The sequence below is a fragment of the Syzygium oleosum genome, unplaced genomic scaffold (assembly GCF_021117445.2).
Source record: "Syzygium oleosum isolate NSW1041296 unplaced genomic scaffold, Sole_v2.1 Sole_v2.21, whole genome shotgun sequence".
Lineage (NCBI taxonomy): Eukaryota > Viridiplantae > Streptophyta > Magnoliopsida > Myrtales > Myrtaceae > Syzygium > Syzygium oleosum.
The window spans coordinates 6,462,748-6,534,836 of NW_026607505.1; the positions used below are offsets into that span (position 1 = coordinate 6,462,748).

The 72,089-nt window shown below is 41.7% G+C and overlaps 3 protein-coding genes across 4 annotated transcripts in view; 1 reads left to right on the top strand and 2 right to left on the bottom strand.

The window, feature by feature from the left end:
• Window positions 1-16,233: 16,233 nt before the first annotated feature.
• On the bottom strand, window positions 16,234-48,892 carry LOC115664861 (receptor-like protein kinase 5). Of its 2 annotated transcripts, none has more exons than XM_056321006.1 (2): window positions 46,208-48,883; window positions 16,234-16,855 (listed from the first exon to the last, which is right to left on the bottom strand). In XM_056321006.1, exons 1-2 carry the CDS (start codon window positions 48,846-48,848, stop codon window positions 16,425-16,427), a joined length of 3,072 nt encoding a protein of 1,023 aa, XP_056176981.1. In that variant the 5' UTR covers window positions 48,849-48,883; the 3' UTR covers window positions 16,234-16,424. The 2 variants fall into 2 exon arrangements, with proteins under 2 accessions (XP_056176981.1, XP_030442602.1); XM_030586742.2 differs by lacking the exon at window positions 16,234-16,855 and adding an exon at window positions 45,329-46,095 and having other exon boundaries at window positions 46,208-48,892.
• On the bottom strand, window positions 17,482-19,720 carry LOC130140736 (receptor-like protein 52). Its single transcript, XM_056321008.1, has one exon. The coding sequence runs from the start codon at window positions 19,591-19,593 to the stop codon at window positions 18,220-18,222; it is 1,374 nt and encodes a 457-aa protein (XP_056176983.1). The 5' UTR covers window positions 19,594-19,720; the 3' UTR covers window positions 17,482-18,219.
• A 22,151-nt stretch (window positions 48,893-71,043) lies between the features above and the next one.
• LOC115671008 (hexokinase-1-like) overlaps window positions 71,044-72,089 on the top strand; it is a 5,065-nt gene continuing 4,019 nt past the window's right edge. Inside the window, exon 1 of the mRNA XM_030592436.2 lies at window positions 71,044-71,418. Coding sequence (XP_030448296.1) covers window positions 71,117-71,418 — 302 coding nt within the window. The 5' untranslated portion in view covers window positions 71,044-71,116. The remainder of the gene's footprint in view (window positions 71,419-72,089) is intronic.

Genomic DNA, 72,089 nt, shown 5'->3' on the forward strand with positions numbered 1-72,089 from the left:
CATGTCTGACTCTGAATAAGGTCCAATTTCCCATGCCGACTGGCCAAAACTAAAAGTGGCTTCGTCGTTCTATATTCATTGAGAAGTCTTATTATTCTGTATTTTGGAGTCCTTTCGAAACATTTGTTAAATGAATATTTCATTTTAAATAATTCGATTTTCAGAGCGCCGAATATTGCATGAGGCGAGAACGATTGGCGAGCAGAAGATTGTGAAAATTTGACTTATGATTTTAGAAGGGGTGGGGGTCGAAACCCTAACACTCGATCGTATTTCCTTTTTTGAATAGATATGATCCAGATTTTTAAAGATCTGGGGTTGGCTAGAAAAGGGCTGATTAGAGCGTGATCATCAATTAATTTTGACCCGAAATAGGCTGTTTTGCAGTTAGGAAAGATGTTGGGTTACCAACGGGCATTGATTAACTTGCTCGAATTCAATGTTAACTGTAATTACCGCACCTTGAATTCGGAAAAGAACTAGCAAATTTTGTGCGCAATGTAAATGCATCGTACGATATACCTGAAAATAATCAGTTGCTAGTCAGCCTAGCATTAATCACTTACTTGAAGCATTTGCTACGTATAAATGCTTACGTGACTGTCCTTACTATTTAGTTTTAATGAGTTCACTCCGATGTGGCGTGGCGGACAACATATATTTTGATCTAGTCAACAATTTGCTTTGCTTTAATCAATGTTTCCTTCTTCTTTTTTCTTTCAATCAGAAGGAATATTTTTCATCACTTCATAAATAATGAGGGGTGCCTCTCTAGAAAGCTACAGTAAAAATTGCCACTTGATTTTCATATATTTGATGGTTTAGTGATGGTTTGTTTTTATCTATTTTTTTTTTAAGTTTTGACCAATATCTAATGCCATATTGTCTTTAACATAATTTAAAGCGAGTTGTGTGGTTCGATTTGACTGGTTTCATGTGCTTGTTCATTAGAAATAATTTGAATATATCATAACATGTACCTTACACCATATAATCTCGCGAAAGTCACAATCGACACGAAAAACACAAGGGGCAAACTCGCTTGTGATATCACTTTTAAAGCGATATAATAATTCGTGTCATGTTCGATAGGCTTTGCGACACCATCATATTATTCACCAGAATTAAAAGCCGTCGAAATTATCGAACATATCCATTAATGCGAAATGTCGGACTTAAATTACAAATTTATATTTTTCGTAGACAAAAAAAAAAGAATCCCACTGTCCCTGTCGGATTAGCTTACACGTCAGCAAAAAATATCCGCAAACTAAACAAAAAAATAATGTTGGCAAAACCGGGACGCGGCTGGGTGTTTTGTTGCCCTCCAGGATATTAACATTAGAAATCGCCGTTCCTCCTCACGTCTGGCGGCAAATCGTGAAAAAAAATATATCATCATGCTCGAGAATTTTCCAAAAAACAAATTTGCTATTTCCAAAAACATAACAAGACTGAAAAAAAAATCCCATTTTCATTTAATGCAATCATAGAGAGTAATTTGTTTGCGAAATTTAATTTTTTTTCCACCCTATTGTAATTTCCAAATTTTCGCCGAAAAAAATCAAGGGTAAATAAGTTTTCTTCTCGCCAAAGTTAAATATCTGCTTTGCAGTATATAAACAATTTAGATCGGGTAACAAAATTTATTCTTTTCACTTTCAACAGAATTGCATAAGGGTAGCTTGTGATGAATAAAAAACATTTTCCCAAAATGATATAAATGATGAAAGTTAATATATATCTATATATATTTACTAAATTACCGATATTTTCCGAGTCTTTATTATCGCTGTCTTAGGTTTTGCATGGCGAGGTAGCAGTTGTAAACATGGATGTCACATGCAGTCGAAACTTACGTGAGAGAGACAGGAAGCCGACTGGTAACAGGCTACAAGGACAAGAAACCCGAGCAGAGAGCACAGTGAGATTCACTGGTCTGGAACATGAACACGAGTACGTTTGATCGACGGGAATAATCAAAGAGAGAGAGAGAGAGAGAGAGAGAGAGAGAGAGAGAGAGAGAGAGGAAGGGAACACAGAAGACGACGGTCAAGTCTCGTTGGTATTTTCGCGAACAGATGGAAGGAAGGAGACACATCCCCCACCGTGCCCCATTCAATTATCATCTTCCCTCTCCCTCTCTCTGTCTCTCTCTGACCGTCTCTGTCGTGTTGAGTTGTGAGCAAATTGACTGTTGTTGTCGCCTTCCTCCTCCCCCGTCTCCCTCGAACCCACTGTTCACTTTTCTTCCGCAACGTGAAACGAACAGTGTTGACACTGTAATGGGTAGGCGTGGTTTTTGTTTTCTGGTGCAGGTTCAAGCAGAAGAAACAGATGGGGAGAGAGAGAGAGAGAGAGAGAGAGAGAGAGAGAGAGAGAGAGGGAGGGAGCTTGCTTTCGGTTTAGTGAAGAAGAATTTATGACCCACACACGAAGAAGCCGCCATCTGACACACCACAGAGAGAGAGACTCGGCTCTGGTGTGTCCACCACCACAGCCACTGAGGGTGTGTTTCTATAACGGGAGCGCCTGCGATGTGTGTTCCACCGTTCCGTGGACGCATTGGGATTCAATGACCATCGCGGGTCCCTCAAACAGTTTTCCCCTCTTCTTTTTCCCCCTTCCTTTTGCTTTTATACCGCTCTGAAAATGTTCGACAGAGAACCATCTCTCTTTCTCTCTCTGTGTAGTAATCTCGGCCCTCAAACAGCTAGCAGATGTGATATGAACTTGAGGGGGACCTGTTGTTAGCAATGACGACGTTGTTTGGCTCGTCCAAAACCCTAATCAGCGCACACGTCGGGTGAAAGTGCTCTTCGACCCAAATAGTCCTCGTGCACACTCCCTTTCATTCAAGGAAAAGTGAAAGAAAAGGAGTTCGGATTTTCGTTGTGATGTGACCGGGCCTCGGTGGGGCGGGGCACAGGCCTTGATTGGAAGGAAAACTACTTTCCTAGTGCCGTCCAATTTACGCCTCGACCCTAAGTTGACTCGATATGGACAGGCTACCTTGCTCATGATTAGATTTAACTTATACATAGTCATGTACCTTTAACTGTGATTGGTCGTAATGAAATTAAATTTATAATTACGTACATATTCATGAGAGAGAATTAAATTGTGGGTTGTATACATTGTTGAATCGTATCCCTAATAGTTTAAACTTTAATTTGGAAAGAAAAAGAAACATTCTTCCTAAGACTGTATGAATCATAGCTAATTCAGAAAAGTCCTTTTCAGAAGGTTGTAGACATGTTTGGTTGTACAGAAGTTTTTAGTGAACATTTTCACGGGAAAATCCAAGGATACTGTTTAATGTTTTTATATTTTCACTTTTTTTGGAAATGCTTTCTTATATTTTATTTGTCAATCCGCACTCGCATCTCCCTTCATTTGGAGAACATGGAATGTAGCTATTTGTAGTGCTCCAAGTGTTTTCATGGAATTCAAATAACTTATATATGCTATTTTCATTCTCTAATAACAAGTGAATATTCTCCCTCACCGAATGCACCTTGTGGTTGACTTTGCTCAATCTTTCTCAAATCTAACGCAAGTTTTTGGCGTTGCACCTCAGCTCTTCCGTTGCTACCCCCACATCTCCGGCGCTGCCTCCCTCCTCCGTCGCCAACCCCCATCTCCCTCTCTCTCTCCACACTCACAATGAGGTCATCAGAGGTAGGCAACCAGTCCAGAGAGAGAGAGAGAGAGAGAGGCGGAGGTGGACAGTGAAGAGCAATAGAGGGCGGCGAGCGTTTAGATATGGGCCGGCAGTGAAGGAGAGCTCACAGCAAAGACCGGCGGCAAAGAGAAGAAGGTGAGAGAGAAAGGGAGGCATTAGGATTTCTAGGTTTTTGTGGTATATTCGCCTAAACTCTTAGGCCACTATAGTAAATTTGAGACAATTAGACAGGGGTACAGTCATTCCCTTAAAGGGAGAGAATCCTAATGCAATCCAACTTTTACATGTCTTCAAGTGACCGCACCAAGCTTTATGCATAAAAATGGTGATGAACGACGCAGAGAACAGCGAGAGCGAAGCGAAGATTGAAGAGTCTCTAGCAAAATCTCTGTAGTTCTGACCTACTAAAGAATTTGCAATGTACTCCAATGACACCGTGACCCCTCAAATTTTGCTAACTATAATCCCACTAGTTAATCTTTTTGTTTCTTTATTGGCCTTGCTGAATCAGTCTCGATCTGCAGCCTTTGTCTTAGGCTAGTGTAGCAAATATAATATGCATGGTACCAGGTTTGGAGGAAAGGTCTCCATGACCCTCTTACCATTTTTGGTAATGGCACTAAGAGAGAAGAACATCAACAGATGTTAATTGATCTTTTGAGACCTCTCTCTTTCTCTCTCTCTCTCTCTCCCTGTGAGGGAATATCTTCGCTTTCATTGGTACTTGGTGCGTAGGGTCACCTTTTTTGGGTCCTTGTGTAGAGAGAGAGTGTGTTGATTTTCTTCATTGTTCTCTTCTTTGGTGCACGCATTTAATAAAGTTTGGCATGGCCCTTTTGACGCACATGATAAGACGCAATCGCTTGCTATCATGAGTTGGTAATGGCCTGTAATTCTTGCCTACGTGGGTGTGTGCTGGCTTGTCTTTCTAGTTGAGCAGCCCGCGCCCCATCGAACTATCTCTATAACAACCTTACGTACATAGTCTTAGCCCAGAAGATACAAGCGATCTACATGGCTTTTCCGCTTAGGGTATGCGTTTCTATTTTCCGTAATATTGTCCCATGTTCACGTGTTAAAAGTTTAGCTATTCTTAGGCATGTGGTGTAGCTTAAAAGCTCTTTCGAGTTAGAAAGGCCCACCTATTTTCTTTTATTGCTGAATGCACTGACATCATCATGTCAATTCAAGTGAAAATGATCCGAGTTTATCGATGCTGGATTTGTGTGGTATGTATAGTCTTGAAGCCAAGTGAAGTTCATGCGCGTTTGAAATGTCCCAATCGTAAGGTTCTTTATCGAAATAATTCGCGTGCATCTCCATCAGAATTGTCATTTTCAAGAAATATCAGCTTGAAGGAACCAATAATATAAAGCTTTCCTTCAAGTCCTCACTATAAATCTGCTAAAAAGAAGAAAAGAAGATAACGATACGTGTGGATATATCAACACTATGGTCCGAAATGTTCATGCCCTTTTCCTCAACAAGGTTTGATTCCGAGTTATTTTACAATTGCGCCTTGGAAGCAATGAAATTTGATGTTCTGATGATGTATTTTTGGGTAGCAACCTATGTAGCAACTAAGATGAGTGTACCTTAAGCTTTGGAGCTTGACCTAAGAAAAGAAACCTAAACTAACTGCTCATAAATAAAGGATGAACATATTTGCCAACAGACAAGATAAAAAGACACTAGGGTTTCCAGGATTCATTTAACCCACAATGGTCCTCGAAGATAAAATTAATTTCAACCTAATACATGTGCATGTCCATCTTGTTTTGTTTCGCCGAATCAATGGGAAAAATTCGGCAAGGGATGGTGTTGGACTTTGCCTTGTCTCCCTTGAACAAGTAATACACCTGCCACGTTAACATATTTTCTTCTGTTCAATTAATTCCAAAGCCTAATTTTGCTAATAAAACTTTAGTGAAATTTCTATGTCATTCAACCAAACTACTAGTATCGGTCCAAACCTTCAAGGGTCAAATCAGTTTGGCTATATAGAGTTTCGGATTGTGGAATTCAACCAACTTCAAATAGCTAGTTGCCGCCCATTAATGTCTTTTGACCTTTCTTTCCTTTGATCTATCATATTATATACAAAAAGAAGGAGAAACATGAATTAGTGTTCGAGAAACTTTATTTTTTTTTTTCTTTTCCCACAACTGTTGTACATGGGGTCCATCGTGCATTATTCACAAGATAACATTTTTAAAAGACCACAGCAAAACCCGGAAAATGTTATAAATTCGAGATAACATTTTTCGCTTTAGTTTTTTTTTTTTTTTTGCTTTCAAGTCGTTCAATTATAGAATCACAGAACTTCTTGATCTTCCTAGAAACATTCATCAGTGGGCATGGATTAAAATTATTTGCTTTCTATATGCTGGGAGTATTAATAAGGGACACGCGGCAGCACCCCATCTACGGCGCGGTAGATTAACAAAGTGTGGTTCACATCCCCTCCCACTTTCTGAATGAGCTTACTTTTTGGGGTACCCTTTTCAACAAAGGGCCAAAAAAGTCTTCAAGACAAACTGAGAAAGCACACAGGATTATAAATCCTGCTCTTTGATTAATTTTTTTTCTCCATATACTTTCGGTCACTTTACTTCCTTGAGGTACAACTGTTCATGGTACTTCACTAGTTAGGTGAATGAAAAGCCTTCTGCAGTCCACCCCAAACCCACGAGGAGATGATTTAATAGTCTGTGTGCTCATTAGGCTTGCTTTTCTGACCAAGATCGCGTGGGACATGCATTGATCTTGTCGAAATTTTGCTGGGGTGGTCTTTAAATCTTTATGTTTTGCATGTTTTGGATCTGGTAAAGCTAACCTTGATGTTGAAAAGTTTCGAAGGTGAAACGACCTTTGATAAACCGTGTTAACTTGATTCATGTACTCCCCTTGTTATCACTCAGACCTGAGTTCACGGGGGCTTAACTCTCTAGAGAAGTGATTGCTGTGGAAAGGTTGGGTCTTTACTTTAGTATCACTTCACAAGTTCCATTGCCATCCAACGAGGGATTATCCGAGACATATAAAAGTACATAATGAGGAATAATATTGTATAGTATTAGTTGCAGCACATAATGAGTTAAGCAATACCGGAACTACATTGCTCAAGGACCAAGACATATAAAGAAATGCTCTTGTTTCAAAACAGACTCGTTTTGGGCGATGATGTTTTTCTGTCCCTTGTCAGTATCAGAAAACAATCTTAACATCAGAAATATGTCAAGATATCTACGCGATAATTCTAGGTTTTCTAGATTTGAGATGCAAGCATGTCCACATCTCGGTCTTGCACAGGAACAGTGTGTGTTTCTTCCGGACTTGATTAGGAGATCAATAATCTTGGATGATAGCGACACTTAGAGTGTGTAAATTGTCAAAAGATAAAAAGGATGAAAAGGGCTAATGAGTGCCCTAAAACTGTCCAGGTATAATTCAAAAAAGGGGGATAGAAAAATTCATAGGAACGTGATGTGCGTGTAGGAGGGGGAATGATGCGAATGCATGGGTCGTTGCAGCTGCAGACTGGCCAGCTACTTGCCTCGCGCGCACAGCTCACGATCCACCTTCAACACCAATTTGCGCAAAAGCCAACAAAAGAGAAAGAACATCACAGTCATCTACAAATTATCAAAGAGAGGCAAAGTACAACCGCCAATGCATTCAATGCAAGAGGTACATGTTATGTTAGTCCATCAAATCTTGAAAATTTCGTCCTTTTTATTATTGAGCGTCCTTTGCGTGTGTGTGTGTGTGTGGGAATGATCATCTCGATTCTTGTCGATGCTCGTAGCCATTCATGACCTATTGCTAAAAGAGTGGCGTACCTTGGCAAAACAAAGAGGTGGGAAAGAAGACCAGAAAAACAATTGATTTATCAATCAAGAACAGGAGCTTCGAGTATGGCAGGGCAGAGACCCACACGCATGCCACATCCCACGTGGGACGCATATAAGCACATGGTCATGTGACGTTCTTGTCCAAAATTCCACATCCCATAAGCTGAGATTTAAAGTTCCTCTTGATCTTCTCATTAAAGGGTTAGCTAAAGATGATCTGTTTTAAGCCCTTCTAGAGCTCTTTTTGGATTATCGTGTGCTTTATTTGAGTCTTCACGAGAAATTTCTCCTCCTTCACCGCAATGCTTGACCCGTTAAATCTCCCAATTAGGTCCACGGGGATCTTAACCCTCATCACACGATCATGATGGTGGTATTCAATCTTGGACCGTGACATGTGGAGTTCGTATCTTATGGAAGTCAAATCAAAGATGCTTTCCTTTCGCAAAGTTGAACGCTTTCTTAGATTTGGATTCCTTAATTAATGCAACAATGAAAGGGATGACCATCTATTGTTCATGCCCTACCTCCCATTGGGTTCACTCCTTGTCATGACTCGATTTATTGACCACAAATAGTCTTGCCCATTGTACTAACGACTGTCATTTGTTATTTAGCGCGTCAGAAGTGAAATGAACTGTTCTATGTATTGGACTCTGATTGATACGGAGCAACATTTCACTCGCGAAAATCGATCTTGTCAGTAGTGACACGAACCATAAAAATCTGTCCAAATTTCAATGCTATCTAATTCTCATAATTTAAGACCCTTGTATACACTAAAGTTTGGACTTTTTTTCACTTTTAAAGGGTCAAATATAAAGAAGAGAAATCACCATCTCTCCATTACCTCCTTTAAAAAAAACAAAAGATTATCATGTGTTGACAATAAGGAAGCAAGGATCCCAGTAATGATTTTAAAGCTTGGTGTCCATCATCAATAGCTCCAAAATTAAAAGAAAAGTAAATAGAATGATGGTATTTTGGATACGGTTGGATTTGGGGGGTCAGTCTTTTGTTACACCAGCATTGTTGGAAGGTGAAGAACCAAGAAAAGGACCTTATTATATGTATAGAATCTAGGGTTTTATTCGTGCATATCTTATCAAGAATGCATTGCCATCATGAGGGTTGAATCAAATGGTGCCACATCTTGTTTTGTTCATCCCTAGATTCGACCACGTAAATTTGGCTGTCTTTTATTAGTCCATTATATAGATTTGGACCAAACTATGATTGGTCAAAATCAAATCTCTCATGGGCCTAGAAATTATCAAATTTTGAGGGTCTATACTTTGGTTCTTAGAAGGAGTTTGAGATTTACAATTTAGGCTCCGTTTGTTTCGTGAAACATGGATAATTTGAAAAATATTTTCCTAAAAAAGATCGTTTATTTTGCTTATAAAAATGAATCAATGATAATGATTTTCGACATCCACAAAATGTTTAGATATAAATTGTCATTAATAATAAAATATTTTTCTTAAACTAATTATTTCAAGCGATATAAGAGATTATTTTTAGAAAAATATTTTCTAAATAATTCGTTTTCACGAAACTAACGGACTCTTAGCTAGAAACTAATAAGTAAGCTAAAGTATGTATTATAAAGTAAGCAGTAGTGGAGACTGCTAAAGCAATTGAATTGATTATAAAATAATTTGATGCGGTTGGTACATTGCTTCAAAATGAAAAATATTGCTTTTATATGTCTTGGGTGATAGCGCACTTAAACTAAAAGTGCGCCTAAATCTGCTTAATCGTCTCATAGTAGTGCCTAAGTTAATCATGCTAATGTAACTAGATGCGGTTAATTAGCGAAGAATGAACTCTTCAATTTAATAAGTATACTCATGAAACTAAATTTAGAGAAACTATCTTACATTCATCTCACCAGAGCAAGCTCATGTTTCATGCAATAGATAACCTATAAACGGGCCAAGTATATCGAGATTTATTCAATGAAATTAAACTATGCAACTTACACTTATTGAGCTTTCGCGAATATGACATGCAATGGTTTTGGCATGTTTATTTCCTGTCCTAATCGGTAGAGCTAAACTGAATTTAATTGTATTATTTTCGATCGAGTTACTCTCATAATATCATGCCGTCTATATGTGTTTATTGTTTTTGGGGTTAATAGCACCAAAAACCCTAAACCGATACATCTATGATAAATTTACTCAAAACTAATTTTGTGGCCACAAAAAACCCCAAACTGATACACCCATGGTAAATTTATCCCAAACTAATTTTTTGACTATCAAAAATCCAAAACTAGTACATTCGCGATAAATTTACTATCTGTTAAATTTGATTAATATCACGAAAAATCACAAACCGGTACACCTGTAATAAAGGGAGGGTAAAATCCCAAACGAGTACACCTGTCTACTGCCACATGTCATCAAACTAAAAAAATTGACGGTAAAATTTAAATGAAACTAACGAAGGGTAAAATTATTACAAGTGTACCGGTTAGGGGTTTTTGATAGTTAAAAAATTAGTTTTTGGTAAATTTATCACAAATATACCAGTTTGGAATTTTCCGTGACATTAATTATTATTTTTGTTATGTTCATGTCGTGTCGAGGTGCTTTTAAGGTGGAAATGGTTAGTGCTCCTTGCCTTGACATCCGAATCCAAAATGATACCCAGCTCATGAATTTTCAAGCCTTCCCAATCATGAAACGTGAATTGGTCGGCTTGACCAGTCGATCGACTCACGTCTAATCAGAAGAAATTGATTACGAGAAGTAATATCAGTGGTGGGAGAGTGTCCAAACACGACGGAAATTACATTAAACCACCCAAAAAACAAACGATCTAAGCCCGTGGGTTCTTAGAATATTCCGTGTTGAAAAGACAGAACAGCTCTCGTGTGTGGGGTTTTTATACACGTGAACGCTGGATTAGCAGTTTAATCGTGGAGAATCTCATGATGTTAGCTGAAGCACAAAAGTCTCTTAACTAACACAATTATGCCTCCCTCGCTCTCAGCCGAGATGTCGATTTGTCAATGACCATGATAGTGAAATTAGAGGGTTTTGCCGATGTTGGGTGTGCACTTTTCTACGTTCCAACCACTGGTTTCGCTTTTAGAGGCGAGTCTGGATCTGTCTGCTTACCAGGATTTACCCAGGAAATTAAGGGATTAACGTTGATTAGTCCTTGTCCTGTCATGAACCATCATGTCTCTCCCCTTTTGGCCGAAAGGAAAACGTTCTCTCTTTCGGTTGTTCGCCGACCATTCAAGAGGTGGTTGGTTGTATGAACATCCCCCTTCTTTGAATAGAAAAGGCATCGAGAGCTTGAATTCACTTCAAAATCCATGTACAAGTATAACGGGTGGTTTTTACGTCACTCGTGTTGGAGTTGGCGAATACTTCGGGGACCCTTATTTCTCATACCAAGTACGCACACGTGAACTTAGGGAAATCGAAGTATGAACCGACGACATGTGATCCCTACGCACTGAATGTCGGGGGTCCCGTTGTCCGGACAGCGGGCGCGGGTTCCGCTCCCCGGTGAGCGGACGGGGGCTCGAGCGTAGCGCTCCCGAAACAACATCGGATTGGTATGTTTAGGCTTGTGTTTTAAGCTGACCTGTTTGTTGTGAAATTAAAGAGATTTGGATAGGCTTGGGATTTGGGCCTATTTTAAGTCCTATATATTATACTGGTATGAGAGATCATTGTGATGAGTGGTTGTGGTTGTAAATCTAAATATCATAGTGGAATCCCGTTGCAGGACGTAGCCCTATTCTGGGATGAATCTGGGTAAACTCTTGTGTCAATTTTTTCTATTATCAGTGTGATTGTTCTGATTCTGTTTAGGATATAACCTATCAACTCGAATATTGTGTTTTTGGTGTATAAGGTGCTTTAGACCAGAGAAATTAAAATGGGTCGGGATTTGATCAAATTACTTCCTGCTATACATCCTTAAAATCATTGATAACTTGCACTCGGAATGATTCGAAAGTTGAAACTGTTTATACTGATTTGCATCTTCTTTCTAGGTGATGTGCCGTATATTCAACGGCTGAATAGATTTCCATAATCTCAAGTAAACGATGCAATGATGGTTTCACAGTGTTGCTTCAAGGAGATCAAGAGGCAAGCGGACAATCGAGAATCTAGAGTATGAAATCCCGTGTTCGATTCTCGGCCTCCCGTGATCTGCTTCAGGCGAGGCCATCTAGGAGAATGCTCCTGGCAAAATCTCTCAGCCCCTTTACATGTTGTGACGCTTTTAATTAGGACGAGTCTAGTGTGTAAACAAGGGACATCATGCTTAAAATGTTTGCCCGTCATTGGGATTTCACTTGTAAAGTGGTAGTGGGTTTGACAGGCCCAACCAGTTCTACGAAGCAAAATCCTAAAGGCCCGACCCGTCCTATTGAGTCCTCTGCAATCATTTGTAATCTACTTCAAGCGAGGCCGCTAAGGTGTGTACGTAATAGAAATGGTTAATCAGTTTTCCAGCCTTCACATCATGAGAGGTGTTGTAAATTGGTCGCCTTGACCAGATGATGGACTTGCGTCTCATCAGGAGAAATTGAAAAGAAGAAAGTCTGGATCTATCTTCTTACCAGGATTTACATACGAAATCAAGAAATTGACATTGATTTGTCTTTGTCCTGTCGTCATGAACCTTCATATCTCTCCCCTTTTGGCCAAAACAAAAAACTTTTTTTTTCTCTCTTTCAGGTATTCACTGACCGTTCGAGTGATGGTTGTATCGACATCTCCTTTCTTTGAAAGGAAACGGATCAAGAGCTTGAATATTTGGACAACTTACACATGGAAGGATTTGATGGTTGAAACTGTTTATATTGATTTGCGTTTTTCTTTCGAGATGATATCGATATCATCCTAGTTTCATATAGTCAAGCGAACTACGCGATGCCGATTTCATTACATCTCTTCGAGGAGATCAATGAGTAAGCCTAGATCTGTCTTCTTACCAGGATTTACCTAGAAAATCAAGAAATTGACGTTGATTAGTCTTTGTCCTGTCATGAACCATCATATCTCTCCCCTTTTGGCCGAAACAAAAAATGTTTTTATCTCTTTTAAGTATTCACCGACTGCTCAAGAGGTGGTTGTATCAACATCTCCATTCTTTAAAAGGGAAGGGATTGATAGCTTGAATATTAGAACAACTTATACCTGGAAGGATTCAATGGTTGAAACTGTTTATACTTATTTGCGTTTTCTTTCGAGGTGATATGCCATGTATTCGACGGGTGAGTAGCATATGAACCCCCTCTTAGTTGAGTACATCGATGTCATCCTAGTTTCATATAGTCAAGCGAACTACGTGACGGCGATTTCATTACATCGCTTCAAGGTGATCAATGGTTAAGCCTGGATCTGTCTTCTTACTAGGATTTACCTAGGAAATCAAGAAGTTGACGTTTATTAGTCTTTGTCCTGTCATGAACCATCATATCTCTCCCCTTTTGGCCGAAACAAAAAACATTTTTTTTTTATCTCTTTCCGGTATTCACCGACCGTTCAAGCGGTGGTTGTATCGACATCTCCATTCTTTGAAAGGAAAGGGATCGAGAGCTTGAAAATTAGGAAAACTTACAATTGGAAGGAGTCGATGGTTGAAATTGTTTATACCGATTTGCGTTTTTCTTTCGAGGTGATACGTCATGTATTTGACTGGTGAATAGCACATGAACCCCCTCTTAGTCGAATGCATCAATATCATCCTAGTTTCATATAGTCAAGCGAACTATTCGATGGCGATTTCATTATATCGCTTCGAGGCCATCAACGAGCAAGCCAATGGTCGAGAATGTACATCTCGAGAAGTCCGAATTCTCAAGTTCGATATTTCGGCCTCTTGTAGTCTACTTCAGGCGAGGGCACCAACGAAAATGTTCCCGGAAAAGTCTCTTAGCCCCTTTAGATGTTATGCTTTTAGTTAGAACAAAAAAGTTGATTTTAGTCTGGCGTTTGACATAGGGAGGATGATGCCTAAAATGTTTCACCGTCATGTAAGCGGTAGTGGGGCAGATAGGCCCAACCATTTAACGAAGGATAATCACAAAGACTACGGGCCAATGTATGCTGAAGGCCCGGCCCGGCAACTTCGAAGGGGGGAGAAATCGGGTACGACGGGTACATGTGCATCCGGTGCACCCGAACCTCATGCTTTATGCGGATCTCACGTGGGAGTCTCATAATTTATCTTCACGAAAATCTGAGGTCAAAAGGGAAACCGTCTCTCGTTCGCCTTCGCGCATCTACTCAAGTCAAAGTTTAGAAAATCAGACAATCTCAAATATAAAGAGTTCATCATGTCAACCCCAAAATACCATAGCAATTGTTAGTACCGATATGGGCTTTCTTTAAGCCCACAGAGAGAGCAGTGGCACAGGGACTGATGAGAAGAGATCATTCTGTCCTGCTGGAAATTTGACAGGACACCGATTGATTCCTTGAACGGTGGACAAAGCAGCCTTTTTGCACTGCACACAATCGTTTCGATTAGATAGAATAGAACCTGGAAATTTTTCCGGTGTCGGGACAGAAAGTGGACTCAGGACAGTTCAAATCCTAACAAGGCTAAAAACAGCTTAACAAATTGCAAGGTAGGAAAATGTTGTCAGTTTGCTCTGTTTAATGCAAGCCCTGTGGATTCTCCGACTCACTGAGTCACAAAAGAAAGTTTTACATACTCACCGGTAGGTAGCTGAGATGATTTGCGCTCTACTACCCCATCGCCAAGGAAACGAGTTCAAATCTTCCAGTTGCTAGCGTCTTAAGTGGGGAGCCCTGGTGGTGGGTTCCTGGGCTAGCTCCCCTCCAGGTATAGTCGGTGGTCGTCGTTGGGCCTGTCGGGCCCGCGGTGGCCGTGAGCACCCGAAGGGTGCCAGGCCAGATCCTGGGTATCAAAAAAAAAAAGTTTTACAAAATCAAACAAATTACCCTGGTGTTTTTAGTGTCTCGAATCTGCGACATAATCACAAAAGATTAGATCTGGGTTGTTCATTAAGATTCTTTTAAGAATCTATGAGCAACAACATTTTTACATTGGAACTATGATTGAACATCTACCTTTAATGCTGCATTCCTCAAGGGACCAGCCTGAAAAAAAACAGGTGTCATTTCGTGAAAGTTAATACCACGAAAAACTCCAAATTGGTATACCTATAACAAATTTACCCAAAACTATTTTTTTGACCACAAAAAACCTCAAACTGGCATATTTGTGACAATTTTATCCCGAACTATTTTTTGATCACCAAAAACCCCACACTAGTATACCTGTGATAATTTTACCCCCGAACTAATTTTTTGACCGCAGATAACTCCAAACTGGTACACCTGTGATAAATTTACCTTCAGTTAGTTTCCGTTAAATTTTACTGTCAAATTACTAAGTTTAATGACACATGGTAATTGACAGGTGTGCCGGTTTTGGGTTTTACCCCTCTGTTTGTCACAAGTTTACCAATTTGTGATTTTTTGTGATATTAATCCAATTTAACGGACACTAACGGAGGGTAAATTTGTTACAAATGTATCAGTTTGGGGTTTTTAGTGGTCAAAAAATTAGTTTGGGATAAAATTATCACAGGTATGCCAATTTGGGGTTTTTGGTGGTCAAAAAATTAGTTTGGGATAAATTTATGACAAGTGTACTAATTTTGGGTTTTTTGTGGTAAAAAAATAGTTCGGGGTAAAATTGTCACAGGCGTACCAGTTTGAGGTTTTTCGCGGTATTAATCCTTTCGTGAAATAAATTTTTTTATTGGATTTTAAACGAGCCAGATATCTGCCTCTAAAAACACTTATTTAGGCACGTGTATCATTGCAAAAGATTTTAGACTATAGATAGGCCTATGGCCCGCCTGTACTCAAAAGAAAATGGAAAATCGTTAAGCACTCCACCTTATGTTAACCTACCTCACGTGATTAAATGACTCATGTGGAGTGAGTTAATCGTAAGTCAAGAGTACTAAAAACATTTGAAGAAAACGACTTGTTCCGGTCTGCCCAGTTTGTACTTTAGTGACCAAAAGATCTAAGTCACGGTCAACTTTATTGTCTGCTTAACACACAAGTATTATTATTTATGATAAACAAATTCATACATACCTCTAAATAATAATATTATTTATATTAGTGTTACTCTATTTTCACACTTTAAATGGTTATGACACATCTCGGTTTATTGAGTTGACGGAAATAACCTTAAGAGAACTAATTAATCTGAAGCACGGGAGGAAAGAGTGAAAATTGTCATTCATGAATATACAATATTGTCCGTATCAATCAAAACAATAATGTGTTATTCCACCACCTTCTGTTATTTTCTATCGGTCTTTGAACAAACATCATTTCCTCTTTAAGCTGAATTTTATGAGGGATTATTCACAATAAGTTCGAACCTTGTTAGTAATATTTGTTAATTAACATATCTCAAATGTATATTATAATCATGTAGAGTTCACAACTTTAACGGAAGAACTCCAATCAAAAAAGAACTTGAACCGAAGAATTGTATATGACAGACAGTTATTGCCTATTGGAGATTGGACTTTAGAGAAAAAATTGTAAGTAAATATTCTACACATCACCTCTTTATAATATTTTTTTTCAAATAAAGTCCCGGGGTTGAGTTTATTTAAATACTCGAATCTTAGAGAATTCTTGTAAAAAAGCAACGAATCAAATAACATTAGCCCCTTCATTCACACCACATCCAAGATAACATCCAATGCCCGAAACCCCAAATGGGTAATTTGTGATTGTAAAAGCACCCACAAGCATCTGCTGCATCAGAACATAGATTTTTCAGAAGTTGGGAGCCCAAATCCCTTAATTCACAAAGCTTCTGCAACTGCTTTAAGTGCCGAGTCAGTAAGTGTTGCACCTGAGAAGACGATAAGCGCTCCGCGGCATTTCCTCGTGCCTAGGATTTCTGAGGAGGGGGGCAACGTCTAAGTTATGTTGGGATGTCTGCTCGACATCACAAAGCGGATCGCTACATTTGAGCAGCACTTGCACTACCTTCTTCATCGGAGGCCTCTTGGAAGGACGCTTCGCAGTGCAAGAGATCCCGAGCTTAAAGACATTGCTTATTTCACCTAGGAATGAGTCGTTGTTGATCTCCTCATCTATCGCATCAGATATTGCCTTGCCATCTAGGATGTGACGCCATGCCCAATCAGCGAGGCACATGTCTTCGTCCCCGCCTTGAGCATCCCTCCCGGTGGTCAGTTCCAAGAGAACGACCCCGAAGCTATAAACATCGATCTTCTCATTAACTTTCGTCGTATGAGCATACTCTGTTATTCAACAAAGAACAGGCAATACGAAACTAAATATACTTGCTGGTACGATACGACGAAGGTGAGCTTGCATAGCTGAGATGGACTCATGTCAAGTGGATAGACAAACCTGGTGCAAGATAGCCAGCAGATCCGGCAATACCGGACAGCGTGACAGCTTCTCCGTGCTTGGCCAACATTCTTGCAAGGCCGAAGTCAGCAAGTTTTGCGGTGAACTCGGAGTCTAAGAGAATGTTGCTCGATTTCACGTCTCGGTGGATGATGGGTGGTGAACAATCATTGTGCATATAGCAAAGTCCTTTAGCTGCTCCTCGTGCAATCTGCAACCTCTTGGGCCAATCCAAGATCATATTGTTGGCTACACCCGCGATGGGCGACCATCTTCTAGTCTTGCGAAGCCAATGGTCCAAGCTGTGATTTTCCATGTTCTCGTACACTAGGAGTTCTGAGTTCTCGCAAGAAATGCAGCACAGCAATTTGATAATGTTTATATGCCTTACGTTCCCAAGTATCTCCACTTCTGCTGAGAATTGCTTCTCCAGATTCTTGTCTAACTTTTGGTTATTTGAAATCTTTTTCACAGCGACGGCGTCACCAGAAGGATTCACCATAATCCTGTATACTTTTCCCGATGCACCACTTCCAATCACATTTTCATCCTTCAATTCCGACGGAATATTCAATCCCGCAAAATTCAACCTTTGGAATGCAGTCAGTTTCCAAGATGAATCGAACCCATCCCTCTTCTTTATGGAAGCTCTGATTGTGAGTAGTGCTGCCAACGAAACAAACATCGCCCCAGAAATGGTAAAGATCAGGATCAAGGTGAGATTTCTATGGGATTGGGAATTGCAGACATTAAGCCTCATGAACGAATAGGATGTACAGAGGCCGGGGTTGTTCAGGAAACTGGCCTCGAATGGGGCGTTCTCTAACTCGAGTGGGACTTGTCCGCTGAGATGGTTGGAGGACAAATTCAGATGGACCAGCTTGAGCAGGCCGATTTCAGGAGGAATCGAGCCGGACAGTTGGTTTTCAGACAGGTCCAACTCCATGAGTGCCGGTAGAAAACCGAAGTCGCTAGGAATCGGTCCCATGAATTGATTGTGACTAAGATTCAGAGTTTTCAAGGATTTCCACGAAACGATAGCTGTGGGAAGATTCCCAGAGAGCTCGTTCTGACCTAGCAAAAGCGTCCTCAGAGAAGGCAGCTCGGTCAATTCAGTCGGAACCGTGCCACGGAGGAGGTTATTACTGGCATCAATCACCTGCAAGTTCCTCCACGAAGACACTGTACTCGGAATCTCGCCAAAGAATCTGTTGTTGTTGATCTCGATCAGAGTGAGGTTTGGGGACAGCTCCTAGGGAAGTTCGCCAGTTAATCCATTACGACTCAAGATCAAAGCCATTAAGTTCGGCGACATCCAGAGTCCACCAGGCACATTGCCGGTGAATCCATTGTTGTTCAACATAACGGCGGACAAAGTACTGCAATTTCCAAGTGACTCCGGCAACTCCCCGCTGAGATTGTTGTCCATAGCCGCCAACCCGGTCAGTGTGCCGCCGTGGCACAGTTGTTTCGGCAATGTGCCGGTCAAGTTGTTGAAGGCCACTTCGAATCTTCCGAGTGCAGAAAACTTGCCGAAGTCCAGGGGGATCGTGCCTGACAAATAGTTGTTGGACAGCCTGACATCAGACAAAGCAGGAAGATGACCAATACCTTCCGGGATTCTACCGGACAATTGATTGAACTCTAAATTCAAGTTGGACAGATTCTTGAGCTTCCCAAAATCTTCAGGTATGGTCCCCGCCAAATTATTGGCTGACAGATCGATCACGCTGAGGTTCGCTGCGCTCACGGCCTGAGGGATCAACCCGACCACATTGGTCATGTACACGTACAGCTCACTTAAGTTCCTCAGAGCAAAAATGCTGCCCGGTATCTCTCCGGTTAACATATTCATCCCCAAATCCAAATGCTCGAGAGCCTCCATATCACCGACCGTCTCTGGGATTCCACCATACAGGTTCGTCGGCGCCATCGAGAAGAACCGCAGCTTCTTCAGGGCAGTGAAGTTCTGCGGTAGCTGCAACGGCACAAACTGCTTGTTGTACTCAAGCCTCAGTTCTTCGAGATTGGAGAGGCCAAAAATCTCTTCAGGGTAAGTGCCATTGTACTCGGACATGTAAAGGTGAAGAATCCTCAGCCTCCGTAGCGTTGCGATGGACGCTGGGATGTTGAATGAGAAGCTGGTGGTGGCAAGGATCAGGACCTGAAGATTAGCCATCCGGTCGATGTCGGATGGAATAGGACCTTCGAAGTAATTCTGGGACAGGTCAAGATACACGAGCTCGGAACAGTTGTAGAGAACTGTTGGAAACTCTCCAGGAATATTGTTGTTGGAGACATTGAGCTTGGTCAGGTTCTTGAGGTCACAGATGATTGGGGGGATCGAATAATTTATGTTCAGGAATACAAGATTGAGCTCGGTGATCGAGCCATTTTGGCATGTGATCTCGGGCCATGTGCAGTGGGAGGATGAATTGGAGGCGACCCAGTGGGTGAGGGAAGATGGGTCTTTCCAGGATTGCCTCAGTTTCAACAGGACTTGCTGTTCTTGATCTTGGATTTGAAACTCTGCAACATGGAAGAGGTAGCAGAGGAAGACGAGACGAGGAATGTAGAAGAGGAAGAAGATGGGAATATGAGGTGACGATGAGGTTAGTCTCGGCATAATTGAAGGTCGTTTCAGAGTCTGTTTCTGGTTAGAGAGACTCTCCGGCGTTAAAGGTTGAGATCTATCAGCTCAACATGAAGCAAAACGGGTTTGCTTTTGGTCCACTGAGGTGTCATCTCTGTCAACAAAATGTGAACGAGGGAAGAGTCGAAGAGCCAGTGATATTCCATATATCTTACTATTGCCATAGAATACTTGGAGCCAAAAATCTTACTAGTTTTATATGTTACTCCTTTTAATAGCGCGCTCGTAATTAGGAGGAATTATGCCGTAAATTCACTATATATGCTAAATTGAATCTAACCAATAAAATAGTTAAGCAGAGCAAGTGGGGGACTAGAAAACGCATACTATGAGTTAGGATAAAGATGAAAATTTGACCAACTTTATTAAGTGGCCAATCTTGGCTATGCTGATGTATACTCCTAGCAACAGATAACTTCCACATATCGAATTTAACTCTCCTCAAACCCCTGATGAGGGTACCTTTAGACTTACATGTATCGCATATTTGAGTGCTCACATTGATAAATTGAGACTTATATCAGCCCACTCTTTTTCATTTCAAAATAATAAAAAAAGAAAGGAAAAGAAAGGAAAGAATAGTTACAGAACAATAACCATTACAACATATATTGTCAGATCAACAAGAGTTATTTAGGCTCAATTTATTTCATGAAAAGCATTTTCCGGGAAAACATTTTCTTCATTTTCCTCGTTTGGTTCACTTATGAAAATGAGTTAACGGAAAATATTTTCCTAGTCAACAGAAAATCTATATTTAAATTTAGGAAAATGATTTCCTCTATAAAAATCGGAAATCATTTTCCCAAATATGATTAGATATTGACGCTTGGATTAGAGACTCTACGTTTAGGCATGAGAACCCTAACGCTTATTCCCGAGCCCTTGGCAACAGACTCGTGTTTAGAGGCTGAGGTCGGGTCACCGTGGTCTATCGAGGCCAAGCCCGGGTCTAAAGAGGCCAAGCCCGCAACCCCGGTGCCTAGGCTTGGATCCACAGTGTTGGGCTCGGGACACCAACGCCCATGGTCGGGCCTTGGACTCCGGTACCCTTTCCCAACTCCTCGGAGCCTCAGCCTGACTCTATAGAGGCCATGCCCAAGACCCCAATGCTTGTGCCCCAATCTCTACCTAGGCTCAAGTCCACAGCACCCAAGCTCGAGACCAGGTCCATCGAGGCTAGGCCCAGGTGCCCATGCTTGGGTCCCCGGCACCTGGGTTAGGTTCCATTAAGGCCGGACCTGGGACTCTAGTGCCCATACTCGATTCCCTAGCTGCCCATGTATAAGTTACTAGCGTCCTTACCAAAGGATGGAAAATATTTTCCAGTTCATTTCTAGGTTTTAACTAAACACCAAATTTTTTTTTTGTTTTCCTAGAAAATAACTTATTGAAAAATATTTTCTAAAAATGTCAAATTTTCCATGAAACAAAGAAACCTTAGAGTCATAAATAAATTGAAAAGTTCGGCGTTTATCATTCAGTTGAATTTACGTAGCGTCATCCGATATCTATATCTCTTAAAAATAACCTAGAAGAAATCCTGAGAGTCTCATTAAAAAAAACATGAACACACACACGCTTCTATGCGATGATTGCATTGTGATTAAATTTGACCGTCGCAATCACTTATGAATTAAGTCCGATTTCACGACAAATGCGGGCCATCATAGTCCTAAGTGTTTGGAAGCCGACTCCCGTGATGGTATAGCTTTTCTAAATAATGGAGCACATGATTCCGGCACTCCGATGTTGAACCTTGACCAGAGACTTTTATTTATTTTTTATTTTTGAGTAGATTTTGTCAGCTTTTGCCTTATCCCTTTCATTGGTTGGAAAATACGAAATTTGGAAAATGTAAGTACGCAGCCATGGTTGATTCGTGCGTTGTGTTATCCAGATTATTAACCAATCAGCAGTATTCATCGCTACTCTCATTGACTTCCGTTTATAATTTTTTTTAATTTAACATTTAAGATTAATGAGTTGGAATTTTAAAATTTGGAATGAAATTAAGCTGCTCATATTTACAATAATGAAATAAAATAGAGAATTTCGCAAATCAATCTATTATGGAGTAGTAATATTGGTGAAAATCCAAAATTATTCCTTAGACTCCTTGAAGAGAGTTATAAACATAACAGGTAAAATCACATCCATCCATAGAGTTACAATAAGGTATTTGACACTTATATTATTTTTTTTTGGGGGAGATAAAAAAAATACAACAAGAAGATGTAATCTAAACAAGCGTAGCTAATTTTCGACGAAAAAAAAAAAACAAACGTAGCTAATTTATCTGCTATCCCGTTACATGATGTAGGAGGTGCTTTAATCACCCGGACACTCTATAATAAGGGGTAAGACTAAATAATGTCTAACAAAAGACTCTTTGTAGCCAAGTTTAGCCGTCTCCTTAAATTATATCTAAATGGCAAGATTTCGTGTAAATATAATAGTTTTTTTTTGTCAAAAGAAATATCCATTCATTACCAAAATGATACATGAAAGGATAAATAGAAAATCCCATAAATCACCACAACAAAGCAAGCCCATGGAGCTACAAAACAAACAAAAATCCAGAAATCAAGATCTATCATCCGAGCACGGTCGGCAAAGTTATGCACATGCTCGTCCTTTAAAAACAGATATGTAACTGCATCCAAGCAAAAAGGAACAGCAACTAATCACGAAATCACACATCATGATCATCATCAGTGATTAGCACATGCTAGGATCTCCATCGTAAGCTACGGTTTTGCCTTTCCATAGTGTAAGCTTGTTCGGCGTCCCCAATACCATTGCTGTGCGAAGATAACAAAAACATGAACAATCTCAAATCTGACACCTATGAGACGAGTCCTTTAGCAAGTGTGAGACGCCATAACTTCGAATTAAACTATGTTGAATGGGTACAGATCTGACATTGATGCTACTGTGAACATAAAATTGGAGGTGGAGTGCTTACTCATTAAAACTCCTAGATCTTGAACTAGATTGGAAGAAAAAAGCTCCCAGATCTAAGAATAGAAGAGTAGAACAAGAAACAAGAGAAAATAGAAGGAAAAAAAAATTCAAAAAGGGAGTGAAGGGAGAGATCTAATTCAAAATACATAAATATGATCTGAACCATACCTGCTTGTTGACCGCCTAAAAAGAGATGATGCCTACAACTGGGCTCTCTTAAAGGAAGGCGAATGATATTGAACTTTGACTTACTAAAAAGAAGGTAAGATGCATGGATAAGGACACTCTTATGATTAGGTCTTGCATTAAAATTGATTGGGATTAGAGATTCTTAAGGATTGCTTTCTTATGATTAAGTCTTGCTCTGAAATTTATCCTGGGATGTTAATGCTTTTGAAGGCGCAAAGTTTTAATTCCATCACCAACTGAAGTAGCTCACTTTCGGAATCGAAGCGGAGCAAGACTGTCTAATAACATCCTATGTATAAAGGAAATTGTAAGAGCCAAAAGGAATGTTGAGCCCCAAAAGAAGAAGAAGAAGAAGAAGAAGAAGAAGAAGAAGAAGATAAATACACAAAAAATTACAAAATTTATGGAGGAAATGTGATTGAGTTCCAAAATATTTTTCGCATCATATAATGAAGCTCTAAAACTTGTGAAAATTATGTAGTCAAGGGTGTATATTATTATGTCCGTTTGTTTCGAGTGATCGCATAACATTTTTTTACTCATTTATGTTTTGACTATTATATATAGACAAGCGAAAAAGAAGAAGAAGAAGAAGAAGTAGAAGAGGAGAAAACAAGTCTTCATTGTTTAATCACATCATCAAGGAATGCTCGTCCAAACCCTAATGGAGCTTTCGGAACATTCTCAAGGACGGGCGAGACGCTAATTGTGCCGAAATCTGAAAAGCCTTGGCATAAATGTCGGTAGGTGGTAGATGGCAACGATACGATCTCGGCCACCCGTTCAAGAGTCGATCAACGTATGTAATTTGAGGCCCTCTACTATATAAAGGGGTGTCCTCCTTCTCATTTGAATCATCCAAATCAATAGAAACATTTCCATTCTCTCCCAGAGTTTCTCTTTATAGATTCTCTCTCTACGATCCGGCTGAGCGAGTGAGCGATCGAGAAAAGGCTTGGCCTAAACATTCTAACAATCCAAGGAAAGCCTAAGTTGCCGCATGGATCGTTCCCAAACAACCGACCCGTGACACATGTCTCCAAGAGATTGGACCGAGTTTTATGCTAAGGTAGATTGAAGAGCCACTAGCAAACCACAATAGTTCTAAACTACTAAAGATTTAACAATGGCCACTCAAATGTTATTGACTATATATTTACTAATTGATCTTTTTTTCTATAGGTCTTGCTGAATCGTTCTTGATATACAGCCTTCATCTTAGGCTGGTGGAACAATATAATTTCCCTCACTGGGCCTTACTTGCCCTCGACGGGGCTCGCCCAGGCGAGGGTTGGCCGGGCCTTGCCTGTGGTGGGCGACGGTGGCCTCGTCCGGGCGATGGCGACCTCGCCCCGATGAGGCTAGGCAGCTAGCCATGGCTAGTGGCCAGTGTCCAGCCAGCCGCTGGCAAAAGGTAGAAGAAAGGAGATGAAAAAAAAGAAAACAATAAAAAAAAATTAAAAATTTAAAAAATCGAAAAATTATTAAAATATTATTAAAAATTATCTACGTCAGCGCCGACAATATCACATAGGCTAGCTAGCATCCACGTCAGCAATATCTAGCCTAAATTTACATGAAGGACTGAATTGACACAAAGACAAAAGATTTAGGACTCAATTGGCACTAAAAATAAGTTTATGACTAAATTGGCAATAATGCGAAAGCTTTATGGCTTTTCTGACACTTTTTCCTGAAATTTGATGGTCTAATGATGTATTTTTGGGTAGCAACCTATGTAGCAGCTAAGATGAGTGTAACTTAAGCTTTGTAGCTTGACCTAAGAAAAGAAACCTAAACTAGCTGATCATATATAAAGGATGAACATATTTCCAAGCATGCAAGATTAAAACACTAGGGTTTCCAGGATTCATTTAACCCACAATGGTACTCGAAGATGAAATTATCTTCAACATAATACATGAGCATGTCCATTTTTGCTTTTGTTTCGCCAAATCAATGGGAAGAACTCGGCAATGCATCATGTTGGACTTTGCCTTTGCTCCCTTGAACAAGCAACACACCTTTTCTAATCAACTTATTCCAAAAAGCCTAGTTTTGCTAATAATAATTTAGTGAAATTTCTATGTCATGCAACCAAATTATTAGTATTGGTCCAAACCTTTCAAGGGTCAAGTCAGATTGGGAGCGTCGAATTTAACTAACTTCAAATTGCTAGTTGCCGCCCGTTGATGCCTTTTGACCTTTCTTTCCTTTGATCTATCATAAAATATGCAAGATTTTTCATTGACTCTCTTTAAAGGGTTAGCTAAAGATAATCTGTTCCATGTCTTTCTAGAGTTCTTTATGAATTATTGTGTCCTTAATCAAATCTTCATAAGAAATTTCTCCTCATTCAACGCAATGCCTGACCACTAAATCTTCCGATTAGGTCCACGAAATTTTAACCCTCATTACATGATCATGACAGTCTTAAATTCTGCACAATGACATGCGGAGTTCGTATTTCAGATCTCTACTTTAATTGGATTCATGAGATCTTGTAGTTTGATTGCACCAAACTATGATGGGTTAGAAATAGAAGCTCTCGTGTGGCTAGAGAATATCAAATTAGAGCGTCTATACTTTGGTTCTTACGAGGAACGTTTGACTCACCTAGGCTAGAAAAGTTATTTTTTCGTAGAAAGAGTTTGGGATTTGCAATTTTCAGTTGGAAACTAATGAGAAAGCTTAAGCATATATATTATGAAGTTTGCAGGAGTGGAGACTGCTAAAGCAATTGAATAGATTGTAATAAATTGATGCGGTAACGCACTTAAAGTAAATGTGTGCCTACATCTGCTTAATCATCTCGCAATAGTGTCTCAACATACTGTTGACACTTAAATTTTGCCTAGTCATTTATAATTTAATTGCATAGAAAATTAGGGATTAATTTTTAATCCCTAAACAAAAATAATTTTCATTAAATTGCATAGAATGTAAACACTAGGTGCGTTTGCATTAGTAGAATATTTTAGAACATATTTTCTCTTTTTTTTTTCTTTTTTCTAAAAAAATTTAATTTGAAAACAAGAAGAGAGAAAAGGGGGTGAATCAGGGCTGGGTTGGAACATATTAGCCCCCTTTCTTCCTTTCTTCACGGGAAGTTTGGCCCAGCTTGGATTAGGAAAATTTTTCTTTTTCTCTTCTCTGGGCCTGGCCCTTTCTTTCTTTCTTTTCTCTTTATGCCCGGACCACATTCAATCTTCAGCTTCGCTCTCCCTCACGCACGCTCGTACGAGACAGAGACGACAATGGGAAGAAGGGACAAAAGAATTTTGGATAACGGATGGCGAGGACAGTAGCTGGCAACGGAGAGGAGAGGGAGAGACTGCTCTAAAGGACGGAGAGAGAATGTTGGCGAGGGAGGAAGTTTGGCTGGACGGGAAAGGGAAATTTTTAAGCCCCGAAAATCGCACGAGACCCACACTGATTCATGATGAACAATGTCGATTTAGAGCTTAACATGCTAGGTTCAGGCCATGAATGGTAGTAAATCCGAACCTAGGAGTAGCATCTTAAGTCGCACATTACCTGTTTGACTAAATGTCTCAATGAAACTCTTTAAGCCTAAAACGTCGAATTTGGTTATATGTAGTCTCTTGGAGTTTCGTTGCAAACTAACGCAAGCTTGTAGTGCAATATTGCTATTTAGGTTCCTGTGCTTCTTGTTAAACCTAGAAATCGCATTGAATCTCACTTAAGAGCGTATATCTCAACTCGCATACCATGTTTTCAATGAAATGTCCAAATGGAAGTCTGAATGATTTTTTGTGGGATCGATACCTAGAACTCAGTTTTTGTGCTTGTTTAGTACTCGTATTCGTCGAATCAATACTGACTTCGTGTTTTTCTTGTGTTTATGCCATGGTTTGCACATTGTCCGACTCAGCCGCGTGTAACATGTATCCCCGCCGGAGAATTCCTTCCCCATCCGAGAGGCCCGTGGCTTGAGGTCGCTACCATCACCTCACTATCTCTGTTTCATATGCGAGTATGTCTGTTTGTTTGCGTTTTAGCACGTATTGTTGCCGCAAGAAGTCTGGTGATCGAAAAATGAAAAACGGTTGTCAGCGTTGGCGTTTTGGTGGCTGGTAGTGCTGGATTAAGGATGGTGGTTCGGTGATGGTGGTGTCGTGATTCTGGCCAGAGCAGATTCGACGTCGGGGCCGGACGAGGAGGCCGGTTTTGGTTCGGTGTAGTGATCGCCGCCGGTGAATCACTGAGAAGAAAGACGTTCTCAGTGAGAAGACGTTCCGACGGGAAGAAGAAAAATGGAAAAGAAAGAGAAAAAGAATAAAGAGGAAAGAGAAATAGAGAAAAGAGATAATAGAAAAGAAAAATAATAAAAAAATCTGAAAAGAAATAGAAAAAGGGGGTCCCGGGCGGGTCAGAGAACCGGGTCAGGTAGCCGGGACAGATCGGGTCATGGGACCCGGTCCAGAATTCTTATTTTATTATTAAAAAATATAAAAAAATAAAAAGTCCAAAAAAAATTCAAAAATGTTTAAAAATCTAAAAAATATTAAAAAGTCCGGAAAATTATTCAGAAAAATTCCAAAAATTCAGAAAACTAGGAAGTGTTTAGAACTTTGTTTTTAGGTTAATTTCATTAGGTCTTAGTGTTAATTTCATCCTAGATTTAGTTTTAAAAGCTTAGAAAAAATGAGAAAAATCTTTAAAAAATTGCTCCAAAAAATTGAACAAACTGTTAGGGCTTTACCTTAGGGCTTTTGATTGCCTTTTCTTTTTTTAGAGATGATGTTAGGTCGCTGATTGTTTATTTTCATGCTGATTATCTGGTTGCGCCCCTTTAATACTTTGTTTGCTCTTATCCATTTTTAGCATGGTTAGGACGAGCTTTAGGCTTCTGCATAGGCTGCCCTGGTGCGTTAGTTAGCGAGCGATCAAGTTTAGGTACCGAAAGGACACTAGTTAGATAACTAATGTAATCAAGTTTTTGATCCTTAAAATCTCTGATTTTCGCACGTATCGAGGTGACACTCCTGCTTCTAGGGGTGTCAATGGGTCGGATCGGGTCAGGCTTTCATGATACCCGACCCGACCCGAAACCAATAGGGTCACACTAGACCCGCCCAGACCCGGCCCAAGACCCTGTTCAACATACACGCCAAGGCTCGGGTCGGGTCGGGTCGGGTCGGGCCAGGTCTCGAGGTTTTTTTTTTTTTTTTTTGGGATAGGTTGGAATTCTGAGCCCACTGCAAATACAAATAACATGGAATTGTGAACCCACCGCAAATTTTCCATATTATATTCGTTTTGGAATTGTTAATTAGATTACAAAATCTTTTCTAATTGCACAGTAACAAATTATGTCGCTCTTTTTTCCTCTTTGCCTAGCAGAACATAAAATACGTGAGTTAACCCAGCAGACTCAGTGAAGAGGTTGACGGAAAACTTTCTCGAGAACAATCCATGTGCTCTGCTAGCTAAGCATACACATCAAGCTGCATGATTCTTACAATGCTAACTAGACATAGCTGAGCATGAAACTGCAAGTAAGCAATTCAACTTCGATATAGAAAATGAATCGAGGTGATTCTTTACTCAATCACGTCATTGGTATGTTGCATGTGAGCTTTTACTGAAGTAAACATAAATCAGACTATGGAGCCCAAATTCGTTATCTACAACTTTCAAAAACTTTTCAGTGAAAATTCTTCTATAAATCAATCACGTATACACTTTGAGTTTCTTTGACTTACAGCAGAGCCCCGAAGTTGTAAGCCAGATCAGATTGGATTTCCATAGCACCATCCAATACCTTGATGACTGCTGACACTGAAGGCCTCTTTGTGAAATCACTTTTCAAACGCCATTCGGCAATTTCTACCATGTTGGCAGCCTGTTGTCCATCTAATTACATATCCTCACTACACTGGTAAAAAATGTCCAACCATCTTTCTTCTTCAGCCTGTACACATCCACCTTTTCAGTAATTACAGCACTCAGCCATTATGGGGCACAATAACCAGGAGTTCCTCTCATGGTAGTGATAATTTTGCTTTAGTCCCTATCAATCAACTTAGACAATTCAAAACGAATATCATCAGGAATTGAAGGCACCACATGAAAATAACACATAATATGGAAAATTTCAAAAGCAGCATCACAAATTTAATTTCTTTGATTGGAAGATAGGGCCAGGTTACTAACAACACCCAACACATTCCAGAATCCAAAATTTCCTCGAAAAGAAAAATAGAACGAACACAGCAAAGCAAATAGGAAGAGCATTGGAGGAAATCTAGTAATGTATTTAATTATATTACCACTTGTGCAAGTAGATGGACAAACTGAAACCCAAAGTTCAGTTCATCAACATATAAATATCTAAAGCAAGCTGAGCTCTAGTTGCTGTCACGCCCCGGATCCCAACGGGTTCGCGACACCCCTTCAACGGTCGTATTGAACGCGACGTCCCAGGACGCGTCGCCCACCCAAACGAAACGCCCAACGATAAAGGCAAGCGGAAGCGAATTTAAAACAACTCAAACAATAAAATATGACAAAGAGATAGCATAAAACAATAATTCCAAATACACAACATCGAAAGGGAATAGTGGTGGGGTATCCTACTTCGCTATACAAAAGAGGGGCACACAAAATATGGGGTAACTTGACCCGTCCTCCATCCCCGAGATACCCTGGTGGCGTCTCCAATCAATCACGGTCGCAGATCTGAAAATGGTTATATAATAACCTTGAGAACGAGTCTCAATAAGCAATCCCCTATACCCCACATAGGCCAATGCGTACCCAGACAAGTTGTAACATGCAATCTAACCGATAACTTATATATAATTCACATCAATGGACTTACCTCGCCATCCAATCACATGCCCACACTGTACATTAGTCAAATCACATTAGTGCATCCAGCAGAGCTCATATTCAGATCACACAAGGAAATTTTCCATGCATCATACAATAACACTCGCGCGTGTCTCGATTATAAGGTAAAATCACTTGGGCACGTCCCATACCATGTCTAGCAGTATTCACCTCATAATCAAACACTATGCAACATGCGTGGTCCAGCCAACTTTCTCACGACCTCCCAGGTCCTTTCACACTGCCCGCGCCACCGCGCCTCAGACCCATTCTCACGACCCGCACCATCTGCGCCTCGGGTCGAGCCCGACCCGAGATCAAGGCGGGCTCCGTCCCTCGTTTGGACATTTCACACTTTCCCACGACCCACGCTACTGCGCCTCAGGTCAGCCCTCAGATCAAGCCGGGCTCCATCCCTCACTGGACATTTCACACTTTCCCACAACTCGCGCTACTACGCCTCAGGTCAGCCCTCAGATCAAGCCGGGCTTCGTCCCGCGTAACCACGCCTCAGGACATTTTTCCCTTTCCAATGACCCGCGTAACCTACGCCTCAGGTCTAACTCACCTTTCACAGCCCGCGTAAACACGCCTCAGGCTCAGCCCTCCGATCGATCCGGGCTTTTCTCATGCACATGCACCACAATACAAAATTCACCATGCTCTTAGTCATATAAATCAATTTCAATCACCACCCTTTTACCAATGTCAATCTAGCACGCCACATCAGTCAACTCAATTCATGCTCCCCACATCGGCCCACCGACCCGACATTCAAGTCAACACATTCAATTGATTCCAATTCACCCACAAGCGCCACGACAATTCAGTCATGCTATTTACCTCAGTCAATCACTAAATTAGCCACACAATTATCACCACAATAAATCATAAATCGGGCACACTCAATCTAATTAGCCCACGCCTAAATTAATTCCTAACCCGATACTAATCACATCCTAAACAAGTCTAAAAATACCCAAAGTACTAGGTAGGGTTTAGGAAGTCACTTACCTAAGTTTGGCTCGGGAAAAGTCGGCTCAGGGCCCAAAATAGCCCGGGGTGAATGATCGGATTTGGGCGCGGGCGTGGGCCAACAGCAATGTAGCGGTGGGCGACCAACGCGGGCACTAATGGCTGTCGAGCGTGCACGGCACGCGGCCCGGCACGGACGTGCGGCGTACCCGGGCGCACGAGCGGAGCGGATGGGCGACGCGCCCGGGCGACGGGCCGGCGGCTGAGACGGGCAATGCGCCCGGGCGACGGAGCACGGGCGCGGGCACGGGGCACGGGCGCGGGGCACGGCGGCGGGCGCGCGGCTTGGTCGCGTGGGCGACGAGGCTGGCCACGGCCTGGACCAGGGCTGGCCAAGGCGCCCGAACGGTGGCGGCGACACGGCGGCGACGATGACGGCGACATCGACACAAGGCGCAAAGAAGCTGGGACGGGGAGAAAAAGAGTGAAGCGGGGGTGAGGTGAGGGTGAGGGTGAGAGAGAGAGAGGATGAAAATTTGAAGGGGAGAGATGGCGGACCCGGCGGCGAGGCAAAGACGGCACGGCGAGCCAGATGGACGGAGCAGCGCCCTAGCAGCGGCGGCAACCAGGATAAATTTGGGCCACGGCGGTCGTGGAGGCGAGCTCACGGCTCGTGCGAACGAGTGGGGAGGGATAGTGACAGCCGGTGGGGCGATGGCTTTGACGGACGGCGCCTGTGCGCGGTGGCCGAGCTGGCCGGCGACGGCACGGAACGCGGCGACGAGCGGGACGGCGTCGGGCGGAAGCGGAGTCCCAGGCACGCGGCTCGTCGGGGAGGAAGAAAACCGAGCGTAAAAGAAAGGAAGAAGAAAGAGAAGAAGAAGGAAGAAGAAGAGAGAGAGGAGAGAGGGTGTCAGAGGAGGGGGGGAAGAATGGGCATGAGTGACGTTGCAGGGGGGTTGCGTGCGGTCAAAGAGGAGAGAGAGAGAGAGAGAGAGAGAGAGAGAGAGAGAGAGAGAGAGAGAGAGAGAGAGAACGTGCGCGGTCAGAAGGGGGAGCGTGCGCGCAGAGGAGAGAGGAGAGAGAAAAATAATAAAAAAATTAACTTCAATTAAATATTAAATACGATCCGATAACCTAAATTCAAAATCGAAAGCGATCTACCGGTCCAAAATAAGCCTCGCATATAAAAAGGGACAAAAGCCGAATTAATTAAATCAAACTATAGCGAAGGAGGTCTACTTGTCCAAATTCGCACCCGGTCAAAAACTCCCCTTTTTCCATTATTCCTGACAATCTCAACGCTGGCTACGATAATATTGACACCGTCCAATTTTTTTCGTCCTGAAACTCTCAAAAATCGACTGCCAAGTTCGGGGTCTAAATAACGGCCAGATTTGATCGAGTGCGATTCTAGCGAAATCTCTAATTTAAAATGATAACCGGGAGTGATTAGTTCCTGGGCGAGATTTTACTATAAGCACACTGACAAATTACGTGTTTTATAAAACCCAAAAATGGGCCGAAATTCGGGATGTCACAACTCTTCCCCCCTTACAAAAATTTCGTCCTCGAAATTTACAATCCAAACCCGACTACTCAAACAATTGGGGGTACTGTTGTCGCATCGCCTCCTCGCTTTCCCATGTGGCACCTTCCGTCCCGTGATGTTCCCAGATAACTTTAACCAACAGAATCGTCTTGCTCCTCAAAACCTCGTTCCTTCCCGTCCTTCATCCGAATCTGGCTTCTCCACGCACGACACCCGCCGTCCACGTCTATTATCACATGATTCAGCACGTGGGTCGGATCCGGTTCGTACTTCCTCAACATCGACACGTGGGAGACGTTATGAACTTGCGACAAATTCGGCGGCAAGGCGAGACGGTAGGCCAACGTCCCAATCCTTTCCAAAATCTCGAACGGGCCTATATACCTTGGACTTAGTTTCCCTTTCTTGCCAAACCGAGATAGTCCCCTCATTAGCGAGATCTTAAGAAATACATGGTCGCCAATCTGAAACTCTAACGGCCTACGCCTTCGGTGCGTAACTTTTCGACGACTCCGGGTCAAGTTCTCAACCTTTCCGGATAGCCTTTACCGTTTTCACCGATTGCTTGAACTAACTCCGGACCCGTTATACTTCTTTCCCCCACTTCATCCCAACACAATGGTGTTCCGCACGCCCGCCATATAGTGCGTCAAACGGTGCCATCTCGATACTCTGTGGTAGCTATTATTGTAGGCAAATTCCACCAAATGCAACTGTTCTTCCCACTTGCCCCGAAAGTCTAACACACACGCCCTCGAAGCATATCCTCTAATGTTCGAATAGTCCTCTCGGACGGGCCATCCGTCATGCGGATGATAGGCCGTGCTGAATTGCAACTTAGTCCCCATGGCCGATTGCAGACTTTTTCAAAAATTCGCAGTAAACAGGGGATCATGGTCCGAAGTGATTGATACCGGTACTCCATGAAGACGAACAACCTGTCGCACATATAACTCTGCCAGCCTTTCTAGCTCGAAGTCCTTTCGCACCGCCAGGAAGTGCGCTGACTTTGTCAATCTATCTACTATCACTCAAATAGAATCATGTCCCCTCTGGCTTTTCGGCAGTCCCGTTACAAAATCCATTGTGATATGTTCCCATTTCCATTCCTGGGATTTCCAACGGTTGCAACATTCCATCGCTTACAATGTTGTGCCTTCACTTGTTGGCACGTCAAACACCCGCCACATGCTTGGCTACGTCTACTTTCATTCCATTCCACCAATAGTGTTGACGGAGGTTCTGGTACATCTTAGTCTGCCTGGTGGATACACGTAATTGCTCCTATGAGCCTTCGACAAAATCTCTTCCTTAAGTCCCCAATCATCGGGCACGCATAACGTCCTCGAAACTTAAGAATTCCGTCCTCGGACACTTGGAAGTCCGGTTTCCTCTTAGTGCATCCATCTCCAAAATCTTCTGAATCTCAGGGTCCATAGACTGCAACGCCTTAATCTTGGCTTGCACTTCCGGTTCAATCCTTAATGTCGCCATCAGACTAGAGAGGTGTCCTACCTCGAACTTAAATTCTGAGTTCCGCGCTCCCTCCAATAAAATTCACTCTTTGACCAACAAATGCGCGATGCTCGATTTCCGACTCAAGGCATCCGCTACCGGGTTGGCTTTACCGGGATGATACAATATATCACAATCATAGTCCTTTAGCAATTCCATCCAACGCCTTTGGCTCATATTCAATTCCTGAAAACTCTCTTTGCGCTTTTCCATCCATTCAAACTTAGTCTCCTTCTTAAGCAACCTTGTCAATGGAGTGGCTATTGCCGAGAATCTTTCCACAAATCGTCTATAGTAACCTGCCATTCCTAAGAAGCTTCGAACCTCAGTAACTGTCGTCGGTCTCGGCCAATCCATCACTGCCTCAATCTTTGCCGGATCCACGGAGATTCCTTCTCCGGAAATTATGTGCCCAAGAAACGCTACACAGTTCAGCCAAAACTCGCACTTGCTAAACTTAGCATACAGTGCATGCTCCCTTAACGTCCGTAGAACTCTTTCCAAATGTACCTCATGTTCCTCGGAACTCTTTGAATACACCAGAATATCATCTATGAACACGATTACGAACTGATCTAAAAATTCCTTGAATACCCGATTCATTAAATCCATGAAAGCCGGCTGGGGCATTAGTTAGTCCAAATGGCATTTTTCGTAAACTCATAAAGTGCCCATATCTCGTCCTAAATGCCGTTTTCGGTATATCCTCCTTCTTAATCCTCAATTGGTGGTAATCCGTCCTCAAGTCGATCTTTGAAAATATCGATGCACCTTGCAACTGATCAAACAGGTCATCTATTCTTGGCAACGGATACTTATTCTTAATGGTCACCTGGTTCAATTGTCTGTAGTCAATGCACAACCTCAAGGATCCATCCTTTTTCCTCACGAACAACACTGGCGCTCCCCATGGAGACGCACTCGGCGAATAAAACCTTTATCCAATAACTCCTGCGTTTGGACCTTCAATTCCTTCAATTCCGACAGTGACATCCTATAGGGCACTTTCAAGATCGGTTCTATCCCAGGGCTAATTCACCTACAAACTCCACTTCTCTATCGTGTGGCAATTAGGCAATTCTCGAGGAAAGACATCGGAAGATTACACACTTCAGCTATGTCCTCTAGCCTTGACTCCTTAACCAACGAGTTAATCACAAGATAGTTATCTTTCCACACCTCAAAGACGAGGCTTAATCCCTCCAATTTCAATCCAACAGTCTCCCAAATTAAATCACCCCGGTTCTTTACAAAATCCGAAATTTCCAAACCACACTTATCATTCCCAACCCGTCCAAGAATATCATCAATAATTCAGAAACCCGTAAACTGATTGCGCCTATTCACCATAAGATTGATTATAAGTCTTACATAACCACTCAAGCGATAACTTCAAAATCATCTTCTATTGTACCCAATACCATCTCATAACGCATCTAGACTTTCAAGGCGCATCATTCACTTCCTTATCAGCCACAACATACACTTTTCCTTACGTCCTTAGTCGATTCTAATAAATCTGCGAGGCAGCTCTCGCTTAATGTCCTACCTGCGGTCGCTGCGATTGCATTAGTGACCTAACTCTGTCGGTTCAACAATTTCTCACTTGGTGACCTTACTGTCCACATCCACAACATGCTCCACTTCTACCTTGGCAATAGTCATTCCTATGCCTCTTTCCATAAGACCGACATGCGGCGTTGGAGTCGTAGTTCGACTTCCCAAAGTTCTTTCTTACTAGAGGAACAAATCTCCGATTCTCTGTCATAGACTTCTTCCCAAGTTCTTATTGTCCCTAACCGGCGCGTACCACGATCCAAAAGCGACAGCCCTGTCACTCATATCCATTTCAACTATTGAGCCCTCTCATACAGCTCATTGTAATCCCTTAAGACACAAGAGTACTAACTGATTGCAAAGTTCCGATTTCAATCCATCCCAGAACGTCCTTGTTCTATCCACACGATCATTGACTATCCTTGGTGCATACTTAGACAACCTTACAAACTCGATCTCATCTTGATCAATCGACATTCAATTTTAGCGAAGCCGAAGAAACTCTGTCATTTTCTCGTTTCCTCGCACTCTCCGAAAGTACCTCCCATTGAAGGCCTCGATAACGACACCCCCAGCTTGGAAATATGCCCTCTCGAAATATCCCACTTCGGGCCCTCTTACCAATCCTTTGCATCTCCTTAGAGTTGATATATAGCCAGTGGTCACTTTCTCCTCAGGCACCCGAATACCTCCAAAGCAATGTAGCCTCGTGGTCACCTTTACCATCGAACTTCGGAGGTTTCGATTTCAAATATTTTCCAACCAGCCGACGCATCTATCTCGATTGCATTAACTTGCCCTTGACCTTGATTCCCAACATTTCCATTAACGGCGACAATAATGGCCTCTCAAGATCGCTGGCATTAGTAGCAACGGTAGCATTTCGCTCCTCGGTTGCCTTCCATTAAAATTCCAACTCCCTCGAGTGCCCTCAAAATTCCATCCACTATGGGATCCTCTGCAACTCTAACTTGCGGACCTACACGACCTCGACCTCGACCTCTTCCTCGGCTACTCATACTCACAGGGTTCACATCACCCACTTACCTGTTATAATTCCCCTCGGGAATTAAAGACCTAGGCCAACTATACCAGTCTAAAGCCCTAGGCAGTGAATCACAACAATAATTCACTAAGCAGGCAGCCAATCACAATCGACAACCAATCACAACCAACATAGTTCGTGCACTTACCTCAAGTCCTGACGCACCTGCACCTCACATAATATTGCATAAAAATCACATAGCAAATCACAATCACACAGTCTGGGGTATGCATGGCACACAAATCTCCCTAACTAACTACCCCAAAGTCATCGCTCCTTATCACTCCAGTTTCGACCATCTTGGTTCGAGCTAACCTTGCTCTGATACCAAATCAACAGGGATGTCACGCCCGGACCCCAACGGGCTCGCGATACCCCTTCAACGGTCGTATTCAACGCGACGTCCCAGGACGCGTCGTCGACCCAAACGAAACACCCAACGATAAAGGCAAGCGGAAGCGAATTTAAAACAACCCAAACAATAAAATATGACAAAGGGATAGCACAAAACAATAATTCCAAATACACAACATCGAAAGGGAATAGTATTGGGGTATCCTACTTCGCTATACAAAAGAGGGGCACACAAAATATGGGGTAACTTGACCCGTCCTCCATCCCCGAGATACCCTGGTGGCGTCTCCAATCAATCACGGTCGCAGATCTGAAAATGGTTATATAATAACCGTGAGAACGAGTCTCAATAAGCAATCCCCTATACCCCACATAGGCCAATGCGTACCCAGACAAGTTGTAACATGCAATCTAACCGATAACTTATATATAATTCACATCAATGGACTTACCTCGCCATCCAATCACATGCCCACACTGTACATTATTCAAATCACATTAGTGCATCCAGCAGAGCTCATATTCAGATCACACAAGGAAATTTTCCATGCATCATACAATAACACTCGCGCGTGTCTCGATTATAAGGTAAAACCACTTGGGCACGTCCCATACCATGTCTAGCAGTATTCACCTCATAATCAAACACTATGCAACATGCGTGGTCCAGCCAACTTTCTCACGACCTCCCAAGTCCTTTCACACTGCCCGCGCCACTGCGCCTCAGGCCCATTCTCATGACCCGCACTACATCGCGCCTCGGTCAGCCCTCAGATCAAGCGGGCTCCGTCCTCACTCGGACATTTCACACTTTCCCACGACCCGCACCATCGCCTCGTGTCGCCCTCGGATCAAGCCGGGCTTCGTCCCGCGTAACCACGCCTCAGACATTTTTCCCTTTCCAATGACCCGCGTAACCTACGCCTCGGGTCTAACTCACCTTTCACGCCCGCGTAAACACGCCTCAGGCTCAGCCCTCCGATCGATCCGGGCTTTTCTCATGCACATGCACCACAATACAAAATTCACCATGCTCTTAGTCATATAAATCAATTTCAATCACCACCCTTTTACCAATGTCAATCTAGCACGCCACATCGCTCAACTCAATTCATGCTCCCACATCGCCCACCGACCCGACATTCAAGTCAACACATTCAATTGATTCCAATTCACCCACAAGCGCCACGACAATTCAGTCATGCTATTTACCTCAGTCAATCACTAAATTAGCCACACAATTATCATCACAATAATTCATAAATCGGGCACACTCAATCTAATTAGCCCACGCCTGAATTAATTCCTAACCCGATACTAATCACATCCTAAACAAGTCTAAAAATACCCAAAGTACTAGGTAGGGTTTAGGAAGTCACTTACCTAAGTTTGGCTCGGGAAAAGTCGGCTCGGGCCCAAAATAGCCCGGTGAACGATCACGGACGGCGCGGCGCGGGCCAACAGGGCGCGGTGGCCGGCCAACGCGGGCACAATGGCCAATCGGCGTGCCTGGCGCGCGTGGCGGGCGTGCCGGGCGCACGAGCGAGCGGATGGGCGACGCGCCTGAGCGACAGGCCGGGCCGAACGGGCAACGCGCCCGGGCGACGGGCAGGCGCGCGGCACGGCGACGGGCGCGCGGCTTGGTCGCTGGGCGACGAGCCGGCCACTGCCCTGGCTGGGCCCGGGCAATGAACGTGGCGGCGTAAGGACGACGGCTAAGACGACGACGACGGCGACAGCGACGCAAGCAGAAGGAGTCGGGATTGTGGAGAAAAAGAGTGAACCGCGAAAGTGAGGTGAGGGTGAGGAGAGAGGGATCGAGGCCGAGGGGAGAGATGGCGGATCGGCGGCGAAATGCAAAGACGGCTACGGCGAAAGTCGGACGGGCGGAGCGGGCGGCAATGCAAGCGGTGGCAACGGGACGGGCCGGGCCCGCGGCGGTGCCGTGGGGGCGAGCTCACGGCTCGTGCGAATCAGGGGAGGGGATAGGACAGCCTGGTCGGGGCGATGGTCGACGACGGCGCGGGTGCGGCGCGGCTGTCGAGCTGGCCGGGCGACGGCAATATGGCACGCGGCGACGCAGCGGACGGCGTCAGCGTGAGCGGAGTCCGCACGCGCCTCAGTCGGGGAGGGAAGAAAACCGAAGCGTAAAAGAAAGGAAGAAGAAAGAGAAGAAGAAGGAAGAAGAAGAGAGAGAGGAGAGAGGGTGTCGTAGGGAGGGGGGGAAGAATGGGCATGAGTGACGCGTTGGGGTTGCGTGCAAGGTCGAGGAGAGAGAAGAGAAAGGAGAGAGAGAGAGAACGTGCGCGGTCAAAAGGGGGAACGTGCGCGCGGAGGAGAGAGGAGAGAGGAGAGAGAAAAATAATAAAAAAATTAACTTCAATCAAATATTAAATGCGATCCGATGACCCAAATTCAAAATCGAAAGCGATCTACCGGTCCAAAATAAGCCTCGCATATAAAAAGGGACAAAAGCCGAATTAATTAAATCAAACTATAGCGAGGGAGGTCTACTTGTCCAAATTCGCACCCGGTCAAAAACTCCCCTTTTTCCATTATTCCTGACAATCTCAACGCTGGCTACGATAATATTGACACCGTCCAATTTATTTCGTCCTGAAACTCCCAAAAATCGACTGCCAAGTTCGGGGTCTAAATAACGGCCAGATTTGATCGAGTGTGATTCTAGCGAAATCTCTAATTTAAAATGATAACCGGGAGTGATCAGTTCCCGGGCGAGATTTTATTATAAGCACACTGACAAATTACGCGTTTTATAAAACCCAAAAATAGGCCGAAATTCGGGATGTCACAGTTGCTGCCTCCCAAACAGTGGCTTATAAAGACAACTAGTAAAACTTTATGTGCACAGGTACTGTTCATATGGTAAATTGAAAAAATGAGGACATTAAAACTAACAAGTTACCTAAAATGGCAATCTCCAACTTCATCAATCATCTAGAGAAATTGATATCGAGTTTGGCTCCATGGTTGTAGTTGGCAACTCTGCATTAAATTCACGATGAAAATGAGAATTAACGTATCCATTAAAACATAGAAGGATATTAATATTCTACAACCATATTTTTTCAGCTGACTCAAAGATTTCGAGTTCTTCTAAGTCCTCTTCAATCGAACGTGAAGGTGGCGCGGATCGTAACCAATCTTGAGCACATATAAGAGCCTCCACCATGTTTGGGGTTAAAGAGCTACGAAACACATCAAGAACACGACCTCCTGTGCTAAATGCAGCCTCTGATGCTACAGTTGAGACGGGCACGGTCAAAATATCTCGAGCAATGGAAGAAAGGATAGGATATCTTGAAGAATTTATTTTCCACCAACTTAAGATATTAAACTCAACGCTATAACGTTCACATCCTTCCTCCAAATACTTGTCTAATTCAGATTTTTCTTCCAAATAATGTTGTCCGGTTTCGCTAAGATACATTGCAGTCATAATATCAGCACCAACCACCGGTGACGTTGACACGTTAATCATCCTTGTGCTCTTTAGCCTCTGGTTGCTTTGGGAGCACACACCAGTGCGATATTGCTCGAACAAAGACGTCAGAGATGTTATTACTTTATCTTGTAAAGTTTCCGCCTGCTTGCTTTCATAAACACGATTAATCATCCACTTCACATATTCCCACTTATGCCGTGGGTCAAGTATGCAAGCAATGAACAATATAAGATTGATGTTGTTCACATTGCCAAAATACTTATTGAATTTGATCTTCATTCTCTTAGCCATTTCCTGTAAAGTCGGGTCCTCATTTTCACAACATCTGTCAATCATGATATAAATCCCATACACATCCTTCGCCATATCATTACTAGTGACATAAGAAGAACCCGAAACTTTTAAAGTTGTATCAAAGAACGACTTCAGAAAAGGAAGAAAGTGACAGGCATACTCCCAATCATCACTAGTGGGCAAACCTTTCACCTTGGAAAGCTCTTCAACAAATTTGCCATCTTGAAATTCCAATGAACTAAAAGCTGTTTGAAACTTCAAAGCTGCTTCCAACATTATATATGTCGAGTTCCAACGAGTCTCAACATCCAAACATACAAGACTCTTGGACTCAATTTTCTCTAGCTCAATACAACCCTTAAAACCGTCTCGGCCTTGCGAGGAGAAGACTCCTCACATAACGCATACCTGCCGAACGTATTCTAACAATCGAATCATTTATGTCTTTCAGCCCCTCTCTCACAATTAAACTCAATATATAGCACAACACCTCATGTGAAGCAACTCACCTCTCAATATCAAAGAATTCCGAGAATTAAGTCTCTTCTTCAAATATTGAATTCCTAAGTCATTTGAGCTAGCATTATCCACGGTGACAGAAAAAATATTTTGAATCCCCCAATCAATCAAGCATTTCTCAACCGCTTTTCCAATTATCTCGGCAGAATGACCCGAGATTTGACAAAAATTTAATATTTTCTTATGCAACTTCCAATCGGCATCAACAAAATGAGCAGTAAGACACATATAGCTCAAATTTTGACAAGAAGTCCATGTGTCTGTTGTAAGACACACTCTTGGAGATGTCTCCAAGAAATATTTCTTCAACTTACTTCTTTCATCCGTGTATAAATCATAACATTTGAGCCTCAAAGTGTTGTGCGACGGGATTAAGAAATTTGGCTGGATTTTATTCACAAATCGCCGAAATCCCTCATGCTCTACCAACTTGAAAGGCAATTCATCAAGAATAAACATGATCGCTAGTTCTTTTCCACTATCATCTTGGTCAAATTTCCAAGGACCCGAGTCACTTTTTTGCCTTTTCTCGACATTTGAATATGGGAATTCCTTACATCTAGCTAAATGACGATGCATCGAACTAGTTCCTTGACCACTAGCACAACCAATACATGCCCCACAATATATACATTCAGCCTTTTCTTCATCAGGAATATGTTTAAAGTGTTCCCATGCTGAAGATCTCGTCCTTCTTTGTGTGACACTAGAATCACTCACTTCAGACATTTAGTAATCCTTCTATCTATGACACTTAGAACCTGGAAAGTATTATCACAATCAGAAATATAGTCCTCAACATACTCTTGACAAATGCAAATGGTGTAGTAATGCATTCTACAGTTCATATACTTGCCAACATATTTACCAACTATGTTCTAGAGCAGATAAACCATGCAAATCTAAAACGTCTAAAGTAGGAAAGTCTTAGGTAAACCATCATCATAGCACTTTATAGCACTTTCTGTTGTTAATTGAACAAAAAACTCACCAAATTTTGGTGGAAAAAGATTAAATGTTCTGTTATTCTAGGTCACTAAGTTGCTGATTGGTGTTGAAAATCCCTAGCAAACCCTTAATGCGGCCCAGTGCAACAAGATACAACCTAACAACACAAAATACAAAAAAATTACCACATTAGAACAATGACTGCTCCCAAATTTTCTAGATATTGCACGAAAAGTTGTACTCTATAGTAAACAAACATCGAGGAATAACAGGACCAGAAGACTTAATTCTCGCACTGTCTTTCGACTTCCTATCTTGTTCAAGCTTCAGGGACTATCCTATTATTCTGTTCATAGCCCACCCATTTACATGTCGTATTTCTATTAAACGAATTGAATGATGCTCAACAGATGGCAGAGAAAGAAACAAAAGCACACAACAAATGGGTGTTTCAAAGGATCTGCCACCCCCAAAATAGTTGTGAACTATAATATCCAGAAGCCACTAAAATAATTTTACAAAACAAGTCTCAGAACACCATTAAAAAAATTCTGTTGTCTGTACCTCTGATCCTTTGTGAAGTTGGCACTAGTTACTTCAGCTGCCCCATGTGCACCTACAATGGAGCGAACACAGTTGGCCGATACCCCATCCCAAAATCGTATAGCACCATCTTTAGAGGCTGTAACATACATGCCACCACTAGAAGAATATCTTACCTACATGAACATAAACTCGACATTCTTAATTGTCTGCCATTCAGCCCACAGTACAATAAGGAACTATAAGAAAAGAAAAGACAAAGCAGGGGATCTACCTGGTTAATCGCCGCATTAACTGCAAATTCTGGGACACTTGCAGAAAGATAGCATTGGAATGTATTGACATCATACAAGTGTGGAATGGGATGATCAGTCCCCGTAATATAATTTAACCAAACTTTTCAGCTAACATTTATAGGAAAAAGGCACTCGTTAACTTGTTATTCGAGTGATGCCAGTATCATGCATAACACAAAAGGCAAGGAATTTATCAAAAGAAAAGATGAATGGGTGATATATTCACAGAAAAGAATTTATTGGTATCTAGTAAAACTTCTACAGCTATACTAGTACAGAATCGCATGTCAAGGTGACCATTTCGAACTGACTAAAAAATACAATAAATACAAAAGCGAGAAGATAATCACCAGCTAAAAGAAAATCGCCAGAAGGATAATAATTCGAAAGCCCGACGAGCTAACCCAGAAAGACAAACAACCGGTAAAAAGCAGCTGACCCATACAACGAACGGAGGAACACGAATTGGACACGAATTTCATCGGATCTCCGGAAGCCGACCCGAAATCAATCGTGGGCACAGGAATTTACCTTTGGAGGAAGCAGCGATGATTGAGAGGCCAAAAAGGGTAGTGAGAAAGACAGGGAGGGAGCGCTTAGGCGGCCATAACAAAGAAGAAGAAGAAGGGCACCTGTAGGACGCTGTTGCACATGAAACGAACCACTTGCAAAGGAAGACGAAACCGCACTGTCGAGTCACCGACAGAACTTGACGAAATCGTCGGACTTCGGCGCCGTGTGCTTGATCTTCTTGCTCTTGCCTCCGGCGACCAAATCCACCAAGACAGGAACGAGATTGCCGCCGAGAATAATCCACCAAGACAGGAACGAGATCGCTGTGAGCAGACGCTTAGATCTAGGTTTTTTGCATCCCTGCAGTCCGCGCGCAGAGAGGGGAGAGAATGGGAGGGAGACGGAGAGAGGGAAATGGGTCGGCCCAGAGTGTCAATGGGTCGGCCCGACCCTACCCTTACCCATTGATACCCCAAATTTTAAGGCCATATTCAAAGAAGATTTGGGCCCGACCCCAAAATACCTCAAGTTTTATAGCCGGGCCGGGCCGGCGCGGGTCGGCGCGGGTTTTGTGTACACCCCTACCTACTTCTCAATTAGGGTTTCCAACTAACTCTTGATTTTGGCTAGTGGCGACTCAAATTAAATGCTTAGTTTAGATAATTCTCGTCGCATGAAGTATGAGGCTTAGGAGTGCCTCGGTCCTTGGATTAATGAACTATTTGGTTTGTCCTTCAAACAATCAATTAATGTTCACATCCATCCATTGACAAATACCTCCAGGCCTCACCTATCAATTTTTCATCGACACACACGATCCAATTAGCCGCCTAAGTTCATCGCGCAATAGAAATCGGTTGTTTGAAGAAGGGACAGCGATGCATGCAATGTTTGACCGTCGTCATCAATCAAGGGCTTTCACTTGATAGGCCCAACAAGTTCGATGAAGCAAAATCCAAAACATCATGGACCAGCGTGTCCTGAAGGCCCGATTCGGCCCATTAAGTCCTCTTCCTGTAATCGTTTGAAAGCCCTTATGACGAGGAGTTGGTATCATTTTCTTATATTCGGGTGGATTGATCACTCGTGTCATTCGTTTTTATTGAATTCAATTCCATGTATTGGCCCGGTGTTTCACTATGCAGGCCTCGTCGGCAGCTTTAAAAGGGGGGAGAATTCGGTACGACGGTGTGCATGCGGTGCGCTTGACCCTCTTTCTTGTGCGCATCTCACGCGAGTTGTATCGGTGTGGATCTTGTAATTTCTTTCTACAAGATTAGAGGTCTAAGAGGAACTAGCTCATGATCTGTCGGAGGTAATTTGATTTTTTTACTTCTCTCCAAAGAAAGAGGAAATGCTTCAACAAATTTAACCTAGTCAGTGGGTGATGAGACTAGGTAGACTTTACTTAGATGATGCCACCTTAAGATAGTGGTAAATCGGCAGTCTAATTACTGGTAATGGATTGATTATATTCAATCGATACACGTTTAGACAATTGAACAATCACAATTATAAAGAGTTAAGTCTTTTCAGCTGGGAATTTGATAGGACATTGATTGATTCCTTGAACAAGGGAACCAAGCAACCGTTTTCCCTGGCACATCATCATTTTCATTATGTGTGGATTCATAACGGTTCAAATCTTAACCACACTAAAAACAGCTCTTAACTTTATTTTTTTTGGTATGTTATATTCTAATTCTCAACTCACTCTTAGACTTTTGCCGTACCTCTTTGTAGAGCGTGGGAGGCGAAACCCACATCTGAAACTAAACATCTTCACCCGTATCTTTTAAGAAAGTGGGGAATCGAATTCCCCACCTTCCCCTTTCCAAATTGCGAGGTGGGAATGTGTGTTCTTTGGCTTGTTGTGGTTAACACAAATTACAAGGATTATCCAACTCGTTGAGAGACAAAAGAAAGTTCACAAAATCGAACAAATGACCTGGGTAGTGCAAATGTAATCACAAAAGTACAGATCTCAGCAGCTGATTATGATTCTTTTAAGAATTTTTGCATCGGAATTTGACCAAGCATAAGACAGTAATGCCGCATTCTAATCAAGGCGAAAAAGGGAAAACAAAAAGAAAAGAAAAGAGTACTCAAAACCACGCGCAGGGGCAGTTAAAGCTACGCAGCGAAAATTACATCTTGCTCGAGGCCGCCAATGGCTGCCACCTGACAAGTTAAGCATCGGAGTCCTCAAAAAACTAAATCATTGTTACAAAACGCAAAAAGCTTCCCAACCTTAGACCCTTCATTCACACCTTCACCCTTCCTTACACCTTATTCAAATAACTGCATTCATGATAACATCCAAGACCTAAGATGGACAGTTTGTATTTACAAAGTCATCTACTTGCGTTTGCAGAATCAGGAAGTAGTTTCTCTGGAGTTGGGAAGTCTAAATCCATTCACAAAGCTTCCGCAACTGTCTTTAGTGCAAAGAGTCAGTAAGTGTTGCCCTTGGCAACATAATAATCGCTCCGCAGCATTTCTTCGTTCTTAAAATTTCTGAGGAGGGGGGCAGGGCGTAACCTGTGTCGGAATTCCTTTTCAACGTCGTAAAGCGGATTGCGACGTTTGAGCAGCACTTCCACTACGTCCTTCATTGTAGGCCTCATGGAAGGCAGCTTCGCAGTGCAAAGGATCCCAAGCTTAAAGACATTGCTTATTTCATCTAGGTCCGAATCGTGTTTGATGTCCTCGTCTATCGCATCAGATATCGGCTTGCCATCTTGGACGTGACGCCACGCCCAATCAGCGAGGCACATGTCTTCGTCCCCGTCACTAGCCTCCCTCCCGATGGTCAGTTCCAAGAGAACGACCCCGAAGCTATAAACATCGATCTTCTCATTAACTCTTCTTGTATGATTATACTCTGTAATTTAACAAAGAAAAGGCAAGACAAAACTAAATATTCTTGCTGGTAGGATATGAGGAAGGCGAACTTGCATAGCTGAAATAAACTCATGTTGAGTGAACAGACAAACCTGGTGCAAGATAGCCGAAAGAACCGGCAACGCCTGTCACAGTAGTAGCTTCTCCATGCTTGGCCAACATCCTTGCAAGGCCGAAGTCAGCAATTTTTGCGTTGAACTCGGAGTCTAACAGAATGTTGCTTGATTTCACGTCTCGGTGGATGATGGGCCGCAAACAATAGTGGTGCATATAGCAAAGTCCTTTAGCTGCTCCTAGCGCAATCTTCAACCTTTTGGGCCAATCCAAGATCATATTGTTGACGACACCCGAGACGGGCAACGATCTCTTCATCTTGTGAATCCAACGGTCCAAGCTTTTATTTTCCATGTATTCGTACACTATGAGTTTCGAGTTCTCACAAGAAATACAGCACAACAATTTGATAATGTTCAGATGCCTTATGTTCCCAAGTATCCCCACTTCTGCTACGAATTGCTTCTCCAGCTTCTCATCTAATTTTTGGTTATTCGAAATCCTTTTCACAGCAACGGCATCACCAGAAGGATTCAATATAATGCGATATACTTTTCCTGATCCACCCCTTCCAATCACATTATGCTCCTCCAATCCCGACAGAATATTTGATTCAGTAAAATTCAACCTTTGGAACGCAGTCAGTTCCAGAGTTGAATCGACAAGGTCCCTCTTCTTTCTACAAGCTCTGATTGTGAATAGTGCTGCCAACAATACGAATATTGCCCCAACGATGGCCAAGATCACGATCAAGGCGAGATTGGTCTTGCTCAATCTACTGGATTGGGCATTGCAGACATTGAGCCTCAAGAACGAGCTGGATGCACAGAGGCCGGGGTTGTTCAGGAAACTGGCGTCATATGTGGCATTCTCTAACTCCTCCGGGATTTGTCCGCTGAGGCGGTTGGAGGATAAATTGAGAAGGTTCAGCTTCAGCAGGCCGATTTCAGAAGGAATCGAGCCAGACAGTTGGTTTTCAGACAGGTCCAACTGTGTGAGCGCCGGTAGAAGACCGATTTCCCTTGGAATCGGTCCTGACAATCGATTGTGACTAAGATTCAGAATGCTCAAGGATTTCCACGAAACGATATCTGGGGGAAGATCCCCGGAGAGCTCATTCTGACCCAGCAAAAGCATCTTCAGAGAAGGAAGCTCGGTCAATTCAATCAGAACCGTGCTGCTGAGGAAGTTATTACTAGCATCAAACACCACCAAATTCTTCCACGAAGACACGGTGCTAGGAAACTTGCCGAAAAATCTGTTGTTACTTATCTCGATCCGAGTGAGGTTTGGGGATAGTTCCTCAGGAAGCTCGCCGGTTAATTCATTACCACTCAAGATCAAAGTCGTCAAGTTTGGCAATGTCCAGAGTCCTCCAGGCACAATGCCGGTGAATCCATTGCTGTTCAATCTCAAGTCGACCAAACTACTGCAATTTCCAAGTGACTCCGGCAACTCCCCGCCGAGATTGTTGTCCATAGCTGCCAACCCGAACAGCGTGCCGCCATGGCACAGTTGTTTCGGCAACACGCCGGTCAAGTTGTTGAAGGCCACTTCAAATCTTCTGAGTGTGGAAAATTTGCCGAAGTCCGGGGGTATTGTGCCCGACAAATTGTTGTTGGACAGTCTGACATCAGACAAAGCGGGAAGGCGGCCGATACTTTCCGGGATTCCGCCGGAAAATTGATTGAACTCTAAATTCAACTTGGATAGATTCTTGAGCTTCCCGAAATCTTCAGGTATGTTCCCCGTCAAATTATTCGCAGACAGATCGATCACAGTCAGGTTCGCCACGCTCACGGCCTGAGGGATCGACCGGGACACATTGTTCATGTACTCATACATCTCGCTCAAATTCCTCGGAACAAAAATGCTGCCTGGGATTTCTCCGGTCAACAGATTCATCCCCAAATCCAATAGCTCGAGAGACTCCATATCGCCGACCGTCTCCGGGATTCCACCAAACAGGTTCGTCTGCGGCATCGAGAAGCACCACAGCTTCTTCAGGGCGGTGAAGTTCTGCGGTAGCTCCGACGGCACAAACTGGTCGTTGTACCCGAGCCTCAGTTCTTCGAGATTGGAGAGGCCAAAAATCTCTTTAGGGTAAGTGCCATTGTACTCGGACTGGTAAAGGTGAAGGATCCTCAGTTTCCGCAACCTCGCGATCGACGCTGGGATGTCGAACGCGAAGCTGTTGGTGGCGAGAATCAGGACCTGAAGATCAGTCATGCGGTTGATATCGGGTGGAATAGGGCCCTCGAAGTAATTCTGGGACAGATCGAGGTACACGAGCTTGGAACAGTTGTAGAGAACTGTTGGAAACTCTCCGGGAATTTTGTTGTTGGAGACGTTGAACTTGGTCAGATTCTTGAGGTCGCAGATGAATGGTGGGATCGAATAATTTACGTTCAGGCTGACAAGATTGAGCTCGGTGATCGAACCGTCTTGGCATGTGATCTCGGGCCACGTGCAGTGGGAGGACGAATTGGAGGCGACCCAGTGGGCGAGGGAAGATGGGTCTTGCCAGGATTGCCTCAGCTTCAACAGGACTTGCTGTTCTTGATCTTGGATTTGAGACTCTGCAAGATGGGAGAGAAAGCAGAGGAAGACGAGACAAGGGATGTAGAAGAGGAAGAAGAAGATGTGAATATGAGGAGGTGATGAGGTTGGCCTCGGCATAATTGAAGGTGGTTCAGAGTCTATTTCTGGCTAGAGAGACACTCTCCGGTGTTGGAGATAGAGATCTATCAGCTCAACATGAAGCAAAACGTGATAGTTTGCTTTTGTTTATTGATCGGCAGAACCCCCACGTTTTTAACCTCGTTTTAAAGTGCTAGAATTTGGTGGGTCCTAAGATATAAGATGATGGTGTGTGGATGAATTTGTTCCTTTTTGTTCTTTTCCATTTCGCTCCACTAGTGTCTCATCGCAGTCAACACCTACAAGAGGGAAGAGTCAATTAGCCAATGATGTTCCCCTAATCTTAACATTGCTCAACCAGGCACCTTTGGATTCCTGTGGTTTATTAGAACCAGTAAAAGCCGGCAAAAACTAGATTTTCCAGATCAGCTTAACGGCTGGCCTGGAAACGACAAGTTGTTCCTCTGCAGAAGGAAAAAATGTTGCTAATTTTACATGTTCCACATCAGCATAAGCAGAGCAAGCAGGGGAGAAGGAAATGAATGTTATGAATGAGGACAAAGGTGGAAATTTGACAGACTTTGTTAGGTGACCAATCTCGGCTATGGAATTTCAACTCTCCTCAAACCTTTGATGGAGATAGCATTGTAATTACATGAATTAAATATCTATGCGTTCACATTCTTGGATCGTGACGCATATTCTATCATATCAATAATAGTTATTTAAAGTCACAGATAAATTGAAAAGTATAATGTATATCATTCAGGTGAACTTCCTCAGCGTTATCAGGCTTTTTAATTTCTTTAAACATTTAAGAGAAACCATGAAAACCCTACACCAAATCCCATTGAAAACACAAGTCTTCATATGATCATTATGTCGTGATAATGAGTTAAGTCTATACAATATTTTCACGATGTCTCTCTGTCTTGCGGCAATTATAATCTATGTGCACGTAACGTCAATCACCAGCAGAGATAGGTGTACATGCCTCCACGTGAGCTGTTAACCCTGCGAAAATACCATTAAAAATTGGGAGCTCGCGATTACAAGCACATCTCCTCCGAGGATTCACGGGAGCAGCTAGAAGCCTTCCAACTTTGAACGTTGACCGGAGACTTTTTGGTTTTTAAAGTAAGGTTCTTGTCGGCTTTTGCCCTTATCCCTTGCTTTGGTAGGAAACGAAGATGGGGGAAGACTCTGACCCTCCCTTTAGATTGGCTAACCGCCATAATTTCTATTTTGTGTTCATTTCGGACAATCAACTAATCAGGATTAAATTCTAACTTTAAATTTAAGATAAGTGAGTCGGAATTACAAAATTTCGGAATGTAATATATCAAGATGCTCAATATGATATCACGATCAGATGAAATAGTTTTTATCGAGAATTTTGCAAACCGATCCATTGTTGGATAGTGGCATAGCATGGGTGAAAGTTGAGGTCTGTTCCTTAGACTCATTGAAGAAATTATATGTAATGCGCGAAATCCCATCCATCCAAGGAGTTACGTATAGGTATTTGGCATTTTATTATTTGTTTTTGGTGGGGGAAATTAGAAGATTAAGACAACATGTAAGTGGGACAAACCAAATATAGCTAATTTATTGGCGATCCCATTATGTGATGTAGCGAGAACTTTAATCACACATACACTCAACAAGTAGTATTAACTTGATAATGTCTAACGAAAGTCTCTCTTCAATCAAGGTCAACCGTCTTCTTAAATTAATATCACCACCTAAATGATCAGATTTCGCGTTAACATGGTAGTCTGAATTATTAGAATTTACACGGTTCAAAAATTTAGGGTGAACACATATATCCAATCGACAACACACCCGCTTTTAGACAGTGTAGAAAAAGATGATTCCTAGCCCTCCAAATGGACACTTTTTAAAAAGTAAGGTGGATGATATAAAACTCGACCTACTAAAAAAAACTAAGAGAAAAAAGAATCGATCATCAAAGCAAAGAGCCGTTTTAATTGAGTTAAACCTAACATCCACCACAGGACTTACTATGTTTTGGTTTTGTTTTTCTCCCTCTCTCCCTTTTCCTTGGGTGCGTCATGATCAATGGTTTTGCTAAGGACGACATTAGCTAAGGATGGCAGAGAAATATTTACAAATATCTAGAGATTGCTTTCTTCTGATTAAGTTCTGCATTGAAATTAATCGACATTAAAGATTCTTAAAAATTGCTTCCTTATGATTATACCTTGCTTTGAAATTTATATTGAGATGCTGATGTTTTCCGAGGCGTGAAGTTCTAATCCCTTCACGGGCTAAGACCATTGAAAATCTCAAACCAGTACCTCCATGAAACATTCACTCCAAACAAATTTTCGTCCCAAGAAAATCCTTAAAGAGAACCTCTTTAACACATTTATTCAAGCTAATTTTCGCCTCATGAAAAATTCCAAATCGGTACTCTTGACCCAAATCTACCTTCCGTTAAAATACATACATGTCAACACACGTGGATTTCCCACGTCGATTCTGTCATTTTCCACGTTGGATATGTCTTACATTCGTCCGCCACATGCAATCCATCTTACAGTCATCTGTGATGTGTATTGACACGTATTTATTGTAACAGTATATTGAATAGAATATTAATCAATGGTAGATTTGGGTTAAGGTACCAGTTTAGATTTTTTTTTTTTTGTGTAACGAAAATCAGTTTAAGGTAAATGTGTCATGGGTTCCAATTTAAGAGTTTTTGTGAAACGAAATTTAATTTGAAGTAAATGTGTCATAAGGTATCATTTTGAAATTTTTAACGGTGTTAACCCTTCCTTCACCGATTCAACTTAGCTCACCTTCGGAATTAATGATGAGCAAGTCGTCTAATAAAATCCTACATACAAGGACCTTCTCAGATACAAAAGGAATGTTTAGCAAAAAAGAAAAGAAAATACACCAAAAATCATAACAATTATCAATGAAATTTGAAAAATCTTAAATCGATACCCTTGACCCAAATTTACTTTCCGTTCAAATGCATACATGTCAACACATGTGGATTTCCATGTTGATTCCGTCATTTTCCACGTCGGATCTTTCTTACAGACTATCTGCCATGCGTGATCCGTCTTGCAGTCGTCTGCCACGTGTGTCGACACGTATGCATTTTAACGGGATTATTGAACTCAATATTAACCGATGGTAGATTTGGGTCAAGGTACCAATTTGGATTTTTTTTTTGCATGACGAAAAATTAGTTCAAAGTAAGTGTGTTATGGGACTCTAATTTAAAAAATTTTGTGAGACAAAATTTATTTTGTGATAAATACATCATGGGGTATCAGTTTGGGATATTTAATAGTATTAATCCTTCCTTAACCAACTCAAGGTAGCTCAACTTTTGGAATTGGATCTGAGCAAGAATGCCTAATAAATCTGTATACGAGGACATTCTCAGAGCCAAAAGGAATGTTAATAAAAAATTGATAAAATTTATAAAAAGAGATGTAATTGGGTTCCAGAAATTGTTGCATAACATAACGAAGCTCTAAAACTACTGAAAATTATATAGTCAAGGGTGTCTATTAAGTCCCTTTTTTCCGAGTGATCGCATAACTGTTTTGTACTTATTTCACTCAAGCAGAAAAAAACTAGTCTTTGTTCTTTAGTCTTTATGAAAAAGAAGTCTTTGTTGTTTAGATTAACGTGTGGTGCTTGTACTTGTTGGCTTGTTGCAACCCACTAAAGTTTCATGCGATCCCTAGATTGGCAAGACGACGTCCTGAATGTGGTCCTGGTGATTCTTTGTAATGTCCGAGTCAAATGGCCAACCTTTGAATCTGCGCCATGCCCTCCTATTCTCCAATGTCACAGCTTTTGATTAGTTTCCTGATGTTCGCCTTCTGGATGAAGAGCAAATTGGTCATTGGTGGAGCTGAGTGCATGTGCAAATTTTCCACACCATGTCTCTGAATTTGAATTAATGAAAGGACAATATTCAACATTTTCATACAGTCCAATATATAAATTATTTATTCGAGGGTGAACGGTTCTCACCCTGGAACCGGAAACCACCCAGTAAGGATTGGTTCCACAAAATGGGAATCGGGAACCACCTACTGCTTTGGTTCTCGGGGAGATCCAAGAAACTGGTCTACGTATAAATACTACATATACATCACCTCAGAATCTGCTTTTAGAAATTGCAGGTTGTTTCGAGTTAAATAAAAAATGGGCGAACTTTGCAGCAGTTCAAAAATCACAATCTAATCTTACATCCACACACACTGGATCCTCGGTGACATTACATCCACACACACCCGGAAGATATTCGGAATATCTTCACATTGCTCCGGAATACGCGTCGGAGAGTACCGAGATACCTTTGATTCCCTGGGGTTTTATAACCAATAAACGACAAGTTTGTTCCTCCGCAGAAGGCAAAAATGTTGCGAGTTTCACATGTTCCTCCTTTCAACATCAGGATTAGCAGAGCAAGTAGGGGAGAATAAGATGCATGTTATGAATTAGGGTAAAGATCGAAATTTGATGGACTTTATTAGGTGGCCAATCTTGGCTACGCTGATGTGTATTCCAAGCAACACATGGCTTTCACATATCAATTTCTACTCTCCTCCTCGAATATTTGTGTGTTTACATTCATGGATGGTGACGGTGACCTATCTAAGCTCACTCCTTTTCAGTTCAATAAGGAAAAAAAAAGTGTAGCTATAGAACAGTAATTATTACAATGTACGATATCAGTTCAATAAGAGTTATTTAGAGTCATCGACAAACTGAAAAGTTGGATGTATATCATTTGGTTGAATTTCCACACAAACGTCAGACATTAAGATTTCTCAAGACATTTAAGCAAAATTATAAGAAGCCTATAGCGAATCCCATCGGAAAACCCAAATTTTCGTACAATTTTTGTGCGGCAATTGATTACATTCATCGCATCAATTGGAAGTAAAGTTTATACAGTATTTTCATGATAAATACCGGTTTCTCGTCTCGCCCTAATCATAGGTATACCACCAGGTGATCCGTTTGGCCTTGCGAAAACCATTAGAAAAAACGGGGAGGACGTGATTACCTGACCTACAACACATCTTCGAGAAAATTCACGAAAACAATTAGAAGCCCTCCAACGTTGAACGTGACTGGATGATATAATTTGTAATATGGGGGCTTTCCATAATCAACCAATTGGGATTCATTTAAATATAATTATTCATTGCCTATTCTTAAAATTTTAATTTAAGATAAACGAGTCGGTATTTTAAATTTTTTGAGTAAAATCATAGTAACATCTTAATTAAATAAAATGGTTTTTACTGAGAATTTTGCAAATCAATTATGTGAGATTATGTGGGACCACATTCAACCGCTCCTGCTTAGTTTGTTTTTTTTTTTTTTGGCCTAATACTAAGTTTGGAAATATTTAATTGGGGAGGTAAATACGGCCTTGAAAGATTCGAACTCAGAACCTCCTGCTCTAATACCATGTGAGATTATATGGGATCACAACCAATTATTCTAAAAGCTTAAGTTTTTAGATGAATGTGTGATTTATTATTTAAATATTCTAACAAATTCATTGTTGGGTGGCCTACAAAATAAGACAACGAGATGTAGATAAGTCTAAACAAATATTGCTAATCTATTTGTAATCATGTCATATGATGTAGCAGGAATTTAAATTACACATACGCTCGACAAGTAGTAAAGTTTAATCATCTCCTCAATTTATCAGCATATTTAATCAAGATAACAAGATTTGACGTGAACATGATAGTCTAAATTATCAGTATCTACATGTTTAAAAAAAGGGGCGAAAACATAAATATGGAAAAGAGATGGTCCCTGGTCCTACAAATGGACACTTTTAAAAGTAAAGTGAACAATATTATACTTGGCTTAATAAGAAGAAGGTAAGAGAATAAAGAGTCATTGATCAAAGCAGAGAACGGTTTTGGTATATTCAAACCAAACACGCACGGCTTGACAACGGCTTTGGTATATTCAAATTACCTAACATGCACGGCTTGACTTGCATGTTTTGATTATGTCTTTCTCCCTCCCTCATGGGTGCATCTTGTCTGTAAGGTTTGGCTAAGGATGACGGTGAGATACTTTCATATTTTAAGGAATTACTTTCTTATGATTTGGTCCTGCATTGAAATTATATGAGATTAGAGATTCTTAAGAATTGCTTTCTCATTATCAAGTCTTGCTGTGAAATTTATCTCGGATGTTAATGTTTTCCGAGGCGTGAAGTTCCAATTCCGTCACCAACTCAGGTAGCTCAGTTGTGGAATTGGTGCTGAGTAAGACTATGAAATAAAATCATACATACAAGGACACCCTAATTAAGAGCCAAAAGGAATGTTAAGCTAGAAGAGAAAAGATAAGTACACCCAAAAAATTATAAAGTTTATAAATGAGATGCAATTGAGTTCCAAAAAGGCAAAAACTTTGCATCGTATCATTAAATTCTAAAACTTTTGAAACTTCTGTACTCAATGGTGTCAATTGAATCCGTTCGTTTTGAGTGATCCCATAATATTCTTTTTACTCGTATCAGTTTTGGGAATAAATGTTAGATATTTTGCATTATCTCATTTCACGATGTACTTTATCATTTGACTTATTCTTTGATTGACGGGAGCTAAAAGAATATGCTCCAATGATAATGCAATATACGAGTCACTTCATAAGGGTTGACACAGTTGAGCTGAAGAAGTATGTTACCCTCATCAACATGCTATTATATGTCCTTGTCATCACGACATGCTCAAATGCATTTTGAGACGCTAATATAAATTTAATCACATTTCCACGTGTTTATATGTTTATAGAAGCGATCGCTTTTGAAGAAAAAAAAATTTAAAATAAAAATTTCGAAAAAAATAAAATAAAATTTGTCAGCGATATCCGGTTAAAATAAGCGGGAAAGACTATATTGGCAATCCGTTAAAAGGTTTAGGACTAAATTGGCAAATTCTCAAAAAATTTAGGACTAAATTGGCATAATAGAAAAGTTTAGAACTAAATTAACCACATTATAATAAGTTTATGACTAAATTAACGCAATTAAAAAATTTATGACTGAATTGACCGCCATAAAATAAGTTTATGACTAAATTGGCCGTCGTATAATAGGTTTATAACTAAATTGAAACAATTGAAAGGTTTGTGACTGAATTGGCCGCAGTACAATAAAATTAGAGCTTTTTGGACAATTTTCCCGACGATAATTGCTTTACAGCCTTCTCTAGAAGTCACCATAGGAGACTCGTATCTGTTACGGAATGTACAGATTGAGTCATAATCACTACATATCATACGCGACTTGAGTATTTGAGGTCGGCGACATCGTTATCGCAGTAATCAATAAGTTAAAAAAAAAAAAAAAGGTCCCCGGAAGAGCGTTTCATTGGTCACTCTTTCTAAGCCATTTTGATTTCGTAGTCCTTTTGAGCAACGTCCATTGGACGGCGTGCCCGAATCAATTGTAAATTTGTAGCCAAACCAATCAAAACCGGGTGTGAGCCCAGTGAGGTCTCTCGGAACTTAGTCGCACGAATTTGGATTTTTAACACCCCCAAATAATTCGAAAAGGAAAAAAGAAAAGAAAAGAAAAGATAGAAAAAGATTTGTATATCTTTTTCCTAAAATCTAGTCCAACCTTTACACGCCCGCAAGTGGGAACTCTTTCTCTTTCCCTCATTTTCTTCTGTCCTTTCTTTTCCGCTCCAATTTCTAACACGTCTTTTCTCTGTCTCTTTATCGTGTCTCTGTTCTTAGAAGCAACAAGGTTGCTGGAAAATTGGTTTGTATGAGCGGACAGATCTCCGGTGATTTTATTACCATCTACAAAGGCTAATCAACCTCGAAGATCATTCAAGGGTCATCGGCGAGATTTGGTCAGAGTTTGGAAACTGAGATGGGCGAGTCCAAATTTGGAGTTCTCCATATCCGAATTTGGGTGAGCAGAGCCCGAGCAACGCCCACCCTTGTCCATGGCCATCGTCGGCGTCGTTTGACAAGATCTGAACAACACCGTTTGCAACAATTAGACTTTAAAAAAGAAAAATATATAATAAATATTGACTGAATGGACTTAATTGACAAAATGTGAAAAATTTTAGGACTGAATTGGCATAATTAAAAGGTTTAGGATTGAATTGGCAAAAATGCAATAGGTTTAAGACTTTTTGGAAAATTTTCCCCCATCAAACTATGATCGGCTAGAAATAGAAGCTCTCGTAGGCCTAGAGAATATCAATTTAGAGGGTCTATACTTTGGTTCTTACGAGGAACATTTGACTCACCTAGGCTGGAAAAGTTATTTTTCCTAGAAAGAGTTTGGGATTTGCAATGTAGTTGGAAACTATTGAGCAAGCTTAAGCATATATCACCAAATTTACGGGAGTAGAGACAGGTTCAGCAATTGAATAAATTGTAATAAATTGATGCGGTTGGTACATTGTTTCAAAATGAAATATAATGCTTTTTATATGTTAAAGGTGATAACGCAGTTAAAGTAAATGTGTGCCTAAATCTGCTAAATCGTCTCGCAATAGTGTCTTAATACGATCCAATTGGCCAGCTAAGTTCATCGCGCAGTAGAAATGGTTTGCACTATCCATTATAAGTACATTGTTAGCAAGAATGTAACCGGATGTGCTTTATTCATGAAGAACGCGCTCTTCTCCTTTCTTCTTCTTTTTCGAAAGTATACTACTCACGAGACTAAATTCAGAGAAACTATCTTTCATTCCATTTCACCAAAGCAAGTATATGATTTTTTTGCAGATACCGTGCTATAAATAGCCAATAAACAGGCAAAATGTATGGAAAATTAGTCAATGAGATTAAACTATGTAGCTTACACTTATTAAGCTCTGGCACATATGACACGCAATTATGTTGGCATGTTTGTTTCCCATCATAATTGGTAGAGCTAAAACGAGTTTAATCATATATCACTTTCGATTGAGTTACTCTAATAACTATCATGTCGTCCATCTCTACTATTGTTTATTTTATGTTCTTGTCGCGCCAAGATGCGTTCGTTATAGAAATGGGAGTAATTAATCATTAGAAGCGATATCTGAAGGAAAAGTACAAAAAAAGTCCTAAATTTATTGCACTTGTGCCGATTAAGTCATGAACCTTTTAATTGTGCCGATTAAGTCATGAACCTTTTAATTGTGCCAACTTAGTTATAAACATTTTCAGATTTTGTCAATTGAGTCCATTCGGTCAATTTAGGTTTGGAAATTGCTAAAGCGGACGCCGGCGGTCCTACGTGGCACGACTGACGATAACGATGATATTTTTTAAATAATATTTTTAATAATTTTTTGTGCTTTTCTCTATTAGTGGTGGGAGATTGATGAGAATTCTTAAACCCGACAAAAATATCATTACACACACACATACACACACACAGACACACACACACACACATATATATATATATATTGGGCGTGTAACTGGGGAGTCGGGAATTTTCCTTGCAAATTAAGAAAATTAACGTTGAATGGTCTTTGTTCTGTCATGGACCATCGCCGACAGATCAAAAAGGTATTATGTATCAACGTCTCCACGTTCCGAAAGAAACGGGATCGTGACTTTGAATATTTGGACATAATGACATGGGGGGGACCACAGAAAGATATGATTCCCACTTCCAGTGCATATTCAGCTCAGATGGGTGCTTCTTACATGAGTCGAATACGTAGTTTCTTTCTTTTCTGTATATAAGGTGCTTTCGCACCAAAAAAATCAAAAGGGTTTTGGGATTTAATCAAATTACGTCCAGATTTACATTCTTAAAACCATTGACAACTTACACTTGGAAGAATTCAACTGTTGAAACTGATTATATGGATTTGCATTTTCTTTCTAGGTGAATAGCATACGAATCCCCTCTTAGTCGAGTATACATCCGTATGATCCTAATGTCATAAATTCAAGTAGACCTACACAATGATGACTTCAGCTTATTGCTTCAACAAAGGTTATAAGCCAGTCAATGGTCAAAAGTAAGAATTCTCCAGTCCGATTCTCGGCCTTACCTAATTTACTTCAGTCTAGGTCACCAAGGAAGATGCTCCTGGAAAAATATCTTAGCCTCTCTAAATGTGATGCTTTTAATTAGAACGAGGAAGTAGATTAAGTCTGGTGTTTGAAAGAAGGACGATGATGCTTGAAATATTCCGCCGACATTATCAATGGGGGGGGCATTCACTCGCAAAGTGGTAGCGCGTTTGATAGGCCCAACCATTTCTACCAAGCCAGCCAGATCCTAAAACTTATGGGCTAATGTATGCTGAAGCCCCGACCCGGCCCATTAATCCTCTTCTTGCAGTTATTTGAAAGCCATATCGATGTGGAGTTCTACCATTTTCTTCTATTTCAGTGGATTGATCACCCGTGGCGACTCGTTCTTGTCGAATTCAATCTTCATGTGTCGGCCCGGTGTTTTGCTATGTAGGCCTCCTCCTCGGCGACTTTAAAGGGGGAGAAATTGGGCACGACGGGTACATGTGCATCTGGTGCGCTCCGACCCTGGTGCTTTATACGGTTCTCATGTGAGTCGCACCGGTGTGAATCTCATAATTTCTCTTTATGGAAACCAGAGGTCAAAAGGGAAACCGTCCTGCGCTCGCCTCCGCGCAGTACTTTGAAATCGAAGTTGGCCCAGCGAACAATGTCAAATATGGAAAGGGTTCATCGTGTCAACCCCAAAAAAGACTAAGCAAAACAGTGGAACTGATATGGGCTTTTCCTAAGCCCGCAGAGAGAAGTGGCACACGTCAGCTGGAAATTCGACCGGACATTGATCGATTCCTTGAACAGTGCACCAAACCAAACTTTTTGCACTGCGCACAATCATTCTGATTGAATAGAACCTGGAAAATTTTCCAGTGTTCAGGACAGAAAGTTTTTCTCAGGACAGAATCCTAAATAGGCAAATGCGAATTCTGGGGACTATCCCTACTCGCTGGGAGACAATGAAAGTTCACAAAAACCAAACAAATCACCCGGGTGCTTCTGCTGTCTCGGGTTGACAGATTATTTATGAGCAACGACTCTTTGAATTGGAATTTCACTGATGCCAATTTCTAACCAAGCAATGGTTCCTCGTAAAGGTGCGATAGGGCAAGATAATCTTCTTTTATCTGTATTTGAAATGAGCCAAATATCTACCTCTAAAATCACTTGTTTAGGCACGGGTGTTATTGAATTTAATGAGCTTTTCATCAACGTATGATTGGTCCTCGGCAAGCCATGCGGGTGTCGAGGTCGGACGGCGTGCCTAGAGGACCTTGTCACAGCAAGCATACTATTTAGAAAACGTCAAATTATTTCTATAAAAAAATTTGGACTAAATCGGCCTAATTGGGTGGACCCGAGTCGAAAGAAAATGGAAAATCATTAGATACCTCCGATCAGTTTTAGCCCACACTCCACATGAGTAGTTACATAATGTGAAATTCATGTGAGATCGACATGATCTGGCAGCTCATTTGAAATGAATTACTATAGATTGGAAGTACCCAAAATATTACAAAGTGAAAATTTGTCCAAGTCTTCATGGTTTGTACTTTCTGAGACTTAAAGATTTAGGTCACGATTATTGAGGACAACTAAATTATTTTTCAAACGTCTAACTGAGTTTGATATCGAACATTATAATGTTGGACTTCAATCGAGCTGTCGACTTTTTGATTGTTGATTGTCTAGTAAAAACAAAATTGTAAGCAAGGTAGTTAATGTTCCGGTACCCACTTCACCAATGGTTCGGAATGTCAATTTCAAGTTTCCGTCGAAAATCAATTTTACGGTATAGATTCTTATGACCATTCATCGAAACGAATTTAATCGATTCAATTGAGTTCAAATCCTACCATCATAATTCAAAAATGAATCGATCTCTAATAAGAATGACGGAGCTGCGGTAAGCCAACGTCGGGCATATTTCAATAAGCCGAGTTCGAGCTTGGCATGAATTAGCAAAACTATATTGACTAGAGCCGTTCACATCTCATCTTATTCGAATAATTAAAATCACGAAATCAAAAGGCAAAAAAAAGAAAAGAAAATTAAAGTCCAATAAACCCACGAGTTAGAGCTAGCACCGAGAATTACATCTTCGGGTGGCCGCCGATGACAAGTCATCATCGGAATCCTGAAAAGAACCGAAACCACAGTACAAAATGCCAAGTCTCCGCCAACCTTAGCCCCTTCATTCACACTTTATTCAAATAATCACATTCATGATAAAGCCCAAAACCCATAACCAATAACCAAGAACCAAGAATCAAGACTACGTTTGGTGGTTCGAATTTGAGTCCGTTTATCCTATTCGGCTATTCGGTAATTGGCAATGTCCTCTGGACCAGATGAACTTGGATACACTTGGATAAAATGTCAGATAAAATATCCGAGAGAGGGAGTGGAATAAATCCGAATTGGATTTTTTTTATCTATAAATAACTTAACAAACCCATTTTTTCCAATGATGAAGTGATGAAGCAACCATCCCGATATTGCTTCGCTAGTCATAATGCGAGGATCACCACCACGAGATTGTTGTCACTTTCAACCACCGCACGATCCTCGTCACCTCCCACAACCATTGATCGTCATCAGGTTAGCCGATTGCATTCTAGTGACTGAGGGTAAAAAGGACCACCTGTCACCACCTCCAACGAGAGCATCTTGGCCACCGTTTGAGGACCACCACCATAACAGCCGACCGCACATCACCTCTGCCCTCAACCACTGTCGTGGCCTCCACAACAGCCCGTCACCGTCGATTCTCACAGAGCAGACCGCGGTCATCCTCGTCATCATCGAGCTCGAGCTTGACCAACAAGGTTGATCCTTGGATCTCGAATATGAGGTTAGCCAAACCCTAGATCTCATCTGTCCAATGCTCTGCTAATGTGGTTCACTTCGACGATAGATCCTTGACATGCTTTTGACAGCGATGGTGTAGATCCTTGATCGTTACTTTATGACGCAGCGTTCAGCGAGTAATTCAAGCAAAACCTTGCTTAAAGAGAAAAATCTCGAAATTCAATATTGATGATAATGTTCTCTTCTTCAAAAAGAACCCTAAAACAAGCTTATATATCCCTAAACCAAACCCTACTAGAAGCATAAAATATCAAAATTACAAAACTGCCCTTAAAATTAAAACCCATAAAAAATTATTAAAAAAATGAAAAACCCATGTAAACGATCCCGAATCGCTAAAATCCATCGTTAGTCACAGCCAAAGGCGGTGAGTTTTGTTCAGAACGCCGTTTCGCTTCAAACGACCGAATTTGAGCCCGATCCGATGTCGTCAACCGGGTCCGCCGGTTCTAGTCGCATCATCATTTCGCCCTCCGTTTGGACTTCTGCCTGTCCAACCGGTCCAGAAACGCTTCACTAATAGATTCTGCATCATTCTCCTCCACTTGAAAAGAACTCGTCATCGAGTTAAAATCAGGATCTGGATATAATGGCTCTGTGGACTCATGAAACGGTGATAAATCAGCAACATTGAAAGTGTTAGATATGCCCATACTATGTGGAAGGTCTATAACATAAGTATTATCGTTGATCTTCTTGCTGACAGTGTAAGGTCCATATTCTTTTGCTGCAATTTGCTATAAGAGCCAACTGGTAAGCACTCTTTACGAAGAAAAACCATGACCTGATCACCTACCGCAAACACCTGCTTCCGCCTGTGTTTATCTGCTGCAGCTTTATACTTCTGATTAGCTTCCTCTAGCTTCTATTTGACTTCATGATGCACTTCCACAATCTGTTTAGCCATATGATCCGCTGCTACACTTTTATCCGCTTGCTTAGGCAACTGTACCAAATCCAGAGTATGCCGAGGCGCCTTTGTATAAACAACAGAAAAAGGCGACTTGCCAATAGAACTATGAACTGCATTATTATAAGCAAACTCTGCCTGTGATAAAGCAACATCCCATTGCTTCAGCTTATCTCCACAAATGCTACGAATCAAGTTTCCCAGAGTTCTATTAATCACCTCTGTTTGCCTATCAGTCTGCGGGTGAGCTGTGCTACTGAAATTCAAAGATGAATCAGACAGTTTCCACAAAGTCCGCCAAAAATGCCCTAGAAATTTACTATCCCTATATGAGGTAATAGACTTGGGCACACCATGCAAACGAACCACTTCCTTAAAGAATAATCTGGCCACACTTACTGCATCAGAAGTCTTCCTACAAGGAATGAAGTACGCCATCTTGGAAAATCTGTCAACCACAACGAAAACAGAATCCACGCCTCTTTGTGTTCGTGGTAAACCAAGCACAAAATCCATGGATAGATCTTCCCATATATTGTCAGGAACAAGTAAAGGCATATACAGACCTGTATTCTTAGATTGACCCTTAGTAGCTCTGGCAAACATAACACTTTTGTACGTACCCTACCGACATCTCTACGCAATCAGGAGCCAGTAAAATCGCTCCCGAAGCTATGAAGAGTTTTATCACAACCTAGATGTGCAGCTAATCCACCATTATGTAAATCACGAATTACCTTCTCTCATAATGATGTTCGAGGAAGGCAAAGCTGGTTGCTACGCATCAAATAGCCATCCTGCACATAAAATTCTTGCACAGGTTGACCAGCAGCACATGACTTCCAAATTTGCCCAAAGTCATCATCATTTGCATAACAATCTTTCAGCTGCTCGAACCCCAAGATGTCTTGGCTTAATGTAATCAACAAGCTAGCTCTCCTACTCAATGCATCTGCTACGACATTATGCACACCTGACTTGTGCTGTAATTTGAAAGGAAATTTTTGCAAAAATTGACACCATCACGCATGCATATCTTTGCTAATCCTCTTCTGATTATTTAGATACTTCAAAGCTTCATAATCAGAATAAAGGACGAATTCTTTCCCAATCAGATAATGCTCCCAGATCTTCAAAGCTCTTACGACAGAATAGAATTCTTTATCGTAAGTGCTCCATTTCTGCCTTGCGTCACTGAGCTTCTCACTAAAATAGCAAACTGGTCCGCGCTCTTGAGATAAAACAGCTCCTATGCCCACTCTACTAGCATCACAGTCCACTTCAAACAGTTTATCAAAATCAGGTAAAGCAAGAACAGGTACAGTACATAACTTCTCCTTCAAAATAGCAAAACTATTTTCAGCTTCCTCTCCCCATAAAAATTTGCCTTTCTTCATACATTCAATAATTGGGGCTGCGATAGTACTAAAATTCTTAATAAATCGCCGATAAAAAGTAGCCAACTCATGAAAACTCCTAACGTCAGAAACTGTCTTAGGAGTCGGCCACTCTCTGATTGCTCTTACCTTCCCCTCATCTACCTCTATTCCTTCAGCAGTAATAATAAATCCCAAGAATAACAGCTTATTAGTTAAAAAACTGCACTTCTTAAGATTAATATACAACTTATTAATCTGCAAAACTGTCAACTCCTTTCTTAAGTGCATCAGATGATCCTCCTCAGTCTTACTATAAATCAATATATCATCAAAATAAATTACAACAAATTTGCCAATAAAAGATTTCATAACCTGATTCATAAGCCTCATGAAAGTGCTTGGAGTATTGGAAAGTCCGAAAGGCATCACCAACCATTCGTATAACCCCTCCTTTGTTTTGAAAGCTGTCTTCCACTCATCTCCGGGCTAAATCCGAGTCTGATGGTATCCATTCTTCAAATCCAGTTTCGATAACCACTTAGCACCGTGCAACCTATCCAGCATGTCATCCAATCTCAGAATTGGAAACTTGTAACCCACGGTTATTTTGTTAATAGCCCTGCTATCTACACACATCCGCCAACTCCCATCTTTCTTAGGAGTCAACAAGGCTGGAACAGCACATGGGCTCATGCTATTCTGAATGTGCCCCTTTCGCAACAAATCATCCACCTTCTCTTTTAGAATCTCGCTCTCTTTAGGACTCATCCTATAGTGCGGTAAATTAGGCAAACTAGCACAAGGAATTAAGTCTATATGGTACTAAATATCGCGCATAGGCGGCAACCCATCTAGAATCTCTTTAGGCATCAGTTCGCTAAATTCCTTCAATAAAGGCCTGACTGCATCAGGCTGCTCCTCCACTTGTAATTCAGCCTCAGTCTCAATTGCTTGTTTCACGATCAGCATGTGAATCTGTCGGGTTTCCTTAACCTCTATTTCAAATTTCCTCGTAAGGGTAAGGAAATTATTTTTAGCAGCTTGTTTTCCTTTGTTCTTCAGTGGCAGCAACGTATACTTCACTCCATCCTTCACAAGGTTACACTGATTGCTTCTTCCCGAATGCTGAGCATCTACATCAAATTGCCACGGCCTCCCAAATAACACATGACATACATCCATGTCTACTACATCACAATACAGCTCATCATGATACTTACCGATGGAGAATAGAATTTTGCATCGTTCAGTCACATGAATGCTTTCCGCTCCAGATTTAATCCATCCTAACGTATAGAGATTAGGATGCTTCTCCATGGGTATTCCCAATTTCTTCACTGCTCATTCCCAATGATATTCTCCATGCTTCCACTATCAATAACCACAGCAAAGATCTTTCCCAGAATGGTGTACCTGGTTCGGAATAACTGATGACACTGCGAATCATCTTCCTGTTTTGGGGCTAACATCATCCTACGCACCACACAGTTTACTTGCTCCTCTTCTTCATCTTCAAAATCATCGTCCTCACCATCCGGCACACAAGCAATATCCATCTTCCTCCTCTTCTCTCGCCGCTACGTTTACGGTCTTTCTCTCGAGGGCATTCATTAGATCGGTGCCCAGGCTGATTACACCTGTAACACTTTATCGTGGCTGGTTTAGCATAAGGGTTAGGGTTCGCAGTTTTCTGTGCTTGCGTTCCCTTATCCCTCGGCTCATTCATAGGGCGCTTTTCTACCGCCTTATCTTCTTGATTTCGCCCTACGTTAAAGCGATTACTGAAACTGCTCTTCTCTACCGAACTGCTCGAACTACTACCTCGATAATTTTCGTAGCTTCTTCTTCCCCTGTCTTGCTGCATCAATTCTGCCTTCATCGCCATATTCTTCGCTTCAGTTAAATTTTGCAGAAACTGCACCCAAAATTTATCTCGAATGAAGGGTTTCAAACCATCGAGATATCTGGCCACCTGCTGTCCCTCCGTCTCTGATAAATTATTCCACTCCGCCAATCTCATAAATTCGGCCGTATACTCATGCACAGTCCGATTGCCCTGCTGGCAATGTTGGTACTACTGGAACATAATCTGTTTATAGTCGAGTAGAAGGAATTCCTGCTTCAACAGCCTCCTCATTCTAGTCCAAGTTCAAACTCCCTCTTTCCCTTCTCGCTCCCTCTTATTCTGCAATCTCTCCCACCATGCAGACGCACCCCTATTTAATCTACAGGCTACTAATCGCACCCTTTCTCACCAGGGGTCTCCATATAATTGAAAAATCTATCTATATCAGCAATCCAATCCAGAAATTCTTCTATGCCCATACTTCCATTAAAATAAGGAATATCGACTTTCAATTTAAATTCGTTACCTTCACGATCGTCGTAACGTCGTCTTCCATATCTCCTATCATATCCTCTTTGAAATCCTCCATGACGATGTCTACCGCCATAATCAACACGTTCCTCATCAAAATAATCGTTTTCTTCTTCTTCCGAACTCTCTGAAAACAGAGGGTTATTCTGCCTGCAGACAAGAACAGGCTTATCAACAGGATCACCGCGAGCAAGATCTGAACCCGGTCTTCTGCCGTTTCGCCGATTCTGATTCACATCAACGGTGAGACCTTCGAACCGATCCGTTAACTCGTCAAATCGTTCTTCGAAACGACGAAGACTTTGATCGAGTCGTTGATTCAAGCGTTCCATTAAACGCTGCTCCAAACGTTGCAGCGTGTCGTCCCCAAGGGTTGGGGCTCCAGTCTCCTTGTCATCGTCACGAAGACCACCGCCAGTCGCCATAGGCTCTGATACCACCTGACGCAGCGTTCAGCGAGTAATTCAAGCAAAACCTTGCTTAGAGAGAAAAATCTCGAAATTCAATATTGATGATAATGTCCTGTTTTTCAAAAAGAACCATAAAACAAGCTTATATATCCCTAAACCAAACCCTACTAGGATTATAAAGCATAAAATATCAAAATTACAAAAATGCCCTTAAAATTAAAACCCATAAAAAAATGAAAAACCCATGTAAACGATCCCGAATCGCTAAAATCCATCGTTAGTCATAGCCAAAGGCAGTGAGTTTTGTTCAGAACGCCGTTTCGCTTCAAACGACCGAATTTGAGCCCGATCCGATGTCGTCAATCGGGTCCGCCTGTTCTAGTCGCATCACCGTTTCGCCCTCCATTTGGACTTCTGCCTGTCCAACTGGTCCAGAAACGCTTCACTAATAGATTCTGCATCACTTTATTAGTTTGATTCTCAAGAAAATAATCAATGTCTAATCGAACTGCAGGTTTCGATCAGTGGTCGGTGTTCTAGGCACTTGATTCGACTAAGTTTCTTTGTGCTATGGTTAGGCATTGATCGAGAAGAAATTTGGGAGTTATTGTTTTCTGTAACGTTTGTGTTATTTTTCTTCTATCTTTAGTTTCTTCTTTCTTTTTGAACTATTTGTTAACAGAGCGAAAGTTTCTTCTTTTTGGTGAAGTTTAACGGACCATTACAAATTCCAATTGGAATTGCGACATGATGCATTGTGTTATGACATCAGAGAACATGTAATGGGGAAAAAAGTTAAAAGCTAAAAAATGAATATCCTCGATCATATGAACGCGAGGAAGGTAACAAGAAAAGAAAGTGCTCATTGCAATTCTGCAGAAAGAAAGTAGACTCGGAGTTCCATCTCGGAATTTAGTGTCCTTGTTGAGTTGCCGTCCTTCAACGAGCACGGCCACCGTGATTAGGAGTGCGACCACCTCAATGATGGTCACCGTTCTAGATTTAGGGAGATGCCACCAGGTTATGTCGTAGCTTGGCGTGGTGGTCCTGGTTGTCATCACCGTTGTCCTTAGGACGTCACTGGCGTGGTGGGTAGCACATCCTGATATTCATGTTATATTCGGACATTTATCAAACATATGATGTGATTTTTCACAATCCGAAGGACAATTTGGAAGATTTCTAATCCCACCTTATTCTATCATATCCCAATCCGTATCTAGACAATCAAACGCAGCTCAAATAAATAATTTGCGATTATAAAATCATCTATTTGCATCTACTGAATCAGAAAGTAGAACTATCTAGGCACGCCCACAGAGAGCGAGATTAACTTGAATTCAAGCTCTTTCCTTCTGTTTTGTTCCTCTCGGCAAATTTCAGGGGTGTTGAGGTGTGGGAGAATATAGTAAAGGACTAAACATGCGTGAGCAAACGAACCTCAACTCGCTCGGGGTCCGTGTGTTGTGGGGTTGGTGGTGGGAGGCACGAGATGGGTAAGAGGGCGGCGATAGTGGCGTGCGCCACCGTGGTGGCGGCTACTGCGGCGGGAGCGGTGGTGGTGAGGAGGAGGAGAGGATTGGAGTAGGGGTGGTCAGAGTCAATGGTGCTTAAATTTCTTTGGCCCCTTTAAATGTTATGCTTTTCATTGGAACGAAAAAAGGAGATTGAATGATGCTTAAAATGTTGGGCCGTCATCATCAATCGGGGGCCTTTCACTTGTAAAGTGGCAGTGGGGTTGATTGGCCCAACCATTTCTACGAAGCAAAGATCCTAAAACTTATGGGCCAATGCATCCCGAAGGCCCGATCCGATCCGACCCGACCCATCAAGTCCTCTTCTCTTAATCAGTTGAAGGCCCTATTGATGAGTTGTTGAACCATTCTTCTTTTTTCTATTCAGAGTGGATTCTTTTGACCCGTTCGACTAAATTTTAATCGAATTCAATTTCACGTCTCGGCCCAATGTTTCCCTACGTAGGCCCTCCTCAGCATCCGGTCGCCCCGCCTGCTTGCTCGTGCGCATCTCACACGAGTTGCATCGGCGCGAACCTCTCATAATTCCTTTTCAAGAAACCGCGGGTCGAAAGGTCGTACGATTCGTCCTTTGATGCGAGGAGGTAATTCGATTTTCATCATGCAGAGACCCCAAATGACCAGATCCATATTGAGAACTGATATGGGCTTTTTCCAAGCCCACAGGGAGGAGTGGCACACGGACTGATGAGAAGAGATAAGCCCCCTGTTCAGCTGCAAGTTTGACAGGGGACATGGATTGTGATTCCTAGAACGGTGGTCAAAAAGCAACCTTTTCGCACTGCACGCAATCATCCTGACTGAACAGAACCCGGTAAAATTTTCCAGTGTTCGGGACAGAAAAGGTGGGACTCAGGACAGGATCCTAAACAGGGCTCTGGAACAGTTCGCAAGCTGTAATGCAATCTTAAACAGTTCTCCGTATCTACCTCTAAAAATACCTGTTTAGGCACGTGCATTATTTGAAAATAAGGAGGTTTTTTCAATGTATGGTCGGTCCACGACAAACCAAGCGGGGGGTCGAAGTCGGACGGCGTGCCTCGAGAACCTTATCGTAGAAGCATAATATTTAGAAAATATCGAATTATTTATATAAAAATTTATCAGGCTTGGGCAAAACGGAGTCGGAAGAAAATGGAAAACCATGGGATACTCTCGATCCATGTTAGTCCACACTCCACATGAACAGTTAGATCATGCGAAATTCACGCGAGACCGACATGATCTAACGGCTCATTGAAAATGAGTTATTGTAAATTGAAAGTACCCAAAATTTTTTGAATGAATACAATTTGTCCATGCTCGATCCGTACTTTTTTGGGATATGAAGATCTAAGTCACAATTAACTCTATTATTAATATTATTATTAAGGATGAACAAGTTGATACACGCTACCTCTAGATGATGATAATATTGATGACAAGGAACGTCTATCAAAGTGGGCTAATCATTGACCCCACCAGAAAGTGGGGTAATCACACATAACGAAATTGCAACGCTATTAACCCTTCAGATTTCTATTTCTGCGGGCTCATCGGGCGACCGGATTTGCATTGCCTCCGTAGCTATCCAGCCTATCCTCAATTTGGTATCGAACATGTTGTTGGACTTATCGTTGTCTCCTGCGAGCGAGCTCGATTGAGCTGTCAACTTCTTGATTCGCGATTGATGATTATCTAGTGTAAAAAAAAATGTAGATAATTATACACATGTTTCCTTGAACTATGGTTCGATGTGCATTGCCGTCCCTAGTTTTTTAATTTATTCAATATGGTTTCTAAACTTTTGATAACATGTCTAATCTTGTCCCCTGTACTATATGAAAATGTTCAGCGTATTCTTGAATTTGAATCAATGGAAGGACAACATTTGATATTTTCATATATTTTATGGACTAATTTGAACATGTACCAAAATCTCAAAAACCGTATCGAACAAATTAAAAATTTAAAGACGACATTGCACATTAGATTGGCCCATAGTTCAGTGATCATTTTCCCTGAAAAAATATTGTAAGCACCGTAGTTATGTTATGTTATCCACGTCGCTGATAATTTGGAACTTCGATTGAGTTCAAATCTTACCAACATAATTCAAAAATGAATTGATCTCGAATAAGAATGATAGAGTCGAGGTAAGCCGACATCGGACATATTATAATAAGCCGAGTTTCGAGGTTGACACGAATTAACAAAACTATATATCGATCAGAGTAGTTCACATCTCATCTTATTTCGGATAATCAAAATCTCGAAATCAAAAAGGCGAAAAAAGAGAGAGAAAGTAAATCAAAGACCGATAAAGCCGCGAGTTAGAGCTAGCCTAGCACCGACAATTACATCTTCCGGAGGCCGCCACCCGGCAAGTCATCATGGGAGTCGTGAAAAGAACCGAAACCTCAGTACAAAATGCCGAAGTCTTGACCAACCTTTAGCCGCTTCCTTCATGCGCACCTTACACGAATGGTCACATTCCTGATAACGTCCAAAACCCCGGAACCGCCAAGTGGATAATTCGTCTTTATATAACGATCAACTTGCACCTGCTGAATCAGAAAGCAGCGTCATCTAGGAACGCCCACAGACAGCGAGATCAACCTTTCGTCGTCGCTCGCTCGCTCGGATCCAAGCTCTGTCCCTCTGTTTCGTTCTCTCGGCAAATCTCAGGATTGTCAAGGTGTGTGAGAATATAGTACAGGACGAAACTTGGGTGAGTAAGCGAACCGTAACTCGCTCGGGGTCTGTGTGCTGTGGGGTTGGCGGCCGTGGGGGCGGTGGGAGATGGGTAAGAAGGCGGCGGCGATTGTCGTGTGCGCCACCGTGGCGGCGGCCGCGGCGGGAGCGGCGGTGGTGGCGGCGAGGAGGAGCGGGAGAGGGGTGGAGGAGGGGTGGTCGGAGCCGGATGGGAAGTGGGAGAGGGCGGCGGAGATGGTGAAGGAGCTGGAGGGGAAGTGCGGGACCCCGGTCTGGAAGCTGAGGCAGGTGGCGGACGCGATGGTCGGCGAGATGCGCGCCGGCCTCGCGTCCGACGGTGGCAGCAAAATCAAGATGCTCATCAGCTACGTCGACAGCCTCCCCACAGGGTAACCACGTTCCTTTTTCTTTCTTTTTCATTTCTGCCCATCATTGGTTTTAGCGGCAGAACTGACGATTTACCTCAAGAACGACATCAAATTTTTCCCGGGTCTTGTTGTGTAACGAACATTAGATTTGAAAAACTAATCCTGCGTGTCACCAGTATATTTAAAGTATTGGAAATTATGATATTTACCTTGTGCCCAAAAATTTTAAATGAGCTAGTATGATAGTTTTAGTGAGTTTCGCAAGTATCTTTGCTTCTAAATGTTTTCATTGAATGTGACCGTTTTGTAGAACGTCCCATTGTAGTAGTGTGTTCTTGATTGACTTGTTGGAATCATGTTCTTCATGGACTTGTTGGAATTTGATTGATCAAAGGTGTTTGATTGACAAAGAGATTATAAGTGGTGGAGAGACCTTGCTTTCGCGATCATTTAGACAGTAAAGTCCAAAAGGGACAGACGAATTTGAATTATGTTTCACCGTCTTTGTAGTCTCTCGTTCCATTTGAATTTCGGGTGGTGACGGAGCCGAAAGTGAAACAAGAATTGCTCGTATTTAGTCAGTTTGATTTTCTTTCTTTTGGTTCAAATGATTATTAGACCTTCCATGGGACGATCGACGAAAGAAGCTGATATCTGCCTCAAGTGTTTGATGCTTCCCCTGCAAAACTATG

Bases quoted from the DNA above. Each gene is read 5' to 3' on its own strand.
- LOC130140736 (XM_056321008.1), bottom strand. From the start codon at position 19,593: ATGCCGAGACTAACCTCATCGTCACCTCATATTCCCATCTTCTTCCTC.
- LOC115664861 (XM_056321006.1), bottom strand. From the start codon at position 48,848: ATGCCGAGGCCAACCTCATCACCTCCTCATATTCACATCTTCTTCTTC. The intron at 16,856-46,207 runs GTTTGTCTGTTC...GTTGAATAACAG, and splicing joins TTTCGGCTATCTTGCACCAG to AGTATGCTCATACGACGAAA.